The sequence below is a fragment of the Bombina bombina genome, chromosome 5, assembly GCF_027579735.1.
Source record: "Bombina bombina isolate aBomBom1 chromosome 5, aBomBom1.pri, whole genome shotgun sequence".
NCBI classification, from domain to species: domain Eukaryota; kingdom Metazoa; phylum Chordata; class Amphibia; order Anura; family Bombinatoridae; genus Bombina; species Bombina bombina.
In genome coordinates this window covers 402626861-402698949 of record NC_069503.1, presented here as the reverse complement: position 1 = coordinate 402698949, position 72089 = coordinate 402626861, and positions in this window count along the sequence as shown.

Here is a 72089-nt window from a genome sequence, read left to right as displayed (position 1 = left end):
AAGGGTCACCTTTTTAGGTTTCCAGATAGATTCAGTGTCCATGACTCTGTCTCTAACAGACAAGAGACATTTGAAATTGGTTGCAGCATGTCGGCACCTTCAGTCTCAGTCATTCCCTTCAGTGGCTATGTGCATGGAAGTTTTAGGCCTCATGACTGCAGCATCGGACGCGATTCCTTTTGCTCATTTTCACATGAGACCTCTCCAGCTTTGTATGCTGAATCAATGGTGCAGGGATTATACAAAGATATCACAGTTAATATCCTTATATCCCAATGTTCGACACTCTCTGACGTGGTGGTTATATCACCAGCGTTTAGTTCAAGGGGCTTCCTTTATTCGGCCAACCTGGACTGTGATCACTACAGACGCAAGTCTTTCAGGTTGGGGAGCTGTTTGGGGATCTCTGACAGCACAAGGGGTTTAGAAATCTCAAGAGGCGAGATTACCAATCAATATTTTAGAACTCCATGCAATTTTCAGAGCTCTTCAATTTTGGTCTCTGTTGAAGAGAGAACCGTTCATTTGCTTTCAGACAGACAATATCACACCTGTGGCATATGTCAATCATCAGGGTGGGACTCACAGTCCTCAAGCTATGAAAGAAGTATCTTGGATGCTTGCTTGGGCAGAATCCAGCTCCTGTCTAATCTCTGCGGTGCATATCCCAGGTGTAGACAATTGGGAGGCGGATTATCTCAGCCGTCAGACTTTACATCCAGGGGAGTGGTCTCTCCATCTAGATGTGTTTTCTCAGATTGTTCAGATGTGGGGTCTTCCAGAGATAGATCTCATGGCCTCTCATCTAAACAAGAAACTTCCCAGATACCTGTCCAGGTCCAGGGATGTTCAGGCAGAAGCAGTGGATGTGGTGATACTTCCTTGGTGTTATTATCTTGCTTACATTTTCCCGCCTCTAGTTCTTCTTCCAAAAGTGATATCCAAAATCATCATGGAACAATCGTTTGTGTTGCTGGTGGCTCCAGCATGGCCTCACAGGTTTTGGTTTGCAGATCTTGTTCGAATGTCCAGTTGCCAACCTTGGCCACTTCTGTTAAGGCCGGACCTACTGTCTCAAGGTTCGTTTTTCCATCAGGATCTCAAATCATTAAATTTGAAGGTATGGAAATTGAACGCTTAGTTCTAAGTCATATAGGTTTCTCTGACTCAGTGATTAATACTATGTTACAAGCTCGTAAATCTGTCTCTAGAAAGATTTATTATCAAGTTTGGAAGACCTACATTTCATGGTTTTCTTCTCATAAATTCTCTTGGCCTTCTTTTAGAATCCCTAGAATTTTACAGTTTCTTCAGAATGGTTTGGATAAGGGTTTGTCTGCAAGTTCCTTGAAGGGACAAATCTCTGCTCTTTCTGTTTTATTTCACAGAAAGATTGCTAAACTTCCTGATATTCACTGTTTTGTTCAGGCTTTAGTTCGTATTAAGCCCGTTATTAAATCAGTTTCTCCTCCTTGGAGTCTTAATTTGGTTTTGAAGGCATTACAGGCTCCTCCATTTGAGCCTATGCATTATTTGGACATTAAACTACTTTCTTGGAAAGTGTTGTTCCTTTTGGCCATCTCTTCTGCTAGAAGAGTTTCTGAGCTATCTGCTCTTTCTTGTGAATCTCCTTTTCTGATTTTCCATCAGGATAAGGCGGTTTTGCAGACTTCATTTAAATTTTTAGTTGTGAATTCTAACAACATTAGTAGAGAAATTGTTGTCCTTCCTTGTGTCCTAATCCTAAGAATTCTTTGGAAAGATCCTTACATTCTTTGGATGTGGTGAGAGCTTTGAAATATTATGTTGAAGCTACTAAAGATTTCAGGAAGACTTCTAGTCTATTTGTTATATTTTCTGGTCCTAGGAAAGGTCAGAAGGCCTCTGCTATTTTCTTGGCTTCTTGGTTAAAGCTTTTGATTCATCAAGCTTATTTGAAGTTGGGTCAGGCCCCACCTCAGAGAATTACAGCTCATTCTACTAGATCAGTCTCCACTTCGTGGGCTTTTAGGAATGAAGCTTCAGTTGATCAGATTTGCAAAGCAGCAACTTGGTCCTCTTTGCATACATTTACTAAATTCTACCATTTTTATGTATTTGCTTCTTCAGAAGCAGTTTTTGGTAGAAAAGTTCTTCAGGCAGCTGTTTCAGTTTGATTCTTCTGCTGATGTTTTAAGTTTTTCTTTTCATTATGAGAATAACTTATATTTTGGGTTGTGGATTATTTTTTCAGCGAGAAATGGCTGTTGTTTATTTTTAGCCCTCCCTCTCTAGTGACTCTTGAGTGGAGTTCAACATCTTGGGTATTGATATCCCATACATCACTAGCTCATGGACTCTTGCCAATTACATGAAAGAAAACATAATTTATGTAAGAATTTACCTGATAAATTCATTTCTTTCATATTGGCAAGAGTCCATGAGGCCCACCCTTTTTATGGTGGTTATGATTTTTTTGTATAAAGCACAATTATTTCCAAATTCCTTTGTTGAGGCTTTTTACTTCTTTCTTTATCACCCCACTTCTTGGCTATTCGTTAAACCGAATTGTGGGTGTGGTGAGGGGTTTATTTATAGGCATTTTGAGGCTTGGGAAACTTTGCCCCTCCTGGTAGGATTGTACTGTATATCCCATACGTCACTAGCTCATGGACTCTTGCCAATATGAAAGAAATGAATTTATCAGGTAAATTCTTACATAAATTATGTTTTTCAGTCCCCCTTGGGAGTCTACTTACATTTCTTAACCTCAATCGTATGAGGTAAGATCAGCACAGCGTAGGGAGAGTCCCGCAGGAGCACTGTCAGAAAATTCATCCCTAGATTGTAGTGAGTCCGGTTCTGGAATCACACTTTGGACGTGTTATGGTATGATATGGTATCACACATCCTATTGTCTCTTGCCCTGCACAGGTTTCCAAAAGACCAGAGTGCTACCAAACCAAACAGATTAATCGTGATGGGTTTAGAAGGAATTCACAAATGTCACCTTCTTCCTCAGAGGATATTACAGTCTGTTTTAAGAAAGCTCAGTTTAAACCAAAGCGACGGCATGCCCCTTCCTTCTAATTGATGTTGATTTGTTCTCAGGTTGTGAAATAGCACTATCCTATTGGTTCCCTGTGTCACATGGTGGTTCATTCAGTCTATTGGTTTTCAGTCCCACTATCACTGTAACGTAATAATTATTGGGAAATCCGATAAAGATTGTATGACAGTATGTTCGCTAGTAGAGTAAACGGCAGATTCTTTTCTTTCCATCAGTCATTATATCAAATTTGTAACAATACTCAGAATTGAAACCTATTTGATATCTAGAGAAACTATTAAGAGATAAATATATATAAAAACTCAATAATACCTTATCAGAAAAAAGATTAAATTTAATAAATCAAAAAATGTGTCTGGTATAAAAATGGAGCATCACTCAAATATCTCAGTTAATAAATAATTATTAAAAACATCCAATAATAAAAAAAAAAAACATCCAATTGTCTCCGGGATTGATTCCTTAACTTCTAAACTCTCTGAGTATATAGATACTTTCCTCCAGCCACTAGTACCGGAGCTTAGGTCATACCTTAGAGACACTCCAGATACCATAGAAAAATTGAGCAACATCAAATGGAAAGAAGGTTTACCCTTGATGTGAGTGCTCTCTATACCAACATCCCACATGAAAAGGGTATAGAAGCCATTACATTTTGGTTAAAAACAGCCAAAAATGTACCACTCTGTCATCAATTTTTTCTTTTAGAGTCAATTAGATTTACTCTTGAAAATATTTTTTTTCTATTCAAAGAGGACTTCTTTCTCCAAACAAATGGCACAGCGATGGGGACAAAATTTGCCCCCAGTTATGCCAACCTTTATATGGGGTTGTGGGAGGAAGAAGTCATCTGGAGTAATAATGTGTACCTTAACAATATTGTAGTTTGGGGCAGGTATATAGATGATATTATTTTTATATAGGATGGGGCTAAAATTGATTTGGATATATTTATTGGGCAACCTAATGTCAATCAGTTTAATTTATCATTCACTGACAAAAGAAGCATTTTAGAAATGGATTTTTTGGATGTAGTGTTTTTTAGTGAAAATGTAGACATCCAAACTAGGCTTTTTAAGAAAGACACAGATAGCAATGGATACCTGCATGCCAAAATTGATTAATAATATACCAATGGGGCAGTTCCTAGGTTTAAAAAGGAACTGCTCAAAAAAAGGGGATTTTGATAAGGAAGCCTCCTGCCTAAGCAGAAGATTTAAAGCACAAGAGTATAGTATATACAAACTAGAGAGTGCACTGGAAAAGGTCAGAGAGATGGATAGAATGGAAGTTTTAGCCACATAAAAAAACAATAATAAAAAAGATAAAAGACTTGATACAAGGCTAGATACAGCAAACTTTATCACCACCTATAATGAGGGAGCCTCAGAAATTAGAAAAATTATAAGATAACACTGGCATATTCTAAAAAAAGACAATCTACTTAAGAGTGTTACAGATAATGAGTCGAAAGTTTTGATTTGAAAAAATCTAAATCTAAAGAATATTCTTGCTCCAATCCATCTTAAAAGTGGCTTTTATACAAAAGTAAACTGGCTAAATAAGGCTACAATATGTAACAGGCTCAATTGTGTAGTATGTGCACATCATCTTATGAACAATAAACCAACTAAAGAGATAACATCAAAAGCCACAAAGAAGAAATATGAGCTAAACAGTTTATGTAACTGCAGAACAGAATATGTGGTATATCTCTTACAATGTGGGTCTGGCCTTCAATATGTAGGTCAAACAATTAGACCTTATAAGAAAAGACTCCTTGAACATATTAATAATATAGAGTCAGGGGAGAAATCCCATTCCCATAATCTATCAGCACATTTTAGAGAGAAGCATAATAAGAATCTGATGTGCCTAAAAGGAACTATAGTAGAATGTGTACCCATTATCAAGAGGGGAGGGAGTAGAGAACTACAGCTTTGAAAGAGAGGGACTTATTGGATCTTTACAATCCATACCCTAGTTCCCAATGGTCTTAATAAAGATATAGACCTTGCAGCATTTTTGGTATGAATCCATTTTTTAACTAGGGAATTTTTTATATAGAACATTTTTATCCCTTTTAATTAGGGACCTCTATATAGCTTTTAACCACTCTTTTTCACTAAGTGATTGGTAATATTACTCTTGGGTTACCTTAGTTTGAGTAGGAATAAGTGAGCCCAGTCATATAATTCCATCAAGACATATTAAATATATTGTGATTATCAGATATAGTTTTTTTATTATGGGATGTTTTTAATAATTATTTATGAACTGGGCTATTTGAGTGATGCTCTGTTTTTATACCAGACACATGTTTTAATTAATTAAATTTTATCTTTTTCTGATAAGTTTTTATATATATTTATCTATTAATAGTTTCTCTAGATATAAAATAGGTTTCAATTCTGGGTATTGTTACACATTTGCTATAATGACTGATGAAAAGAAAAAATCTGCCAATGCTTACTCTACTAGCGAACATACTGTGACATTATTTACAATCATTATCGGATTTCCCAATAACGATTACATCACAGTGATAGTGGGACTGAAAACCAATAGACTGAATGAACCACTACACAGGGAACCTGAGAACAAATCAACATCAATTAAAAGGAAGGGGCATGCTGCTGCTCCAGTTTAAAGTGAGGTTTCTCACAACAGACTGTAATATCCTCTGAGGAAGAAGGTGATATTTGTTAATTGCTTCAAAATGCGTCAGGATGAATCTGTTTGGTTTGGTAGCACCCTGGTCTTTTGGAAACCTGTGCAGGGCAAGAGACGATAGGACGTGTGATACCATATCTGTATATTAATGTGCACTGATTACCTCATATGACATTGAAGTTTTAACATGTGAGCATTTGACTACTAATAAAGTGACTGTGTTTTTATCCATACAGTGTTGCACTAGTGTTGCTTTTTTCTCTGTTTCATATAACACGTCCAAAGTGGAATTCCAGAACCAGACTCACTACAATCAAGGGGTGAATTTTCTGACAGTGCTCCTGCGGCAATCTCCCTATGCTGTGCTGTTCTTACCTCATATGATTGAGGTTAAGAAGTGTAAGTAGACGCCCAAGGGGGACTGAAAATAGATTTTTTTTAGGTTTAGGCTTAAATTTGTGTTGTTTTGATTTATATATTTTTTAAAAAGTTTATGTACTTCAGCTATCTGTATTTGTTATATTTCATTTGGTTCCCTGTTTACCAATCAATTGTATTTCTTATCTGTATACACTAATACGTATACTAGTTTATGTTGGGATATTTATTTGAATATCTACTATAACATTTGTTATTGGTTATCAAAATTAATGTATTCATTTATTATTTTATTAATTAATTAATTAATTTATGTATTTATTTACCTTAATTATTATATTTTATTGTATAAGATACATTTGCTTTTGAATAGTCCATACAGTCTGTGCTTTTGGATTTACAACTCTCTTTTCTCTCTCTTTCTCTCTCTCTCTCTATTGATATGTGTATGTATATATATATATATATATATATATATATATATATATATATATATATATATATATATATATATATATATATATCCAAGTTATAACACAAGCACTCACTGGACTTGATACAGGTGAAATAAAAAGTGTTTTATTCAATATAAACAAGTGACGTTTCAGGGTGTTCACCCCTTTATCAGAACAACAATTGTACAGAGTGAATCAAACATTTTATACCTATTGAAACCTCACCCACTGTGCAAAAACTGCCCAACTGTTGCCATAGCAACCATAGAAAAAACAAATACATTATGAATGCTCATAGTTACTAATCCTGTGTTATTATATAGTGCAATAATAAACATATACGGCTAGATTATGAGTTTTTGTCGGTAAGGCTTGCAGAGCTAACGAGCAGTTTCAGCTCACCGCTCACCTACAGACAACGCTGGTATTACGGGTTTTTTTAAACCCGGTGTTAGCCGCAAAAAAGTGAGCGGAGAGCAAAATTTAGCTCCACATCTCACCTCAATACCAGCGCTGCTTACGGTAGCGGTGAGCTGGCAAAACGTGCTTGTGCATGATTTCCCCATGAAAAAAAACTAACACCTGCAAAAAAGCAGCGTTCAGCTCCTAACAAAGCCCCATTGATTCCTAAGGGAAAATACTTTTAATGTCTACACCTAACACCTTAACATGAACCTCGAGTCTAAATACCCCTAATCTTACACTTATTAACCCCTAATCTGCAGCCCCCGACATTGTCGCCACCTGCATAATATTGTTCACCACTAATCTGCCGCTCCGGACACTGCCGCCACCTACATTATACTTATGAACCCCTAATCTGATGCCCCTAACATCGCTGAACCCTACATTATATTTATTAACCCCTAATCTGCCACCCCCAATGTCGCTGCAACCTAATTACATTTATTAACCCCTAATCTGCCCACAACATCGCTGTCACTATAATAAATATATTAACCCCTAAACCTAAGTCTAACTCTAACTCTAACACCCCCTAACTGAAATATTATTTAAATAAATATAAATAAAATTACTATTATTAACTAAATAATTCCTATTTAAAACTAAATACTTACATATGTAATAAACCCTAAGCTAGGTACAATATAACTAATAGTTACATTGTAGCTATCTCAGGGTTTATTTTTATTTTACAGGCAACTTTGTATTTATTTTAACTAGGTAGAATAGTTATTAAATAGTTATTAACTATTTAATAACTACCTAGCTAAAATAAGTACAAATGTACTTGTAAAATAAAACCTAACCTAAGTTACAATTATACCTAACACTACACTATAATTAAATTAATTCCCTAAATTAATTACAATTAAATTAAAGAAACTAAAGTACGGAAAAAAAACAATAAAATAATTACATTTTTTTAAAACTAATTACACCTAATCTAATCCCCCTAATAAAATAAAAAAGCCTCCCAAAATAAAAAAAATTCCTACCCTATACTAAATTACAAATAGCCCTTAAAAGGGCCTTTTGCAGGGATTGCCCCAAAGTAATCAGCTCTTTTACCTGTAAAAACAATACAATACCCCCCCAACATTAAAACCCACAACCCACACACCCAACCCTACTCTAGAACCCACCCAATCCCCCCTTAATAAAACCTAACACTAACCCCTTGAAGATCACCCTACCTTGAGACGTCTTCACCCAACCGGGCAGAAGTGGTCCTCCAGACGGGCAGAAGTCTTGATCCTATCCGGGCAGAAGAGGTCCTCCAGATGGCCAGAAGTCTTCATCCAGGTGGCATCTCCTATCTTCATCCATCCGGAGCGGGTCCATCTTCAAGACATCCGACATGGAGCATCCTTTTCTTTCCGACGACTAACACTAAATGACGATACCTTTAAGTGACGTCATCCAAGATGGCGTCCCTTCAATTCCGATTGGCTGATAGAATTCTATCAGCCAATTGGAATTAAGGTTAAAAAAAATCCTATTGGCTGATCCAATCAGCCAATAGGATTGAGCTTTCATTCTATTGGCTGTTCCAATCCGATCAGCCAATAGGATTTTTTCTACCTTAATTCCGATTGGCTGATAGAATTCTATCAGCCAATCGGAATTGAAGGGACGCCATAATGGATGCCGTCACTTAAAGGTACCGTCATTTAGTGTTAGTCGTTGGAAAGAAGAGGATGCTCCACGTCGGATGTCTTGAAGATGGACCCGAAACGAGAAACTCAGAAATGAGCCGAAGAGATAGCTACTAAAAACAAAACTTTCCAAGATAGAAGCTTAATATCTATGGAATGCATAGGTTCAAACTGAACCCCTTGAAGAACTTTAAGAACTAAATTTAGACTCCATGGTGGAGCAACAGGATTAAATACAGGCTTGATCCTGACCAAGGCCTGACTAAATGCTTGAACGTCTGGGACATCTGCCAGACGTTTGTGTAAAAGAATAGACAAAGCAGATATTTGTCCTTTTAAGGAACTAGCTGATAATCCCTTCTCCAATCCTTCTTGGAGAAAAGACAATATTCTAGGAATCCTAATCTTACTCCATGAGTAACCCTTGGATTCACACCAATAAAAATATTTTCGCCAAATCTTATGATAAATCTTCCAGGTGACAGGCTTTCTAGCTTGAATCAGGGTATCAATGACCAACTCAGAGAAACCACGCTTTGATAGAATCAGGCGTTCAATCTCCAAGCAGTCAGACACAGAGAAATTAGATTTGGATGCGTGAATGGACCTTGGATTAGAAGGTCCTGCCTCATTGGCAGAGTCCACGGTGGAACGGATGACATGTCCACTAGGTCTGCATACCAAGTACTGCGTGGCCACGCAGGTGCTATCAGAATCACCGAAGCTCTCTCCTGCTTGATTCTGGCAACCAGACGTGGGAGGAGAGGAAAAGCTGTAAATACATAGGCCAGATTGAAGGACCAGGGCACTGCTAGAGCATCTATCAGTACTGCCTGGGGATCCAAGGACCTGGACCCGTAACAAGGAAGTTTGGCATTCTGATGGGACACCATCAGATCCAATTCTGGTGTGCCCCATAGCTGAGTCAGCTGGGCAAATACCTCCGGATGGAGTTCCCACTCCCCCGGATGAAAAGTCTGATGACTCCCAGTTCTCTACCCCTGGAATATGTATTGCTGAGAGATGACAAGAGTGATCCACCGCCCATTGGATTATTTTGGTTACCTCCATCATTGCTAGGGAACTCCGTGTTCCTCCTTGATGATTGATATAAGCTACAGTCGTGATGTTGTCCAACTGAAATCTGATGAATTTGGCCGCAGCTATCTGAGGCCATGCCTGGAGCACATTGAATATCGCTCTCAGTTCTAGAATGTTTATCGGGAGTAGAGTTTCCTCCCGAGACCATAAGCCCTGTGCTTTCGGAGAGTTCCATACTGCACCCCAGCCTAGCAGGCTGGCATCTGTTGTTACTATGAGCCACTCTGGCCTGCAGAAACACATTCCCTGAGACAGGTGGTCCTGAGACAACCACCAGAGAAGAGAATCTCTGGTCTCCTGGTCCAGATGCAGTTGAGGAGATAAGTCTGCATAATCCCCATTCCACTGTTTGAGCATGCATAGTTGCAGTGGTCTGAGGTGTAGGCGGGCAAAAGGAACTATGTCCATTGCCGCTACCATAAGTCCGATTACCTCCATACACTGAGCCACTGATGGCTGAGTAATGGAATGAAGAGCTCGGAAAGTGGTTAAGAGCCTTGATTTTCTGACCTCCATCTGAAATATTTTCATTTCTACCGAGTCTATCAGAGTCCCTAGGAAGGAAACTCTTGTGAGAGGGAAGAGAGAACTCTTTTTTATGTTCACCTTCCACCCGTGAGATCTCAGAAAAGCCAACACGATCTCCGTGTGAGATTTGGCTAGCTGGAAAGTCGAACCCTGAATCAAGATGTCGTCTAGATAAGGCGCCACTGCTATGCCCCGCGGTCTTAGAACCGCCAAAAGGGATCCTAGCACCTTTGTGAAAATTCTGGGAGCCGTGGCCAACCCGATGGGAAGGGCCACGAACTGGTAATGCCTGTCCAGATAGGCGAATCTGAGGAATTTATGATGATCTCTGTAAATAGGGATGTGTAGATAGATACGCATCCTTTAAGTCCACGGTAGTCATATATTGACCCTCCTGGATCAACAGTAGAATAGTCCAAATAGTCTCCATTTTGAATGATGGTACTCTGGGGAATTTGTTTAGAATTTTGAGATCCAAGATTGGTCTGAAAGTTCCCTCTTCTTTGGGAACCACAAAAAGGTTTGAGTAAAACCCTAGCCCTTGTTCCGCTTTTGGAACTGGGCGGATTACTCCCATGGTATGTAGGTCTTCTACACAGCGTAAGAACGCCTCTCTCTTTGTCTGGTTTGCAGACAATTGAGAAATGTGAAATCTCCCCCTTGGGGGAGAGTCTTTGAAGTCCAGAAGATATCCCTGGGACACAATTTCTAAGGCCCAGGAATCGTGAACATCTCTTGCCCAAGCCTGAGCGAAGAGAGAGAGTCTCCCCCCTACTAGATCCGGTCCCGGATCGGGGGCTACCCCTTCATGCTGTCAGAGGCAGCTGCAGGCTTCTTGGCCTGTTTACTCTTGTTCCAAGCCTGGTTAGGTCTCCAGACTGACTTGGATTGGGCAAAATTTCCCTCTTGCTTTGCAGCAGGGGAAGCTAAAGCGGGACCACCCTTGAATTTCAGAAAGGAACAAAAATTATTTTGTTTGGTCCTCATTTTATTTGTTCTATCCTGAGGGAGGGCATGGCCTTTCCCTCCAGTGATGTCTGAAATAATCTTTTTCAGTTCAGGCCCGAATAGGGTCTTTCCTTTGAAAGGGATATTCAAAAGTTTAGATTTTGACGACACATCAGCAGACCAGGACTTAAGCCATAACGCCCTGTGTGCTAAAATGGTAAAACCTGAATTATTTGCCGCTAATTCAGCCAGTTGGAAAGCGGCATCTGTAATGAAAGAATTAGCCAACTTAAGGGCCTTAATTCTGTCCATAATATCCTCTAATGGAGCCTCGAACCAGAAAGCAGCTGCAGTAGTTACAGGAACAATGCACGCAATAGGTTGGAGAAGAAAACCTTGATTAACAAAAATTTTCTTCAGGAGACCCTCTAATTTTTTATCCATAGGATCTTTGAAAGCACAACTGTCTTCGATAGGTATAGTTGTACGCTTAGCCAGAATACAAATAGCTCCCTCCACCTTAGGAACTGTCTGCCATGAGTCCCGCATGGTGTCAGATATGGGAAACATTTTCTTAAAACAGGAGGGGGAGCGAATGGAATACCTGGTCTATCCCACTACTTAGTAACAATATTAACAATCCTCTTAGGGACTGGAAAAACATCAGTGTAAACAGGAACCTCTAAGTATTTGTCCATTGTACACCATTTCTCTGGGACCACTATAGGTTCACAATCTTCTAGAGTCGCTAATACCTCCCTGAGCAATAAGCGGAGGTGTTCAAGCTAAATTTAATTATCAGAATCTGTCTGAGGGAGCGTCTTTCCTGAATCAGAAATTTCTCCCTCAGATAACAAATCCCTTACCCCTACTTCAGAACATTATGAGGGTATATCGGATACGGCTACTAAAGCATCAGACAGCTCAACATTTGTTCTTAACCCAGAGCTGTCATGCTTTCCTTGTAAACCAGGCAGTTTGGCTAAAACCTCTGTGAGGGTTGTATTTATAACTGTGGCCATGTCTTGTAAAGTAAATGAATTTGACGCACTAGAAGTACTAGGCGTCACTTGTGCGGGCGTTACTGGTTGTGACACTTGGGGAGAGCTAGATGTTAAACCCTCATTTCCTTCTGTCTGAGAATCATCTATTGCAATATTTTGAAGTGCTAAAATTTGCTCTTTATAATTTATAGACATATCAGTGCAAGTGGGACACAATGGCTTCTAAACACATTGAACAAGGATTTTCCTTGGTGTCAGACATGTTAAACTGGCTAGTAATGTAACAAGCAAGCTTGGAAAACACTTTAATCAAAGCAAATAACACTTAGAAAAAAACGGTACTGTGCCTTTAAGAGAAAAAAAGCTGCACAAACTCTGCAAAACAGTGTAAAAAAGCAGTAAACTCAATGAAATATGTACAGTAGCATCATAAAGCCTTAGTAACTTTGGCGCCTACCTGCCCTTTTGAAACGATTTGTGGGGAAAAAAACGTCTTTACAGCCCTCAAACACAGTAGGAACCTCTGGAGAAGCAGCTGGATGTCTCTGAGGAAAAGAAACTGCGCAACTGAGGCACGAAAATAGGCCCCTCCCGCCTCACTCGATGTTATGGGGCCTAAAAGAAACACAACAGAGTGTTTCTTAAACTAGCCATGTGGGTTAATAACCGTTAACCAAGCCACAATGACCCCTTAAAGTCCCTTAAAAAACGTTTTTTGCATTTTTTATAAAAAACAAAAACGTTTTTTCCTATCAGTGTCACCAGTAACTAATGAGCCCTTTGTGCAAGCTGGGATTCCTACTAAGTGTCTGAATACAGCTTACCCTTCCCTCATGGGGATATTGCAAGCCTTTTCTAGAATTAACACGGTATGTCTAGAAAAAAATAGACTGAACATACCTCAATGCAGTTTAGCCTGCAAACAGTTCCCCAACTGAAGTTTTCCTATACTCTTCAGCCCTTGTGAGAACAGCAGTGGATCTTTAGTTACAAAGTGCTAAGATCATCATCCTCCTTGCAGAAATCTTCATCCCTTTTTCTGCCAAAGAGTAAATAGTACACACCGGTACCATTTAAAATAACAAACTTTTGCTTGAGAAAATAAAAACTAACATTTTTGTCACCACACTCACTTTACCCTTCCTAATACTTAGAATAGGCAAAGAGAATGACTGGGGGTGGGCCTAAGGGAGGAGCTATATAGACAGCTCTGCTGTGGGTGCTCTCTTTGCCACTTCCTGTAGGGAAGGAGAATATCCCACAAGTATGGATGAATCCGTGGACTCGATACATCTTACAAGAGAAATGGCTTTTTAATCCCCGCCCTCCAACTATGTGTAACAACAACAATGGAATGTATCAAAGTGTATCATAAATGTATCAAAAACTATTTGACATAACGGAATCTAAATCAATGTATAGATGTGTATAAAGATACAAATGTCTAGTGTAATCACTTCCAACTCCTATAGGTGTACCTATAGTCCTATATTAGACCTAGTAATAGAGATAACAAGTCTATATACCAGCTATTGTCTAATATATTGCTTCAAATGTTACCTATATGTAGACAAACTGAAAAAAATAAAACATAAATAAAAAAAAAATAAAACATAAAAATGTGATACAAAAATCTAGTTAAACATATAGAATTAAACACATAGATAAAGCTAGTATCAGGGAGCAGATGCACATTTTCACTATGTTTATGTTACATCCATATACATATCTTAAATGTCTCATATTAGTTACATCATGGGGAAAGTGCACTAAGCAATTATAAATGGATCAGTTTATCAAAATCATACAGAATTAAACACATAGATAAAGCTAGCATCAGGGAGCATACATAAATGTTCACTATGTGTATGGTACATCCTTATAAATATATCTTAAATGTCTCATTACAGTTACATCATAGGGGAAATAATACTAAGCAATTATATACTGATCAGAATTAATAAGATCAATAAATCAAAGTATATCTACAAGAAGCAGTGCCAGTCCACATTTGTGTTAAGGTCCCTGGGTTGTACCATATCAAACTAGTAGATCCATCATGCTTCTAGTTGTAAAAGGCGCTGGTCCCCATTCCCACCCCTCTTCAGAGGGGGAACATGATTTATCAGTTGGAAGTGTAGGTCCTTGACAGTGTGGCCATTCTCTGCAAAGTGCCTGGCTACAGGCTGATCGCTGTTACCCTTATCTATGGCAGCCCGAATGGCACTCCGTTGATTGGCCATACATTTCCTTATATCGTCTGTCGTTTTCCCAATGTAAAACAGACCACAAATGCAGCTGAGCATATATATTACACATTTTGTAGTGCAGGTCAAATAATGTTTAAGCCTAAACCTCTGATTGGTATGTGGGTGTCTAAAGTCACTCCCTTGTATCATAGAATGACATGTCGTGCAGCTAGGGCGCCTAAATGATCCAAGCTTTTTTGGTTTTAACCAAGTTTCTGTTTTGTAACAATGTTGGGGGTCAGTATGCATCAAAACATCCCTGCGGTTTTTACCTCGCTTAAACCCCGTCCTTGGTGGTATATATATATATATATACACACAGTATATGAGTATACATACATATCTTTTAAATACTTTGCTTTTTAATATATGTGTTTTGTTATGCTTTTATTCTAGCCATAACCCTTTACTTCATGTCTCCAGGCATGCTATATTTTTCAGTGGCGTTATGTGTTGCACTCGCACCATATACATTACTCACCACTTATGAGCGATGTTAGCACAACTCACACTATCAATAGCATGCACCCTGCACTATTAAAAGTGCTCCACTTGTAATTTATGCCTTTATTGGTTAATGTTAAAAGAAAAACAGAACCAATGGTTTAGATTTTAAGCGACTTAGAATTATTTTAAACCTAAGTGCACAATACAGCTATTAAAACGCCCAAAACATATTATATTACGCTATTATGTTCCATGTCCATTTAAAAGTGTTTTAACATCTCGCATCAAAATATCTTAAGCTCAACTTTACAAAAATGTCTGCCAATATGCAAAGTAGCTTTGAGGCAGAAATTGTATGTAGACAAACTGAGAATAACGTTACAATTAGTCATTTTTTATTTTTTTTAATGAACCATAAAATGTGTTTTTCTAAGCCAAAATGGTATCAATGCCTTCAAATTTCACATCAAATGTTGCATTTACATATGTATCATTAGCCCTAGCCTCAAACCATTTCTCATTGTCCTAGTACATTGCAAATGTAGCCTGCTTCAGCAGAAAACTAGAAGACAAGCTATATTAGTTCTCATTGAAATGTGTATAATGATTTTGTTTTGTGATTGATAGAAATAAACTTGATTTCTAATTAAATATATTGTCAGAGAAAACCATGATAGGTTTTACTACTGGAACACATGGAAGTAATATCTCCCATGGCTGGCTGAAAAGTGAAAATAATATACTTATTATTATTAATAATAATAATAATAATAATAATAATAATAATAATAAAAAAAAAAAGATTAAAATATTATATTCCTGGTTACTTGGTTCTGTTCTATGATCAAACTACAACTGCAAATATATCATGACAAAAACATGTTTTTTAAAAGTTCCAAACTAATTTAGTTTTAGAATATATAAACACATACAGATGTACATTTATAATTCATGAGAGAATGTAGTTTTTGCATTTCTGTATATTTATTTAACCCCAGCAAAGGGATGAATGGGAGATGATAAAGACAATTATAAGCAAACTAAATCTAAACCTACTTGTTGTCAATGTGTTGCTCCCAAAACAAATAAAATACTTCAGACTTTAAGTGGGCAATGCACCAAGATGTCTGCAAAGTGTTGAAGCTCTGAACACCTTATGCTTGGAAAACTTCCAGCGAATATCTATTGCCATCCACACCTTCCTTGCCAATTTTTACTTCCGGGAACCACAGTGGATAGAGAGGTCACCATCATTTTATCTTCCCGGGAAGGTGCATTTAAGGATTTTCTTGCAATACAGTTAAAGTGTTAACAGCTTGTTTTTTACTTTTTCAAGATGACCTCTTTTACTAAATAGCTGATGGCAGTAATCCTAACTCATTTAGATAATCGCATAACGTCCTGCTTGACACTTCATTAAGAGATCCGGTCTACTCAGTAGCCAGTTTTGTTGCTGCCTTCAGTGATGTTCTCGAATCTCAACAATCACCATTGCCTAAATTTTAGCTGGATGGGGCCCAGTCTGATCCATGCTATGGTGCTGCTCCAATTATTAGTTGTGGATTTTCTATATTCAGATAGAGCATCCAATTTTAAACAGCTTTCCAATTTACTTCTGTTAACAAAATGTGCACAGTCTTTTTATATTTACACTGTTTGAGTCACAAACTCCTACTGAGAATCTGCAAGAATTCACAGAATATGCGTATATGCATTTGTGATTGGCTGATGGCTGTGACATGATGCAGTGGGAGTGGAAATAGACATAACTTTGAAATGTGTCAGAAAAAAAATCTACTACTTATTTGAAGTTCTGACTATGTGCTATTGCATTGTCTTTTTATCATGCATTTGTTGATTATGCAAAACTGTATTTACTGGTCCTTTAAGGTAACCTTATTAGCATCTCCTTTATTGTACCTGCAGGTTATATTATTTAACTGGTACAATAATTTGGAGACAGAATATTTAGTAAATTATGATTTTTAAGACTGTGATGTAAGTTTGCATTAGTAATTATCTATTTGTATCCATCTTAAATATGCTTAAGTTGCATCTCAATTTTTATTTTCTTACTTGATTTGAGACATAGGCATGATAGCGAGATTGTTTTCATTTTTTTTTAAATGACATGCTTTATTAAATATTTATGAACAATACACATCATACATAAATAAAATATATGACATTTATACAACTGTTTGCATATGTTGACATACTTTAAAGCTGACACTATGATTGAGAATCTGTAGGAAAACAACATTCTTCTTGTCCAATCAGCTTAATATGAGGTGAAACATGAACTTTTTAGACAAGAGTCCAGAATTATTCAATGCTAATCATGTTTTAGATGGATCAGGATGGGAATGACCAAATGTAGCCTGTCTGTTTTCATTGTCTTAGTTTAAACATTTTAAAATAAACACTGAAAAACATAGAAAATAATGTGAACAACAACATTTCTGTATTTGTAGGATGGCCTAACATTGCCCCCATAAATTGTGCATTAATGACATAAGAGAGCAAGCGGTACAAACATCATAAAGAGAGATGGAGTTTAGGGACTAAGGCAGAGGAAGAAAGGAAAATAAATAAATATAAGAAAGGGGGGGGGGTAAATGCATTCTTCAAGGAAGGGAGAAGTGGGAAAATGATATGAATAAGAGTCCCATAGACCAATCATATTATTCTACATATCCAGTTTGAAAATGATACCTTTCTAGATTCAATATGCCATTGACTTGAGAAGACCAATCATGCCTTGTAGGTATATTCATAGATTTTTAGAATTTAGGGTTAAGCTTTTTAATGAAATACCAGGATTATTAGGAACTTGAATCCCAAGTACAGTCGACATAATTTTGATCAATTCATTCCAAAAAGTGGTCAATTTTGGGCAGGACCACCAAACATGCAGCATATTGGCCTCCTTACTGTATCCTCTCCAGATTAAAAAAAAGTGTTTTATTACTTATCCTGATCAAATAAAGGAATCTTGTTCACCTTGAATAAACTTATCCCAGTGGTTTATATAGTAAATATAAAAAATAAGGGGGCGCTAAGTATTTGCTGATTCCTAATGGTACACTTTCAAGTGTTATCTCTATGTGTTGACTGTAACTTACTCGGGTATATCTATGGTGTTTACCTTTCTCGTATATTCCTTATACATGTACACCACTAAATGGTTTTTACCAACATCAAATATTTATTTTGACATTTATAAAATACAATGCTTATAGCGAGATTCCAATTGCAATAATTCCTAAAATGCACACACAATTCTTTCTGAGATTGCTAAAAATATTAAAAATACTAAAATGACACCGGTGTCTAAATATGTCACCCCTCTTATGGTGACTAAAAACCACTAGTATAAATAACTAGCTTTGTGACATCTCAAACATATCCAAAAATATTCTTTTTTTACATATGGTACAGTGTTGTACAGTTGTTGAGTTGACACTATAATAAATAGTACCCCATATGAAAATGCTTATACATAAACGTTCAACACCTTAAATTGGTGATATATATAATTTTTATAGGATGTCATATACCATCTCCTTAAGTGGTTTGAAAAAAGCTTATAAGCCAAGAGATATATATCTCACTATATATTGTCCTTTGTTAAGATATCCCTTAATGTTCAATACCACAAGTTTTAAGAAAAACAAAGTTTCGGTTATCATGCAATGTTTCTTATTGGTGGCAAACTGCAATATAGTGCGGCCAAACGTTTATATCAGCTACAAATGTTTCATTTTTACATGCATTTTTTTCTTTTTCCTTTAACCTTCTGAAAACAGTGCACTGTTCCAATCGATTGTTTTTTCTCCCGGTGATTGGCTCCTGATTGAGCCCTGTGTTATTCAGTCTCCTTTCACCAACCAATAGAATTGGAGGGTATGTAAATTCTGTGGATAGAGTTGATTAATTTCCACCTCCTTTCCTTGTAGGAAAAAATATACTCACTGACTTCTTGTCAACAGCCGTTATGCGTCTCCTGACTCATGTGGCTGGCAAGGCAACCGGAGTTTGCTGAAAACTTTCCTTTCGTCCAGATTTACCAGGTTCTTGCTGCTCACTGGCTGTAGAAATTTCAGCGTGTAGCTGTCGGTCTTTAAGGTTTCTACGCGTTTCGGCTGTCAGTCTTTTTCAAGATACCTGAAAGGATCGATCTTGTGTCTTTTAAAGCCTGATTTTTTTGCCGCCTTCTTATTAACCATTTCTTTGCTTTCTTAATACTAATGTCTCTGTCATTTGTTTTTGTTCATTCTTCAACAAGCTTAATAATAGATCTTTTATTTCATCTTGGTTTTAATATTTTAATAGTTCCGTAGATTTACAAAGTATGCATTTTATACATTTTGTAACATTAGAGAGTTTTGGAAATGGTATTAGATTTGATACAAAGTATACATATTATACATTCTATAATATTCGAAAATATAGGGCACTAATCTGCATATTTTAGAAACAATTCAGATTCTTATGAATTAAATATTTTTTAAAAAAAGTTTTTTACCCCTTAATACTAGATTGATTAATGTCCTAAAATCCTTATTATCGTTCTCAATTAGTATTTATAAATTTGGACACTAATGTCTTTCATGGCTCATTTAAAAAAAAAAAAAAAAAAAATATATATATATATATATATATATATACACGTTATTATAGCATGTGTTATATATACTAGTTTCTGTATCTAAATTATTGAATTTGGATCTAGTTCACTGTTTAATCCTTTTTGGATATAGTGTGTCCATTGTATAAATATGTTTTGCTTCCTGATGTAATAATTTCTTGTCTACATTGCATATCTTAATTTATTAGTTTCAAAGATAGTATTACGAAGTATGCATTTTATACATTTTGTAACCTTGTAGAGTTTTGGAGATGGTGTTAGATTTGTTACAAACTATACATGTTATACATTCTATAATATTCAAAAATACCCAGCACTTATCTACATATAAAAATCAGATTCTTATAAATTGAATATTATTTTTAAAAAATGTTTATTCCTTCATATTAGATTGGTTAGTGTCCTAAACATCCTTATTTCCATTCATAATTTGTATTTATAAATTTTGGACATTAGTGTCTATTCTGGCTCATTTTATGATTTAAAAAGGGATATATATATATATATATATATATATATATATATATATATATATATATATATATATATATATATATATATATATATATATATATATATATATATATATATATATATATATATATATATACTGATTGCTACAAATATATGTGCATTCTCTACCAACTTCCTACATCTACGTTATATCAATTCTCAACACATTATTACAGACTGTGTTATAAATGCTAGTTCCTTGTCTAAATTATTGAATTTAGATCTAGTTCACTGTTTAATCCTTTTGGATATATTGTGTGCCCATTGTATAAATTAGTTCTGCTTCCTGATGTAATAATTTCTTTTCTATATTGCCACCCCTCCCATCTTCCTTTATCTTTTTTATGCCCCAATATGTCATTTCCTTTGGGTTTCCAGTGTGATGTAGCTTGAAGTGTGTATATAATCTGGTGTTATCCTTTTTTAATTCAATGCTCCTAATATGTTCTCTAATTCTATCTTTGAGACTTCTACTCGTTTGTCCCAAGTACTGCAATTTGCACAAGCATTGTAATAGATATATTATTTTCTTATCTGTGCATCTGATTACATCATTCATTTTCAAAATTTTATTCATAGTGGTAGATTTCACTTTATCTGTCTTGGTACTGAATTTGCATGACTTGCAATCATAACAAGGAAAGAAACTGGCTATTCTTTTACCCTCCAAGTCACACTGTCCATTTGATGATCTAGGTTTATATTCACTAGGTGATATGTTTTTTAGATTTCTTGCCTTCTAAAAATTATATTTGGTTGTTGTTTTAGTCTTTTACCAATCAGTGGATCACTGCTTACTAGGTGCCAGTGTTTTTTAATGATATTCTGATTTTGTCTGTGTTGTGCCGAAAAAGTCGTGATAAAAGGGATGTTAAATTCATCCCATTCATCATTTTGTTTTTTTCTTTTATAATTGTCTTAATAATTCCCCTCTTTCTATTTCTTTTACCTTATTTTTTATATCTATTACTTTAGTTACATAAAAAACCTTTTTCTTCAAATCTCTCCTGTAGAACTAATGATTGTCTATCATAATCTAATATATCAGAACAATTCCTATATATATTGTATATTGCGTTCCCATTTGCCATGATGACAGCTCTTTGTAATCAATATAAATTATTAGCATCAACCTTTTTAAAATAAGTAGTGGTTGTGATTTTATTATCCAATATTTTTATATCCAAGTCTAGAAAACTGATGTTATATTTACTTGACTTGTGAGTAAAATGTAGCCCTTGATAGTTTTTATTTAGATCTTCTATGAATTGGTCAAACAATTCTTGATCTCCTCTCCATATGATGAACACGTCATCTATGAAGCGTTTATAGAGCCCGAGATTCGCACCCCACAGTGTCGTTGACAGAAAATGTTCCTCAAAGTCACCCACAAACAAATTCACATAGCTGGGTGCGAATCTCATGCCCATTGCTGTTCCTCTCATTGAAGATAATATTTACCATCAAATTTGAAATAATTATTATGCAGAATGAAAGACATACAATCTAAAATAAATTTTCTTTGTGTATCTGACATGTCTATGTCCTTTTCTATATATTTTTCAGTAGCTTCTAATCCTTTTCAGTGGTCTATGCAAGTATAAGGAACTTACATTGCATGTTGCGAGTATATAGTTTTCTTTTCAGTTTATTTCTTGTATTGTATTAAGAAAATGTGTTGTATCATTTATATGTAAGGGTATGTTCTTAACATATTTCTGCAAAAAATAGTCCACATACTGTGAAAGATTAGAAGTTAATGAATCGATGCCAGAGATATAATGGGGCGCCCTGGTGGATTATTGATGTCTTTATGGATTTTTGGAAGACTATAAAAAACGGAGTTCTAGGATATTCTATTTTGAGAAATTTCTTGTATTATTACCTTTTCTTTGACTTCTAATATCATATTATCTAAATTATTTTTCATCCTTTGAATGGGATTATTTATCAGTTTTTTATATGTTTCCTGATCCCCCAAAAGTTTATGTACTTCTTTAAGATATTGCTCGGTGTCCATAATTACCACTGCGCCTCCTTTCTCTGCTTGTTTAATCGTTATGTTTTCATTCTCTCTTAGTCCTTGTGGTATTGAATGTTAAGGGATATCTTAACAAAGGACAATATATAGCGAGATATACAGTATATCTCTTGGCTTATAAGCTTTTTTCAAACCACTTAAAGAGATGGTATATGACATCCTATAAAAATTATATATATCACCAATTTAAGGTGTTGAAAGTATATGTATAAGCATTTTTCATATGGGGTACTATTTATTATAGTGTCAACAACTGTACAGCACTGTACCATATGTAAAAAAAAGAATATTTTTGGATATGTTTGAGATGTCACAAAGCTAGTTATTTGTACTAGAGGTTTTTAGTCCTCATAAGAGGGGTGACATATTTAGACACAAGTGTCATTTTAGTATTTTTAATATTTTTAGCAATCTCAGAAAGAATTGTATCCTCTCCAGCATTTGTTATGTACATGGGGAGATGCAATTGGGATGGAGTTAAGTACCACTTTTCACAAATCTAAAATTAATTTCCTGTATAACCGCAGATACCAAGGCCTTTTTTTGCTATTTAGAATTATTTAAGCCATTAATTATCATGCATTTCAATGCCCAATTCTTCACACTATACTTGTGCATAAGATGGGAGTACTGACTTATTAGGTATAAGTAACAGTTTGTTTGTAATTTAGATTGTGTGTTTAGGAGTTATGTTGAGGATACATAAGAGTTCAAATGGGGTAGGCTCCCTGTTAAATTTAGCTTTACATTTATGTGTGATGATATAATGTAAAAGTTAAGCGTAGCTAAATCAAGAAGAAAATAAAGTATTATCCCATTCCTGAAGTTTCTCTAAGGGAACTAATGTGCCACCATCAAGAGCACTGTATAATACTCCCTCCCTGAGGCTGTAAGTGTTCTGGGAAGACAACCCCCTTTTTGTATATGGTAAATCAGGGTTTTCTTTTATAGGAAGTAGAAGAGAGTGAAGAGTAGAAATGTGTGTACCTTTTGCAGTTACTCTATCCCATTCATGGAAGAATTCCACTGTTAAAGGGTATTTAGAGATTAGCTGTGGTCAAACCCGTGGAAGCAACCATGCTATAGTCCCCATATTCCCTCTGTCAAAAATAAGGTTTTAAACTTATATTCAGAGTTGTGGCTTTATTCTATAAGCCTTCGCAGAAGAGTTGCTCATCTATAGAGTGTGAGGTTAGAGACCCCCAGTCTGCCTCTTTCTCTTGGGAGATACATGGTATGTTTTCTCACCTTATGTTTTTTTCCCATGCCATATAAAAATCATCTATTAGTCTTTGAGTTTGAGAGATAAGGTTCAATAGGAGTACAATTGGCAATGTCTAAAAAAGAGAGGAAGCGTGGAAAAATGTTCATTTTAATAATTCCAATTCTCCCCAACCATGAGGCTGGTTTATTATTCCATAAAGTTAAATATCTGGCAATATCATCCTTGAGTCGTTGATAGTTTAGAGTAAATAGATCTTGGTAGTTTGAGGACAGGTGAATACCAAGGTATTTTAATTTTTGGTGTGCTACTGGCATATCATATTGAAATTTGATAAATTCTATGCTGGATATTGGATAGGAAATCTCTTGTTCAGATTTTGGTTTTGGTGAACATTTGAGATTCATCCGTATTGTTCTAAGACTAATTCTGATAAAATACTAAGTATTGTCTTTTCAAAGTTGGTGATTGTAAAAATTATATATATTCCGTGTACATTGCAAGTTTGTGGTCAGTATTACCTTTTTTTACTCCTGTTATTTTGGGAATGGACCACACTTTATGAGCTAAGACTTTGATGGACAGTACAAAGAGTAGTGAGGATAGGACAACCCTGATGGGTCCGATTATGTATTTTAAATTAATCCTAGAAGACCCCCTTTACTTTGGGTTGGGTCCTTAATATAGTGAGAAAACTAAATTTAAAAGAGGGGGAGCCAAAATTAATGACTAATCTATCTGGTCGAAGGCCTTCTCTGCATCTGTAGAATAAGACCAATGGTATGGAATGAAGTTGACTAACTGTAAAACTTTCAGTGTATTGTCTTTAGCTTCCCTTCCTGGTACAAAGTCAACCTAGTCAGGTGTGATAAGCTTTGGAAGAAGTCCATTTAATCTATCGGCCAGTAACTTAGCCAGGATTTTGACATTGGCATTTAATGGAGGAATTTGCCTGAAGTTTTCAGGTTTGTCCGTAGTTTTGCCAGGTTTAGGCAAAACAGTAATAAGAGCCTCTAGCATATTGTCAGGAGGGATCCTAAGTCTACCTGCTCATTTAACTGGGCCACCATGTGAGGTATGAGTATCGATTGAAAAAGTCTGTAATATCCTGAAGAAAGCCTGTCACGGCCGGGACATTTTCCTGTGTGGAGATCCTTTATCACTTCAACTTCTAGAGAAGAGTCTAAAAATGACGAATCCTCCTTGTCAAGTTTAGGTAAAAGCAAATCTCTAAGATAGTATTTTATGAGTTTCATGTCACAGTTTATTGAGTTTTAAGGGTTTGTACCTATGCTCTCTATATTATATAACGACTCATAGTAACTCCAGAAGGAGTTAGCAATCTTTTTTACTACCTTTAATAAGAGAACCGTCTGTAAGTCAAAGGGAGTGGATGAATGTTTTGATTTGTGTGTGGCGATTCGTGTGTGCTAATAGTTTGCCTGGTTTATTCCCCTGATCATACTACATTTGTTTTAATTGCAAAGCTCGCTTTTGATGATCTTATAATAGGATATTTTTTAGGTTGGCTCTTGCTTGATTTTTTAAGTCTGCTCACGCTTGTTCAAGAATGTTTTAATATTGGTTTTGGAGAAGCCTATTTTATGAAAAGTCTCTAGGTCCAAAAATATATGGTAAAGCCTTTCATAGTGTTCTCTGCAGGTTCTCAAATCCCTAGCTTTATATTTAATAAATTCTACATGGATGACACATTTATGGGCCTCCCAGGTAATTGATGGGGAGGCATGTTCAGGTTTATTAAGATTGAAGCATTCTGTTATGGTATTATTTATCTCAGTCACAGTGGAAGGATTATCAAGCAAAAAATCATCTAGTCTCCATTAGAAGTCTACTATAGGTGTTTCAGGTAAAAGAATAACACATGTTACAGGGGTATGAGCTGACCAAGAGATTTGTCCAATGTTAAAGTCGGAAACAATCATCAATCCTGCAGAGTCTGTAAATAGGTAATCAATACAGGAGTATTTTTTATGTACGTTGGAATAAAAATTGAAATCATCACTGGTCAGGTGGAGTGTGTGCGATATGTTGTGTAGTCTAAGGTTCACCATGGTGGAATTAATTGTTTTGAGTTTATATTAAGGAATGAATGAGAAAACATCTGAGGTATCTAGCAAAGGATCCCAAGGAAAGTTGAAGTCACCCCCCCAGAAGCATCATACCTTTCATGTGCTTCAAAAGAAGGTGAGACACCTTTTAAAAAAAAATTATGATGGCCTGTATTAGTTGTGATTAAGTGCCTGTATATTATGTAGTATAGTGCCTACCCCATTCTTATTAGAGCTGGAAGAAATAATTAATTTTTGAAGTTTTAAGCCAATTAATTACACTTTGCTCTAAAGTATTGTGGTGTTTTTTTTATTTGTGAAAAGGGGGTATAAGGTTAGGGGGTGGTATTATATAAGGGGAATGCCTCTGTGCAACAATTAAGTGGGGAGAAATAGATTTGCCAGCTAAAATAGTGAGTATATGTATGGGGGGTAGGGTGTGAGAGCTGATGCAGTGTCTGATACAATTTTAATATCTCTGTTCTGTAGATATGATCACAAACAATATGTATACCACAATATAAAATGCATGAACATTGGTGCTGAAGGTCCAGCGCAGATAAACATCTAGTTAGTTAATACAAACCCTTTGTATCCATATATAGACATTTAAGTACAACAGATGTTGATATTTTATACAACCTGTTATTTAGCACCCCACTTAAAGAGTATAAAAGAAAATAGAGCTTCATGAGTCCAGTTGCCCCTTTTCCATTTACTCATCTCTTTGGAAGCAAATTGGATTTACATCTTAGACTGAGTCCTGGGGTGCTACCTGGTTGGACTGTGTCTGTATTGTGGTTCTGTAATTCCTGAGGTAGGTGTGTTCCACATTGTCCGGGGTGGGAGGTTGGATTTGTATCCCTAATTAGGTGTAGCATTGATCTAAATCAGATTTTAAGTGTTGAGTCACTGTTTTGATGTATTTAGTGGCTATTAGACGTACTGGAAGTCCCCATCTGTATGGGATTTTTTGACTATGAAGTGCGGATGTTATATGAGACAAGTTCCTCCTTTTTCACAGTGAAAAGATTCAGATCTCTATTCCTGTGTGATGAATAAAGTGTTTAGCCCTTGCACATCATAGTATTTATTTTTTATCTTGTAAATTCAAACGTTTTGCAATCACATCTCTTGGTGGGGCATTGCCCGGGGACTTGGGTCATCGGGATCTGTGCACCCTTTCGAACTTCAGGCAAGGTGGGCATAATAAATCACCAATGAGTGAGAGCAGAATAAAGAGTATCAAAGCAAAAAATAGTAGCACAGTCCCGAATATACCATAATTCCAAACCAGACCTTGGTGTGCAGGTTTAAAGGAAACACTGATAATTGATACCGGTCAAACCCTAGCAGCTGTAGTGATATAGCGGTATAAAAGGAAGATGAATAAATAATTAACTCACCCCGCTCCTTCTGGCGGTTGCCTCTGCTCGCCTTTTTCTTTTTTTTTCGAGCTCCCTCCAAGGGGTATGCAGGTCTTACCTGGTGACATTAATTCAGCAAACCTATTCCGCTTACTCTTACTTCCACTCTTGCGGATGCTGCTATATCGGGTAATTCTTTTTACTGATCCGGTTTCTCCTTAGACTCCACTTCCTTGCACACTGCTGAATAAGCCGCTCTCAAGTGGCTTGGGACTCGGTAGCAAACTCCTCCCCATTTGCAAAATAGGTAAATAGGACAAAGCAAAAGGTGAGTCCCGGTCCACTTAAAACAGATTCTTCTTTATTGCCAAAAATACAGGGTAAAACAAGCTCTCCATGTAATAATAACATTATTATACCACTCCCTTGCTCTGTAAGTTATCAGTTACTTACTATAAGATAATAAACTCACCATGTCTTTTAAATAATTTGTAGCGAATACAAATTTGATAGAGAGATTTTATTCCCGAGACAGTGGGTTCAGTTATAGCTATGTTTATTTTATTTTTATTTTTTTATTTTTTTGTTATTTGTTTTGGCTAATAAAAAAAAATGAGGAAATCGTTGATAATTTGATAAAAAAGGTTTTGCAAAATAACTTTATAATACTACTCCCTTTCTATGGAAGTTATCAGTTACTTTAAAATAAACAGTAAAGTCAAAATTAAACGTTCATGATTAAGACAGAGCAACTTTCCAATTTACTTCTGTTATCAGATCTTTTATTGAAGAGCTCAGGATAGTGCATGTGTCTTAAGTACTTTATGGCAGCAGTGTTTTGCAACATTATTTGTAGATTTGTTATACAATGTTGCAAAACACTGCTGCCAGAGAGTACTAAAGACATGTGCACACGCTTGAGCTCTTATAAGCGTACTTAGTTTTACTCTTCCATAAAAAGACACCAAGAGAATAAGGCAAATTGGATAACAGTTGTTTAAAATTGCATGCTCTATACGATTTATGAAAGTTTAATTTTGACTTTACTGTCCCTTTAAGATAGAAAACACTTTGTACTGAATACAAATATGTTTATAGAAATAACCCAATGCACATGTACAGTTGTATTGTATACAGAGTGCTGTCTTTTGTAATATTACTGTGATTTTAATTATTTCAGTGTGCAGCACTGACAACTTTTATGGGGTATATTTATCAATGTGTGAGCGGTCTTGATACTCTGTCAGCATTTATCATTGCACCAGCTAGCAGGGGGTGTCAATCAACCCAGTTGATTTCTGTCCACCGCCTCAGAGCAGGAGGACAAGTTATGGAGCAGCGGTCTTTAGACCACTGCTGCATAACTTCTGTTTCCGGCGAGCCTAAGGGCTTGCTGGAAACAAGGGGCCTCAAGCTCCATACTGAGCTTGATAAATATGCCCCCATGTACCTTATTCTATATTTTCTTGTTGCATTTTCTATTTTCTTCAATTAAAGGGACATAATACTCATATGCTAAATCACTTGAAACTGATGCAGTATAACTGTAAAAAGCTGACAGGAAAATATCACCTGAGCATCTCTATGTAAAAAAGGAAGATATTTTACCTCACAATCTCCTCAGCTCAGCAGAGTAAGTTCTGTGTAAAAAGTTATACTCAGCTGCTCCCAGCTGCAGATAAAAAATAAAAAAAATGAAGAAATGAACAGCAGCCAATCAGCATCCTTTACAATGGGAGGTGGCTACTGAGAAACTTTTGAGGTAAAATATCTTTCTTTTTTACATAGAGATGTTCAGAAGATATTTTCTAGTCAGCTTTTTACAGCTATACTGCATCACTTTCAAGCGCTTAAACATTTGAGTATTATGGCCCTTTAAAAAATCTGTGTAAGCATCTTAAAACCTTACATATTTATCCTCCAAACAAACTATTACACAGGGCCAAATTTACCATGCTGCAGACGGACAGGTTCACAAGTAGAGAATGTGTCTGCATGCAATTGCCACTTGCGATGCTGCATTGTGTGTCAAAATTTAGCATTGCACAAGAGCTTTCTTGCACAAGGCCACCCCCCGCTCTCTCACAACAAAGTGTTCCACTCTGAACCTCTGCTCTCTCCCTCACCTGAAGCAAGCAATGGTGGGAAAAAATGCCTGATTGGAATACCACATTAGCTAGTAACAGCTTCACTATGGAAAACATTGGAAAAGCTTCTTTTTTCAAAATGTTCATATGTTGTTAGAAATGCAAACTAAATGATGAATAAAAGGTATGTGGCTTTTTTATACACTGTTTTCATTTCTGTATATATAAAATATCCTTTTGAACACATAGCTAAAGTCATGCTGAGAAGATGCGACACAGGTACAGTGGCAGGAAAAAGTATTTGCCCCTTTTGTATTTTCTCTATTTTTGCATGTTTGTTGCATTGTGATTTAGCAAGAGCATACGATTTTTAACTTTCCAATTTACTAATATTATCTAATAAATGTGGGTCTCTTTAAATAATTTCAAATCTTTATACACAATGTAATACCAGACAAAGAAAACTTGAGTAAACATATTACATTTTTAAAAGGTACATTTATTTAAGGAAAAGTTACCCAACCCCAACTGGCCCTGTATGAAAAAGAAATTGCAACACCAAAACTTGAAAGGGATTATAAAGTCAAAATAAAATGTTTATAGCTCAGATAGAATATTTTGCCAACAATGCTTCATTTTTAGCTATCCTTTGTTGAAGGAGCAGCTATGCATTACTGGGAGCTAGCTGAAATCACTGGGTGAGCCAATGACCAGAGGCATATACAGTATGTGAAGCCACTAATAAACAGCTAGCTCCCAGTTGTGTACTGCTGCTCGTAAGCCTACACAGCAATGTTTTTATGGATTCTGAGGAAATCTGAATCTTAAAAGTTTAAATTTGACTTTACTCTCCCTTTAAAGGAACATTAAACACTAAGGGCTAGATTACAAGTGGAGCACTACATTTTCGATTACAAGTGGCTGGTTATTGCTACCACGAGGTCGCAGTAGCAATTAGCGGTCCAAAAAGTAACCAGAGATTAGATCTCTGAATAATTTTCTAAAAGTGCCCCAATACCCCCAAAATAGAGGGCATTATAGTTTGTTATTAAAAAAGAATTAGCATTATTTTTTAAATAAAAATAACTACACTAGGCAGTTTTGTGGCTCTAAAGTTGGTGGAAGTGGGGTGTTAGAAAAAAACCAGCACTGATAAGTGCCTTTACATTGCGGTCTAAGGGAACTTTGTGTTCCTATACAACGCAATATAAATATATATGTATATGATTATATACATATATATTTATGTGTTAATAATAATGAACATATATTTAAAAATGCTGCCCACCACTACGCAACTTACCCCCTTCACTGCGCGAGGTTCTGAAGCCTATGGAAGCGTGCTCTCGCGTTCGCATTGCAATTTACTTGTAATACCAGCACACATTATTGTGCGCTGGTATTACAAAGTGGAGTGCTCAACTTGTATTCTAGTCTTAAATAAATAATTGCTTGAATGATGTATTCAGAGCAAAGATTAGCCTGAGAATAATTTGTACATGTATTTTTAAAAATGATATTAGTTGTTTAAATATTGTTCATGTTCATAAAGCTGTGGGTGCCGCCATATTGTAATTTAGGTTACACTGAGGCCAATTAGGAATGGGTTAAAATTGGCTTACTAGAGTGTGAAACTAATGACTGTGTGGGATACAGCAGTTTCTGCACTTCCATGTTTAACATGAATTAGAAAGCCCACAATATTCAGAATTGAATTACAGGAAAATAAAATAAAATAAATAATGAAATAATATTGAAAAGTTGTTTTACTACATGTAATTAAATAATTTATTTTAATATATTGAGGTGTTTAATGTCCCTTTAATTACTGCTTGCACTACCTTTAGCAACAACAACTACAACCAAGCGCTTTTATATAATAGGATATCAGTCTCTTAATGAGACTATTTTACATTTCCACTGGAATGTGTGAAACCTAAACTGCTTTAAATTTGCAATTATTATTACCTATCAATCCATGTATATTGTAAAAAATTAACTATAGTATAATATAGATTGTTAGTGTTCATATAATTACACAAAATTACAGACCTGAAGTTTCTTTTAGTATGCAGAAATCAGAACCGATTGAACATTTTTTTTTATCACACACCAGATATATGCAAGGCATTCTTCATGGGTGATTTGTTCTATTAATGGCATTTTCCTTTCATAGAACATTCTGATCATAAGAATCTAGGGTATCCAAGCAGAAAATGCTTAGTTTACTATACTGTGAAATATTTATGGAAATAGCAGGAATGATTCAGCCAAAGGTAGTTTTCTATGTGTGTATGTATGTGTGTGTATGTGTATATCTATCTATCTATATATATATACATACACACAGTATACAGTACAACCAAAAAATACAGGATATTTGTATGCAGTATTAAACAGAAAAAAAATCTGAAAAAAACAGCGTCTTTATTCTAAAATGGCAAGTATTTAAAGTGACCTCCCCTTATGCTTGAGTATGAGCTTGAGCTGGGTCTCGTAAACCTAAATGGAATGAAACCCTAATTAATGTCATTGCTAATAGCTGTATTTGTCCTACTATTTCATGTTAAAATGACTGCTGTTAAAAAGGTATATTGCACCAGGTTTGTACAAGACATGCTTGAGCATTACATACATGTTTGGTATTAGTTTAATTCATTGGAAGCTTGCTAATAAGACCAACTTTCAATCACATCATGCCATTCAAAATGCGGAAGATTACAGAATTTGAAAGACATCAAATCATACTTTTGCATTGTGGTGACATTTTTATCACAGGGATATTGGAATATAGCTCACAGATTTTATAACTGGCAATTCACATAGCTGGTTTATTCAAGTAGTTCTTTTGTCTAGTGTCTGTCTAGAAAGACACACCCAATGGTCTTTTTGAGTGACATTTGATAAGCCACTCCCTTTTGAATTGGGGTATAAAATACTGTAACACCAGAGCCTCTGTCTCTTTTGTATCCTGCTCCTGCTAAAAGATGGATGATGTTGGACACAGAGAATCTGGCTAAGTATTTCTGGGATAATATTCTGTGTAGCAGTATTGCACAATTGGGGTTAGTGTAGAAAAGTTGCCCTGTATCTTAAAATGTGGACTGTATCTGTAAAATAGATTTATATATACAGTGGGGAAAAAAAAGTATTTAGTCAGCCAACAGTTGTGCAAGTTCTCCCACTTAAGAAGATGAGAGAGGCCTGTAATTTTCATCATAGGTATACCTCAACTATGAGAGACAAAATGTGGAAACAAATTCATACAATCACATTTTCTGATTTGAAAAGAATTTATTTTCAAATTATGGTGGAAAATAAGTATTTGGTCAATATCAAAAGTTCATCTCAATACTTTGTTATATATCCTTTGTTGGCAATGACAGAGGTCAAACATTTTCTGTAAGTCTTCACAAGGTTGTCACACACTGTTGCTGGTATGTTGGCACATTCCTGCATGCAGATCTCCTCTAGAGCAGTGATGTTTTGAGGCTGTCGCTGGGCAACACAGACTTTCAACTTTCTCCAAAGGTTTTCTACGGGGTTGAGATCTGGAGACTGGCTAGGCCACTCCAGGACCTTGAAATGCTTCTTACGAAGCCACTCCTTCATTGCCTGGGTGGTGTGTTTGGGATCATTGTAATGCTGAAAGACCAGCCACATTTCATCTTCAATGCCCATGCTGATGGAAGGAGGTTTGCACTCAAAATCTCATGATACATGGCCCCATTCATTCTTTCATGTACACGGATCAGTTGTCCTGTTCCCTTCGCAGAGAAACAGCCCCAAAGCATGATGTTGCCACCCCCATGCTTCACAGTAGGTATGGTGTTCTCTCTCCTCCAAACACGACAAGTTGTGTTTCTACCAAACAGTTCTACTTTGGTTTCATCTGACCATATGATATTCTCCCAATCCACTTCTGGATCATCCAAATGCTCTCTAGCATACTTCAGACGTGCCCGGACATGTACTGGCTTAAGCAGGGGGACATCTCTGGCACTGCAGGATCTGAGTCCCTGGCAGCGTAGTGTGTTACTGATGGTAGCATTTGTTATGTTGCTCCAGCTCTCTGCAGGTCATTCACTAGGCCCCCCCATGTGGTTCTGGGATGTTTGCTCACCATTCTTGTGATCATTTTGACCCCACGGGGTGAGATCTTGCATGGAGCCCCAGATCAAGGGAGATTATCAGTGGTCTTGTATGTCTTCCATTTTCTAATTATTGCTCCCACAGTTGATTTCTTCACACCAAGCTGCTTGCCTATTGCAGATTCAGTCTTCCCAGCCTGGTGCAGGTCTACAATTTTGTTCCTGGTGTCCTTCGACAGCTCTTTGGTCTTCACCATAGTGGAGTTTGGAGTGTGACTGTTTGAGGCTGTGGACAGGTGTCTTTTATACTGATAACAAGTTCAAACAGGTGCCATTAATACAGGTAATGAGTGGAGGACAGAGGAGCCTCTTAAAGAAGAAGATACAGGTCTGTGAGAGCCAGAAATCTTGCTTGTTTGTAGGTGACCAAATACTTATTTTCCACCATAATTTGCAAATAAATTATTTCCAAATCAGACAATGTGATTGTCTGGATTTGTTTCCACATTTTGTCTGTCATAGTTGAGGTATACCTATGATGAAAATTACAGGCCTCTCTCATCTTCTTAAGTGGGAGGACTTGCACAATTGGTGGCTGACTAAATTACTTTTTTTCCCCACTGTATATACCTGTAAATATTTATCTTATTATTAACATATATTGATTCCTAAATAAACTGTTTGACAAATAATGGAGGACCTCTCAGAGTTTATTTCACAATTTATCTGTGTTGGTTTTAGTGGTGCCACCATAGAGATTTAGTATATTATATTTAGTAGAAAGTAAAGATATTTTAAATTAATAGATAACCACATTTTGGCGGCCATGAAGTTGTAGACGAATCTATATGCCATTTTTTTTTTTTTATTATTTCTTTATTTTCAGGTCAGCCATAAAAAACAAAATACATGCTTGAAGAAAATATAAACAACAAATGAAAATAATTATACATATCATGACAAATATAAGATACATCTGTATATTTACATATTCTCAATATCTTGCTGACATACTTTTCTCGTAAGTGACTCTTGCAAAACAGATAGAAGAAAGAAAGGGAAAAAAAGAAAGAGAGAAGAAAGAAAGAAAGAAAAAAAAAAAAAGGGAAATGTTGTGAATTCTCTACTCCAACGTCCCCCTCCCCCTGACCCCCTCATCCTATACAAAGGGGTGTTAGTACCAAGATACAGGGAATATATTGCGTAAAATTAGGCCTTCAAAATCCATATGCCATTTAGTTTTGCAGGAATCAAATGAATGTTGATTTATTTTAAATTTAACTGCAGTAAATGTAGATTTGGTGTTTTATAGCAAAGTTTTTGTATGTAATACTTTATTTAAAAAGCGCAAATAAAGTATTACATTAAAGTATTACATTTGGTTGGTTTCAAAGGCCTGTTGTATGTTTCTCAAGAAAAGCATGGCTTTAAAAAAACCTGTATTTCTGGTCTGTATAAATTTGCATAGGGGAAGCACATAATGGCTGGTTTCAGCAGGCCTGTTTTGTAGCCTGCTAAATCTTAAATAACCCCCACAGTGTTATCTATATGGCCCATGTGTATTTTCTGTCTCTTTGTGTTGAAAAGAGATTTTAAAAAAGCATGTGATAAGAGGCAACCCTAAAAGGCTTAGAAATTATCATATGAGCCTACCTATGTTTGGCTTCAACTTAGAATACCAAGAGAAAAAAGCAAGTTTGATGATGGAAGTAAATTGGGAAGTTGATTATACTAGACTGTCCCTTTAACTCTTGTATTTTTCTTGTTTTTGGAAACTAGATACTTTTATTGTTGAGCCAGTTTTCTATCAGTTTTCAAATGAATTTTAGAGACATGTGTTGTGTTGGTCCCATCTAAATGTTTTTACAAACAAAAGCTTTACAATACTATTTAATAGCTGCTACAGTAAGGTTAAAGTGATTGAATATAATGTCCATTTTTATAAAGATTGTAATATTCTTGCACATTTTTTATTTATTTCTTTTTACAAAGGATTTATTTCTGTGAATGTGTTACACCCAGAGCTGTAGCTTGCCCTATACATAAATTTCATTCTGAATTGTATGGGAAATTGTGTAGAATTTAAAGTTAAGAAATTACAGTTTAATTTTGGGAATATGCTAAGCCATAAGCAGTTTAAAGCATATTTTGTTTTTCCCTCCTTCTTCCATTTCTTTGTTCAGATTTTTAATTAAGTTTGTATGGAATACAAAAGGTGTAACCTTTGTTTTGGGTAACAAAGTTAAAAATTTGCATTTCCTGTGTTTGGAGCAGATCCTGGAACCAAAACTACAGTTGAAATTAGCATTTCAGAAGTTCTATAGAATCTTCCTGTACTTAAAATATTTTTATAATTTTTCCTCAATTTGGGAAAATATCAGTAAAAAGGATTCCTTGCTTTGCTTTGTTCATTTATTTTATTTAGGTTAGTATTATTGATGGTTTACACCTTTTAAAAGAGAACAATATTTAATTTTTTAATTTTGTTCTGCTTAATTTCTGTTTAGTCTGGTGTTTCATTGCCCTATAGAGATGATAATTCCTTGCATTTGGGGCAGGTAAAATAGTCTGGCAAACTATGCTGTGAGAGACACACTATTCTAAGTCTGTTCCCCAGATTTAAAATAAAGAATAATGAGCAGTGGTTAGAAAAACTTAACTATACTACCACCTCTGCTGGAATGCTGACCTGCTTATAAACAGATCTAATTACTACCCCTTCTACATGGCTTAACTGCTATGTCCTTTGTTGTGTAAAATTAGCATCTCAATGGTATCTTGTACATCCTGTGTTAACATTTAAAAAACAAAAAAACAAAAAAAAACATACTATGCTGTGAGAGACACACTATTCTAGTGTGTGTGTATATATATATATATATTATATATATATATATATATATATATATATATATATATATATATATATATATATATATATATATATATATATTTTTTTTTATTATTATTTTAGTTCTAACGGCTATCTGTTAAAAATGTCTGAAAAAAACTATATTTCACAGGAAATCTGTGATTACTTTAACAATTACATTCCTAAATATAATGGTCCATTCCTCATCCCAGAAGCTAAAAACAACAAGTGTGAAAGTGTTTTAGATATACTAACACAGGTATTAACTCTTAAAAAGATGAATAATAATAAAAGAAAATGTATGATAGCGCAGGCAGTGATTTCAACAATAAAGGGATTAACGGACATTATTGGAGACCTTACAGAGCAAAATAAAGACCTTAAATTAAAGTTAGATAACACACAGACTGACAGAGATTGTATTAAGCTTTCTGCTTTAACTAACACCATACAGATCAGTAAATTACAACGTAAATTAAAATTAATAGAACACATCAGTAACGAATACTCAAACAAAATTACTGAGTTACAGATGAAAATTGAACAAAAAGAAAAAATAATTAGTGATATTTCTGGGAACAATGCAGATAGTGATAACTTACTGCCACAAAGGAAAGAGCCAAAACAAGTAGTAAAACAAGATAAAATGCAAATTTTTAAGAAATGGTGGGGCACAATCCCCACAAACAGCTTTAATAACTTTTCACATTGGTTTCACAAGGGAACTGAAAAAGCCATAAAATTAGGTATGAGCATGCCGGAATGGACCGAATTGCTTCAAGATGCCATGGGCCCCTATGCCAACAGGTTATTAGGATTTAATTCAAGTATATGTGATCAGGCTGGCAGGATAGCTAAAACCTTTTTCAATTTTACTAGTCTAGAGAAAGAGATTAGTGAAATTACCATGAGACCACTAGATGGGCCATTTGAAGCAGCAAAAATAGTTTTATTTTGGTGTGTGCTGCGCCAGCCACAGACCCAAATGGTCTGGGGGTCACCAGCTCACATACAGAGGGTACTTGAAACTCTCCCCAGAAAATGTCAGGAGCTTGTAAAGCTGTATGATCCAAACTCCACAAACCTACATATGGTGCTCACTAGAGCTGAGAAGTGGTGGAATTATCACCCATACACCATTAAGGCAAATTCTGCAGTGAAGCAGTCAATGGAGAATAATCTGAATATTCACAGGCAGGAATCAGAGAGGGGTAATAGAAGGAATGTTTGTGGATATCAGAATAGTAGAGCATCAAATACAGGAAACTGGAGAGACAGGAATTTAAATGGCGATATTAACAGAGGAGAAAATTGGAGGCTGAGGTCAAATGAGATAAACAATAAGGCCAACTTAAGTTATTGGGAGCTCAAACAAAAAAAACAGGAGAATGAGAGATCAAATTGGGTTTCTAAAGAAGCAACTAACAGAGCTGGAGGGCTCAAATAAAAAAATTCATTTTTTTGTTTATAAGCATATTTGTTTGCAGTACATTTGTATCGTGTAATGTGTACTTTAGTTTTAAGTTCAATTAATAATTTTAAGTGTTTTTTCATTATTAAGTTTTAAATGCCAATATTAAGAATATATAGTTAATTGATGCATTCTCTTTCTAAAAAAACCCAATAACAGATACCTCCATTGTGATTAGTTTTGGGAGGCCACATGCAATACCATTTCTATGTAAACTGTCTTAAGTCTTATCTCGCAGGAAGAAAACCAATGAAGATAGAAGGCTTCTCACCTTTCCTTCCAGTTTTTCCCCAATAACACATATTATAGATTGTTGTTTTTCAGGTGTCTTCAGGACTGATCTTACCATGAAGCTATGATGGTGGCGTTGGACAAATTAAATAAGTATAATGTATCACAATGGAGATGTAAAATGGTGCATTAGGCCAAAATAATTATATATATATATATATATATATATATATATATATATATATATATATATATATATATAGCATAAAGGGGTAAATAATCATATAAATCAAGCAACATAAGTTAAGTAAGGGTGCGAGTGGGATGATGCAATAACAGAGGCACTTTCCAACTTAAAGGTAATATAACTGTGAATGTGGTTTCTACTGCAGATGGAGTGTTGTAGTGTGAAGTAAATATATGCCTGGTTTTAATCTTTTTTCATTCCTTTGAGGGTCTTGGAAAAAACAAAGTGGTTCAAAGAGGGAGATTTGGTAAAGCAAAAGCAAGGACCAGATTCCAAAAGCAAGGACCAGATGCCAAAAGATGACAACAAAGAACTTCAGTGAACCATTATAACTTTTGTTTTACAGGCACAATTCACACTTTCTTAATAAAGATTTTACTACACGCATACCCATCTAGTGTACCCACACTCACACACTCATACATGAACTTTTCCCAATATTTAAGACCATTGTATAAATGTTGCTAATGGGGTTTAGCATAGGATTTTGTGTTTCTATGTATAATTTTAAATTAATTTTTCTAATGAATTGTATAAAGTTAGATTAGGAATTGACAGTCCTAGGAAAGTACAGAAGAGCTAATATCGCCGAGGGAATGATTTCGAAGGGATGGTGGGAGAATTTCTCCTGTAAGGTTTTCGCTCCCACTGTGTTCTTCTGTACTAGTGGGTATAACTAGAAAACGGGGCAACATAGGAGAAGAAAAAGTGAGGGAATGTGGTGACATTTTTATCACAGGGATATTGGAATATAGCTCACAGATTTTATAACTGGCAATTCACATAGCTGGTTTATTCAAGTAGTTCTTTTGTCTAGTGTCTGTCTAGAAAGACACACCCAATGGTCTTTTTGAGTGACATTTGATAAGCCACTCCCTTTTGAATTGGGGTATAAAATACTGTAACACTTAATTAGTTCTGCAGCTTTTGGAGATGCTACAGGGTAAACCCACCTTCCATATGCCTTAATTTTAGATATATATTAAAAGCTATAACTTGTCATAATGAGATATATATTTTTTTTTAAACCCCTTACTACTCTACTATTACCCCACCTGGAACCTGCTCAGCTTAATCTTTAGGTAAAAAAAAAAAGGGGGAAAGAGAGGAAGAGAAGGGAAAAACTTGATAACTCAATAGTGGCTAAGTAATATAGACGAGGTGCATGAATCCATATTATTTTTATTTTTTTATTTTTTTCCTGTATACTAGCATAGACTTTCTACTAGTACAATAGGTTTCTTACATATACAACTACTGATGGGCAAGGTAGATTACTTGGACTTATAGTGTTTTCCTGCCTGCAATCGGCCAACATGCCCTGTGTCATTGCTGTCCTAAATAGGTATATTATACCGTGGTCCCCATGCATAATTATAGTTCTGCTAATGCTTACTCCTTCTTTAACTATATACAAAAACAGCTTAAGTCCAGGAGTATTATCTCAGAGTAGCTAGTTGTGCCATGATACCAATGGACTTATTAGAGATCTGTTAACTAGTCAGCCAGCTACACCATTTTTCTCACCTATAACCTGAAAACCTATGACCAGAAGCTAGTATATTGATGGTCTCGCCTATAACATCCCACTATCCATGTACCCCACATGGCTCCGCCCCCCCCCCCCCATCAGGGTTCACCTTTATTGCAAGTGAACAAATCAGCGGTATTTATCCGCAATTGCTGATATGTTGTTATAAGCTTTCCTTACATTTGTATGTTATATTTAGTTTACCATACTATAGGACATATATGTTACAAGAATGTCCAATATATTTCTACTCACAGCTATGGTTATTACTATCATTCCTCTTTCCTATATCATTAGCCTTGACCGGTTAAAGAGCATTACTTCAAGCAGATGAGGAACATAGCTAAAGAAAAAGAGGTTTCATTATTATGTATATATTTTCTCTCTTGTTTTTATTTTTTGTGTAGACTTAACTATCTCTAGAAATGACATGATATTCTTTATGCATTGTGTGTTGCAGAGATCATCCATAGAGACATATGTCTGCAGGATTAATATATATGTTGTCATGTATTGAATGATGTATTGCTAATAACCTCAATAAAAAACTTTGATTTAAAAAAAAAAAAAAAAAAAAAAAATACTGTAACACCAGAGCCTCTGTCTCTTTTGTATCCTGCTCCTGCTAAAAGATGGATGATGTTGGACACAGAGAATCTGGCTAAGTATTTCTGGGATAATATTCTGTGTAGCAGTATTGCACAATTGGGGTTAGTGTAGAAAAGTTGCCCTGTATCTTAAAATGTGGACTGTATCTGTAAAATAGATATATATATATATACCTGTAAATATTTATCTTATTATTAACATATATTGATTCCTAAATAAACTGTTTGACAAATAATGGAGGACCTCTCAGAGTTTATTTCACAATTTATCTGTGTTGGTTTTAGTGGTACCACCATAGAGATTTAGTATATTATATTTAGTAGAAAGTAAAGATATTTTAAATTAATAGATAACCACATGCATCAGCAAGGCCACTCTCAAAGGGAAATCAGCGAAGAAACTGGATGCTCAAGATGTGGTATTCAAGCTGTGATAAAGAAATTTGAAGAATCAGGAGAGTTTTAGGACAAAAAAAGGACTGGAAGGCCAAGAAAACGTTCAAAATCTGATGAGAAGTTTCTTAGAGTTTCTTCTTTGAGAGACCAGAAGAAGTCCAACAAAGACCTGGCTCAACATCTGGCAGCTTCATCGGGATGCCAAGTTGAACCTTCTACAGTCCAAAGAAGCTTGATTAGGAATGAATGGTCTTTGTGGAAGGGTAGCAGCAAAGAAAGCACTTTTCGGAAGGGGAACAGTGTGAAAATGCTAAAATATGCTAAAGCTCACATAGATTGGAATGAAGATCAGTGTAAAAGAGTATTATGGAGTGACAAATCCAAGTTTGAAATTTTTTAGTCCAAACATCGACAATATGTGAGAAGAAGAGTTGGAGAGATGAAAGAATGAGTGCTTGCGGCCTTCATTGAAACATGGTGAAGGGTCTGTCCTGGTTTGGGGCTGCATTTCTGCTATTGGTGTTGGTGATATTGTCTGAATTGATGGGGTCATGAATGCATGAAAAAACAGACATGACACTATTCCTTTTGGAAAGCGCGTAATTGGAAATGGTTTTATTTTTCAACATGATAACCATCCCAATCACACTATTAATGCTGTGAAATCATATTTGGAGAGAAAAACAGCTGATAAAACACTGACAGTCATGTACTGGCCTCCATAGATTCCAGACCTGAATATTATAGAGGCAGTATGAGATCATCTGGACACAGAAATAAATAAAACAGAAACTAAATCTAAAGAAGAACTCAGGGAAGTGCTGAAAGAAGCCTGGTATAATATATCAGAAGATTACTTCAGAAAACTTTAGGACAGTCTCCCAAAAGAGTTCAAAATGTGCTTAGTGTCAAGGAAGGACACACTAAATATTGGTTTTTGCCTGAAGAAGCCATTTTGTTCAGAAAATTGTGTTGTTTTTTTTATATTTTGCGTACATATTTCCTGTATTTTCTGTTTGTATCTTAATAAAGAGACCGAAAAAATAAATATGGATGGTCACTAAAACTTTGCTTAAACAACAAATCTAATTGTAGCCTACATACAGTCATGGACAAAAATTTTGGCACCACTGCATTTCTGTCAAATAATGCACCATTACAATTGTTTAGGCATTCTTATGTTTATTTATTTTGTTTGTATTGGTATGACACAAAAGAAGTGGAGAAAAAAACCCACACAAAACTCCAAAAATTATCTGGACAAAATTATTGGCACCTTCTCAAAATTGTAAGAAAAAATTACATTCCAAGTTTTTGATGTTCATGTAATTTGTAATTAAACTCACCTGTATCAATTAACAGGTGCTGACAATATAGAAATCACACCGGCAACCAGTTAAAATGGTGAAAAATTGACTCAACCTTTCTGTTGTGTGTCTCTGTGTGCCACATTGAGCACAGAGAAGAGAAAGAGCAGCAAAGAATTGTCTGAGGATTTGAGAACAAAAATTGTGGAAAAGCATGGACAATCTCAAGGTTACAAGTTCATCTCCAGAGATCTTAATGTTCCTGTGTCCACTCTGCGCAACGTTCTCAAGAAGTTTACAGCCTATGGCACTGTAGCTAATCTCCCTGGATGTGGACGAAAGAGAAAAATTTATAAAAAACTGCAATGAAGGATTGTACGAATGGTGGATAAAGAACCTTAATCAAACTTCCAGACAAATTCAAGCTGGCCTTCAGGGACAGGGTACAAATGTGTCAGCTCGCACTATACGTCACCATCTGAATGAAAAGGGACGCTATGGTAGGAGACCCAGGAGGACCCCACTTCTGATACAGAAACATAAAAAAGTCAGATTGGAGTTTGCCAAAACCTACCTGAGTAAGCCAAAATCATTTTGGGAGAATGTGATGTGGACAGACGAAGCAAAATTACAGCTTTTTGGCAAGGTCCATCATTCTACTGTTTTCGGAAAAAGAAATGAGGCTTTTAAAGCAAAGAATACAGTCCCTACAGTCAAACATGGTGGAGGTTCACTGATGTTTTGGTGTTGCTTTGCTGTTTCAGGCACTGGATATCTTGACTGTGTGCATGGCATTATGAAATCTGAAGACTAGCGAAGAATTCTGTGTTCCAATGTAGGGCCCAGTGTCAGAAAGTTAGGTCTCCGTCCGAGGTCATGGATCTTACAGCAGGACAATGACCCAAAGCACATGTCAAAAAGCACCCAGAAATGATTTAAGACAAAGAGCTGGAAAGTACTGAACTGGCCAGCAATGAGTCCAGATCTCAATCCCATAGAGCACCTGTGGAGAGATCTCGAAACAGCAGTTAGGAAAAGGAAACCTTCCAATCTGATAGACCTGGAGCAGTTGGCGAAAGAAGAGTGGTCCAAAATTCCAGTAGAGAGGTGTATGAAACTCATTAATAGTGATGTTGCGAATAGTTCACCGGCGAATAGTTCCCGGTGAACATAGCATGTTCGCGTTCGCCTCAGTGGGCGAGCATATGCGATGTTCGATCCGCCCCCTATTCGTCATGATTGAGTAAACTTTGACCCTCTACCTCACAGTCAGAAGACACATTACAGCCAATCAGCAGCAGACCCTCCCTCCCAGATCCTCCCACCTCCTGGACAGCATACATTTTAGATTCATTTGGAAGCTGCATTCTTAGTGAGATGAGGGACAGTGTAGCTGCTGCTGATTTAATAGGGAAATCGATAGCTAGGCTAGTGTATTCAGTGTCCACTACAGTCCTGAAGGACTCATTTGATCTCTGCTGTAAGGACAGCACCCCAAAAAGACCTTTTTAGGGCTAGAACATCAGTCTGCTTTTTTTTTTTTTTTTCCTGTGTAATCTAATTGCAGTTGCCTGCCTGCCAGCGTGTGTGTCAGGCTCACAGCGTATACTGTGCCCACTTGCCCAGTGCCACCACTCATATCTGGTGGAACAGTAGTGTACATTTAAAAAAAAAAACAACACTTTTTTGACTGTGAAATAATAGCAGACAGCTGCCAGTACCCAAGATGGCCGACAAAAAAAGGCAGATGGAGAGGGTTAGAGAGCTGTTTTGGGGGGGATCAGGGAGGTTGGGGGCTAAAGGGGGATGCTACACCACAGCATATGTAAATATGCTAAAAAAACCATAAAAAAAAATTAAAAACCTTTTATTTTAGTACTGGCAGACTTTATGCTAGTATTTAAGATGGCGGGGACAATTGTGGGGTGGGGGAGGGAAGGGAGCTGTTTGGGTGGGATCAGGGGGTCTGAAGTGTCAGGTGGGAGGCTGATCTCTACACTAAAGCTAAAATTAACCCTGCAAGCTCCCTACAAACTACCTAATTAACCCCTTCACTGCTAGCCATAATACACGTGTGATGCGCAGCAGCATTTAGCGGCCTTCTAATTACCAGAAAGCAATGCCAAAGTCATATATGTCTGCTATTTCTGAACAAAGGGGATCCCAGAGAAGCATTTATAACCATTTGTGCCATAATTGCACAAGCTGTTTGTAAATTTTTAGTGTCGTACCTGATGTTTTAAAGCATTTCAGTGAGAAACCTACAATTGCAAAAAAATTTGTTTTTTTTAAATTTGATCGCATTTGGCGGTGAAATGGTGGCATTAAATATACCAAAATGGGCCTAGATCAAAACTTTGGGTTGTCTACTACACTACACTTAAGCTAAAATTAACTCTACAAGCTCCCTACATGCTCCCTAATTAACCTCTTCACTGCTGGGCATAAAACACGTGTGGTGCGCAGTGTCATTTAGCAGCCTTCTAATTACCAAAAAGCAATGCCAAAGCAATATAAGTCTGCTATTTCTGAACAAAGGGGATCCCAGAGAAGCATTTATAACCATTTATGCCATAATTGCATAAGTTGTTTGTAAATAATTTCTGTGAGAAACCTAAAGTTTGTAAAAAAGTGAACAATTTTTTTTTATTTGATCGCATTTGGCAGTGAAATGGTGGCATGAAATATACCAAAATGGGCCTAGATCAATACATTGGGTTGTCTACTACACTACACTTAAGTTAAAATTAACTCTACAAGCTCCCTACAAGCTCCCTAATTAACCCCTTCACTGCTGTGCATAAAACACGTGTGGTGCGCAGTGGCATTTAGCAGCCTTCTAATTACCAAAAAGCAACGCCAAAGCCATATAAGTCTGCTATTTCTGAACAAAGGGGATCCCAGAAAAGCATTTACAACCATTTATGCCATAATTGCATAAGTTGTTTGTAAATAATTTCTGTGAGAAACCTAAAGTTTGTGAAAAAGTGAACAATTTTTATTTATTTGATCGCATTTGGCGGTGAAATGGTGGCATGAAATATACCAAAATGGGCCTAGATCAATACTTTGGGTTGTCTACTACACTACACTTAAGCTAAAATGAACTCTACAAGCTGCCTACATGCTCCCTAATTAACCCCTTCACTGCTGGGCATAAAACACGTGTGGTGCGCAGTGGCATTTAGCAGCCTTCTAATTACCAAAAAGCAACGCCAAAGTCATATAAGTCTGCTATAATGGCATGTCTGTCACACAGTGTTGGGGCAAGGGTCCATCTGACCACTGATACTTGGTCTGCAAAGCATGGGTCAGGGCAGGTATATCACCTACACTGCGCACTGTGAAGCGGGCGTAACACCCCTAGTAATCCGCCCCGCTCTGCGCTCTGATATATGGTAGTATGTTTACTGTTTCCATGACTACCTTCCTGAGCCTCGTTTTGGCTTCCGGTTACGCGTGACGTCATCACGCTGTCTTTGCCGCACATTCAGACTCTCACTGCACCGGGCGGATTACCAGAGGACGGTTTGGCGCCTATTATGTAAATATTTGTATTCAGCACTTGTATATATATCATGTCACTGTCTGGGTCCTGTATCTCTCACATGGGCTCCATTTGATAAAGGTCTAGGTGTAGACCGAAACGTTATGGGTTAAGGCCCTGCTGTTTTTTCCAAAGATTGGAATAAAGCCTTTTTTCTTATGATTGAAATTCCTGTGTTGCCTGCTTCTTTCCGGATACCTTCAAACACTGAGGCTAAGTGTGCATCTGGATATCCTACTTACATGCAATACTCTATTTGCAGTGCACCGGGTAGTTGCTATTGTAGTGTGTGCCACTTTTTTGCATTTGTATATATATATATATATATATATATATATATATATATATATGTATATATATTTTTATTTATATATATTTATATATATATTGAAGCTTCAGTGAATGTCGGGGACCGTATGAAGAGGACGCTTCGCCACTCCACTCTGCGCCCCCGGGATGAAGATAGAAAACGCCCAAGCGATGGATGAAGATGTCGACGCCTGGATGAAGACTTCTCGCCGCCTAGATGTCCAGACTTCAGCAACCGTGAGTAGATATTCTGGGGTTAGTGTTAGGTATTTTTTTATTTTTGGGGGTGGGTTAATTTTTCAGATTAGGGTTTGGGCTTTTGAAAAAGCTATTGGTAGTTTATTGTAGGCTAGGGGTGTTTTTATTTTGGGGGGATTTTTTCTAGGACTATTAGATTAGGTGTAATTGTTTTTATTTTTTATAATTTGGTTTATTATTTTTTGTAAGCTTAGTGTTTTTTATTTTTCATAATTTAGTGTTTATTATTTTTTGTAATTTTAGATCTTTTATTTTTTTTTGTCATTTTAGTTTTTTTTTAATTGGTAGTATTTTTTATTTTATTAGAATAGTAATGTTAGGTTAATTTATAGTTTAATGTTAGGTTTATTATTATTTCACAGGTAAGTTTTTATTTATTTAAAGACAGTTATATTGTAATTTTAATTTAAAGCTAGGGGGGTTTAGGTTAAGGAGTTAATAGTTTAATTTAGTGTTTTGCGATGTGGGGGGCCAGCGGTTTAGGGGTTAATAGGTTTATTTAGTTGCAGAGATGTGGGAGGTCGGAGGTTTAGGGGTTAATAGGTTTATTTAGTTGCGGAGATGTGGGAGGCCGGAGGTTTAGGGGTTAATGACTTTATTATAGTGTTGGCGATGTCAGGGAGCGGTGGAATAGGGGTTAATAACTTTATTTAATAGTCGCGATGTGGGTGGGCAGCAGATTAGGGGGTTAATGAGTTTTAAATAGTGTTTGCAATGTGGGAGGGCAGCGATTTAGAGGTTAATAGGTAGTTTATGGGTGTTAGTGTACTTTGTAACACTTTAGTTATAAGATTTGTGAAACATTTTTGTTTCGCAAAATCAATTACTGCTCTCAGATGGCGGTATGGATCGTGTCGGTATAGGCTGTAACGCAAGCTTTTTAGCCGGACCGCACAACCTGTAATACCAGCACTAAGAAAATCCCACACAAAAACGTAATTTTTTTGAGTGCGGAATAGACGTTGTGTTACAGGCTAAAATGCTTACGGTATAGCTATACCGACACGACTCTCAATAGCTGCGTTACTGCTTTTACACTGAAAGTGACATTTTTTCAGCGTTAAAAGCTGTAACGCAAAACTCGTAATCTAGGTGTATATGATGTAAAATTCAGAGGACATAGTAGTCAAACCCAGTACTTTTCAGTCTTGAATCAATACGTAACATTGTTGGCTCCCTGAGCAGGCATGTTTTTTAATACATGGCATATGTACATATGCCCTGTGTACAGTAAAAGCTATTTTTTTTAATATAAGAGTATTCCATAAGTGCTTTTATGCAAAGGTTAAACTCACTAATAGATATATTTCTGTTTTTACTATTATTTTACTTTTTAAATAGCAAATAGGTCCTATAATTTCTATGATTTTTGGATGATTGCTAGAGATGGACATTATATAATGACATCACATACAGAAGTATACTGTTATTCTGTTACAGAGATACAAGTTAAATGTGTCTACAGGCAAACTCTCAGTGCAAATAATCTTCAGTGCCCATTTGACTGTAGTTAAACCATGCACAAAATGAGCAATGTAAATTTAGCACATTGCAGTGCGATCTCTAATATAGGATTATTAAAACCAGACAATAAAAAAAAAACTGTCTTCAGTGAAGCTTCAACTTCAAAAGTTCAGTATAGCAGGAAGGTCCTTTATCCCTTGGACTTGACGTATTTGTAAGTATATTTTGCAGTTCTCAATTGTGTAATGATGTGAGATGTATCTCTAAAGGTTGATACACAACTTTATTTTGTAACTTTATCTAAAAATACTTTTTCAATTTACAACTAAAAGGAACTGGACCAATTTTATTCAAATAAATATTTTGTTTGTAGTTTTTATCACCCTGATACACACAGACACATTTTCAGCCATATTTATCTTGCAGTTCCAAAGTTATAAGTGCTTGGATTTTTTTTTATGCATTATCAGCATTTTAACAAAGATGAGCAGCTTTTCACAATAATTTTAGATCACAAAATAAGTTAAATTAACCACCTTTTTTTTTTTCCTTTTAAGGGACATTGAAAACATTTTTCTTTTTTGCTTCTAAGAAAAACTATGTTCCTTTGTGGAGTAAATCAAATATTTGAGCCCTCTAAAAAAAGTATTTCTCAATTCCTATTTTCATGGCACAACAACAATCCAGATTTTGACGACATCTGAACTAGACCACAAGTGATACAATTAGCTGACAAGTACCTGTTGTTATTAATCTGCTTTCACTCAAGGTAATCCTGTGAATTTGGCCTGTTAGTGTGCCCTGGGGACTGAGAAACACTGCTTTAAAGGGAGACTTGTTCTTGTCCAACAGTAATGTGGTAGGTGTTGTCCCGTTCAGTCTGTATATAGTCTGCGGTTTTAACCCCTTAATGACCACAATGTACCCTGTATGTCACTGGTCGTTAAGGGTTTTTTCAGGACATAATAGCATTAGTCTAGCAAGAACACGCTATTAATGCACTCCCTCCAGCAGGCTTTGTGGAATAGAGCAGTCTCAACACTGGTGGCAAGGCCGCGCTATAAAACAATCAAGTCCCAAAAAAAGACCAGTGACATACAGGGTACGTCGCTGGTCCTTAAGGGGTTAAATAAACATTTAGCAGAATTTTCCTAACCTATTTTTATTGTCTCCTTACATGTATGTGTTTGATATTTTCATATTATTTTCCTAGATCATTTATTGTTTAACAAAGTTCCTTTCCTTAAAATGTACATAACTGCTAGTAAGGGGCTGAAATCACAGTCGCAGGGGCTCACCCATGTGCAATGCAGTCACCCCAGACAAGGATATGACCAGAAAACAAATCTGAAGCAGCTGTACTCTAATCTGAAGAGGCACAGGGATCTGTTGGGGTATAACTTTGACTACTGTGCTTACCCACTGCTTAAGACACAGTAATAAAAATAAATTTGCAATGTCCATTTAATATGGGCTTTATCTCCACAAGTAAGTTTGTTGCAATCTGTGGTATACTCATCAGTAGCACTCCATAAGATAATCAGAGAATAAAAATGTTACTAAACATATTGCTAACAGGCATAATAATATGTTCTTGTAGTATATATTACTGATAAATTCCTCCCAGAAACTGAATACTGTGTCCCAGAGAAAACAGTCTTTATTAGGTTCTGATACCTTTTAGTGACCCTAAGCACATATAAAGCAAGATCCTGTTCTCTATAAGATTTCCAAAACAAGTTTATGCTTTAATTTTGTAATCTTAGAGCAGTAATCAATCTGTTATGTAAATATTTTAATCCACTAAACAGAATTTCAACCAAAGAAAGAAATTGTAACATATTATGATATAATATAAACACATGTTAACATTTAAGCACATACACATAAACACAAGCAAAAGAAGATGTATGCATTTATTTGGGTTTCTTGGCATATGCATTTAAAGTAATTAAACATTGTGTTTAAAATAGTGAGTATTAAAAGTGATCATAACTGCATATTTGAGTACTGTCTCAATTTGCCTGAGCCAGGCTTCCTATCTCACTAAAAAATTGTCCTGGGAATCTGCCCTACATCACAATAATCTGCCATGAAATATGGGCTTGGCAAGAATGCCTAATTGTGGGAATCGGATAAGGTCTTTGCTGGTCATTTGTAAATATTTGTTTTTATGTTATTGCATCTAAGCCCCCTACTTTTTGCATTAGATTAGCAGAATAATAAAGTAAAATATCTAATTTTTTGGGCTGGCATTTGTGAATCTCCAGAATTTCACAGATTATTTGAATAATACAATATTTAATATTTTATGCATATTATGCACATTTACATTTTTTGGGGAGGTGGAAATCATCAGTGGGCATGGTTAGTATTCCCAAATCCTCTTGCTTGGTTACACTGCTGGAAAGTGTGCATGGAATTTATTTTCAGATGTTGGCATCTAAGTAACTGTTTGTGGTAATATGCCATTCCCTGCTACAATAATGGAGTAAAACTAAAATGTTGCATTTTGGGAGATTTAAAGCTAGAAGCCAGTCTTCAGTCTTGTTATAGACATGAGAACGCACATACAAGATATTTAATTACTTGCAGAATAAAAAAAGCTCAGTAAATATTGTTAAACAGAGAAATTCCTAGGAAATATGATAGACATATGGTAACAAATTCCTATTAAACAGAAATGCAAACTAAAGCAAAAATCCAATTCTATTTCTTTTGAGGGGTTACAGTTAAAAGGAAAAGTACCACAGACTGATTTATTTTACTTGCAATCAAAACTAATTTCATTGATACCTTTTAGCCTTCATGATTCCTTCCAGCTCTGTTATGTTCAGAGAGGTTCACAAATACTTTCATGAATATTTACAGCACCATCTGACAACAAACAATAACCAGTGAAAATAATCCACACTGAATAACGTGCAGAATATGCAGCCAATATGACTGTTAATTTATACTTTGTTGTGACTACAATCTGGCATGGGGCGTGTTCACAGCATTGTGAGAAAACCCCATGGTACAATCTTTTATAATATCTGTTTTTAATTAATCTCTGGTCATTTTACTCCAATACCCGCTAAGCAACACAAATGTACCAATTCTCCTATGCCCCTACATTTATTGTTAACATTTTATGAGCCTTCTGAGGGCCTTTTATACTCCAAGCCAAAGTTATTCAGTGGCCTAAAGTGCAGGGTTTGAGCAAAGGGCACAATGCCCAGCCTTGGCTTCCTTCTCAGTAATCACCAGCTGTATTCAGAACACATAAATAACCTCATCATATCCCTCTCTCTATAAACAGCACGCTTCATGTACTCTGTGATTCCATGGATTCATGAGCCAGTGTGACATAATACTGACAGATCAGGCATATGTGTTTGGATGCATATAGAGATATTTGAAAGTAAATTCACAAACCCACATATGCAATAGTATCTGGGATCCCCTCAAAAAATAAATAAACGAGGAACCTATACAATTATTTAGGAGAAATTAATTTCAAAAAGCAAAAGATGTAAATTTATAACTAAAAAATTAATATAAAAGCAAAATTAGAGTTTATCAGCTACTAATATTTCATTATGTTAAATCATATACAAAAAAACATGTAAAAATAGATTTGATAGAAATATATTAAAATTTAGATAGATAGATGATAGATAGATAGATAGATAGATAGATAGATAGATAGATAGATAGATAGATAGATGTATTAGTGCATCTTACAGCCATGACTTAACCTTATTTAAGAAAAACTTAGAGGTACACAACAATAACAACCTGATCTGTAATAAAATGGTGAAATAATGAAATGGAATTGAATTTAAAAGTAACTGCTACTGAATAAATGGCAGGCAAGTTATATGTATATAATATTTAGACCATATTTTAGGAAACTGCATTTTGTATTGGGATCATTCAAATTACAATCCAGATTTTAAAAAAATCAAGATTTTCCTAATGGCAAGTAATTGCTGAAGAGGGAAAGAATACAAACAATATCAGGTAAAGTCTGTACTAAAACAAATTGATTAAAGATCTAAAACAAATTTGTGTCTATCTAGTTCTGGTCAATATGACCCAGCCATTCAGTTAGTGATGCAGCCTGTGCAGCAGGTAATGGAATGTGGTGGATAAGCAGAGGAAGGAACTCTAGGTGAAACTTGATGGAGTTGAATGCCGATGTACCTGCAGCCATCCTGATTTTAGCAAAGACAATATTAGATACAGAAAAACAACACAGGACCAATACATCCTGTAGCACAATAGCACTATATATGATGATAAAAAAGAGTATAATGATATACAAGAAACAGAAATAGCATTAGCCTAGCCCAAGCATCAGAAGAGCAACAGGCGCCACTGAATACTAAAGCTCCTTACCTGGAAAAAAAACTACCTCACTCCACTGGAAGGAGATATGGAAATGGAAAACATACTGAAATCGATCGTGCCGGCTGTGTCTGATTGTCGTTTTTAAATACTGTATATGTCCCTTGAATCTCGGTGCCACCGTGCACCTGTAATAGCAGAATCCTTATCCTCAGTAGATAGATACGTTATCCCTCTCACAGGCACCAGTATTCAGCTCTAAACCCCTCCCCTGCTTCTCAGCCTCTCTTCGCCTTTGTCCACTTAAGGTGGATTAGCACAGCTGTAGCTCGCTTAATGAAAGCATAAAGTAAAAATATAAACAAATAGCAGCCTTAGTTTGGTGTGTGTGTTTGTGGGGGGTTCTTTGTACTTTTATATAATAATTCTGTATGCGTGCCCTTAATTAATTGTATAGGACAAATAAATAAATAAACAACATATGTCTACATGGCACAAACAAACTGTCACCTAAAATACATTTAGTGAATTCAGCTTTGAAGAGTAAGATATGAATGTCTGAAACATGTATCAAATAATTCTTTAGTTTATGTTTGTGTGCCTATAGATAGATAGATGATAGATAAATAGATTAGTCAGAGAGCTATAGAGGTATAGATAATATGTATACTGTATATATATATTGTCTGCTGGCAGGTCATAGCCTGCAATTTTACACCACCTGAAACCTGAACAGTAACACATATGAGGGATTTGACTCCCTTGTTTGCCAATAAAGGAAAAGTCAAGTCAAAGTTAAACTTTCATGATTTAGATAGAGCATGTAATTTTAAACCACTTTCAATTTACTTTTTATCATCAAACTTGCTTTGTTCTCTTGATATTTGTTCAAAGCTAGACCTAGGTAGGCTCATATGCAAATTTCTAAGACCTTGAATGCTGCCTCTTCTCAGAGCATTTTTACAGTTTTTCACAGCTAGACAGCAGCTAGACAGCAGTGCTAGTTCATGTGGGCGATATAGATAACATTATGCTCACTCCCATAGAATTATTTGTGAATCAGCACTGATTCGCTAAAATGTAAGTCTGTCAAAAGAACTGAAATAATTGGGCAGTCTGCAGGGACTTGGATACAGAGGTAAAATGCATATTTATAAAACTGTGTTGTTTATGCAAAACTGAGGAATTGATAATAAAGGGATTATCTATCTCTTTAAACAATAACAATTCTGGAGTAGACTGTCCCTTTAACACACATAGCAAGGATTTAAGCCCATTATTTTAACAAAATACAAAGCACTATGAGTTTATCCATTTTAGAATTTTTCACATATACATCAATCATTATACCACATAAGTGCCAGTTACACCCACATACAGCTCAGGGATTACAACCCCCTTTACTGCCAGTAACACACACAGACCTGATGTAACCCCTTAAGGTTATGTCATCTTTCTGGCTATGATTACGGCTGACAAGCTGAAACGCGTCAGACGGGTCGTGCTATTTAGCATGTCTGGATCTTATACCCTAATGTTTTTACCGCAACCTGGATTAAAACTATATTTTTAAACTACAGTTGAACCTTGCAGTGTCGATTTTCTCCACTTGGACTCTTTTGATCTTTCTGTGTATCTTGCATCTTCCATATATAAAGACTGCCAAACTGTGACATAATATTTGAATCACAAAAAATAATCATTTAAATTGGAGCCATAGCTCAAGTAGACTAAGTAGGGTTGCATTGTGCAACTCTCATCCTGCCTGATACCTACAACAGAGTTATTTAAAGGGATGTTTCATTGTAAATAATCCAGAATTGAGGGGCTATTATAGACTAGAATACTCAGAATGACAACAAAAAAATAAGATAACTTTTTTTGGTTTCTCAGCAAGGTAAAGCAAGTTAATTGTGAATTTGCTTTACAAACTATTCTGTATAGAACTAGTATGTCCCTTTAATGTAATTCTAAATACAAAGAAACCATTATAATATAATACCCATAAAACTAATTAATCCTTCAAGAATATATCAACCCTTTAAATACACATGGTGAAAAGTACTTTTAAGGTATCTTAAAACTGTCTTTCAATCATATGCTATTTTTACTAAACTCTTGGTAAAAACTGCTAAAAAAAAACAAAACACCTGGGTACATGAGTATGGGTATATAATTAAATATATTAAATAAATGCAGATACACACAACAGATTCCCCAAAACATACTCATTAGGCACTGTTCTGAAGTGATTACAACCTAAGAAAATGTTCATTTAGAAAAGATCTTAATTAACCAGTTTATATAACAGCAGTCAATTTCTCAAATGATGTTAAAGCATTCTGGGGGCTTGGTTAATATTGTAAGAGTCATATTAATAGCATAAGGATATCAATATATGAATAATCTGATGTTTATATGTTATTTTCATGACATACTACTAAAATATTAAGACACCAAATGTTGGACAATATATTTATTTTTAATAAGTTAATTGAAAGGCTATAGAACAAATTATTAAATGCTCACAATCTATAGGTTGTCAGTAAAGGAAATAAGTTGGTTTGATTTGTATATTGCATAAGACTTTTGAGATGACACTGTTTGTTATGTCATTGCACATGCAAATTAGTGCATACTAGGGTATCATTTTCAGAACTGGATTTATTAAACCATGTTTGTTTATTTCAGGGTTTATCTAAAGTGGCAGCATCTGTGTTAAACCACCTTAAGAACACATGTTTGAGACGCTGTGAGAGAGACAAGGACAGGGTTTTGTGCTGAATGTTGGTACATAAGAAAGAGAAATGTCTACAAAATCCACTGATAACATGGAACATATGAAAGCACTATATTTTCTGAGGCTTGCTAATGTTTTCTGCAGCAACCACTGCCTGCTGCTTGGTCTGATATAGGGAGGATATACTTTGAGATTGTGGATGAGATAAACGGCTAAGAAAAAAGCTCCAAACACACACACGCCCAGCACAGCCTGATTGCTAGGATTCTCCTCAGCAACATGAAGCAAAGGGACTCTGGGTGCTGATGTGACTGTGACTTTACATTAGTGTCGCATCTTATATATGCTCATGATGTCTGGGTATAACTTCTGCAAGCCAATCATTTCTGAGAAGCCATCAATGTAACACAGACCAATCTTTTACAGAGACCTGTATAGAATAATAAAGTTAGTCAAGAAAAAATATGTGTTGTTACAAATATAGAACAGTCTTACTAAGACTGGAGCAGGCAATGTTGCAATATGGGTGATCAATATTACAGTTAATTTAATAAGCATGTTATCTTTCTCTATCTTTGACCATGAAAATATGAAAATAGTATTTAAACTGTATATATATATATATATATATATATATATATATATATATATATATATATATATATATATATATATCAATGAGAAGCATAGGAATGCACTTTGAAGCAATTGCAGCAGGTATATCACACCTTTTTAATGTCATTGCATAATAAGTTGTTTTCTATTTAAAGTCCAGTAGCTATAGATATATAGAGGGTAATAATACTTGTGATGTTTACCATGGGTAAATTATAGGTACATTTATAGGGGCATATTTAACAATGTGCAAGCGGACATGATACATCGCTGCACATCGATAAATTCCAACAGCATACGCTGTCGGCATTTATCATTGCACCAGCAGTTCTTGTGAACTGCTAGTGCAATGCTGGCCCCTGCAATGCTGGCCCCTATCAGCGGCTAGCAGGGGGTGTGAATCAACCCGATCGTATTCGATCGAGTTGATTTCTGTCTGCGGCCTCAGAACAGGTGGACAGGTTATGGAGCAGCGGTCTATAGAACAAGGGGCCTCAAGCACCATACAGAGCTTTATAAATATGCCCCATAGAAGATTGCATGGTTTGTAACATTCAGTGTATTCATAAGAATGTTAAAAACTCATCATTAATGTATAATATAGAAAAGGGCATCCTCTTATTTTATTGCCCAAAACATGTTTTCATAAAGCTTTTTTTAACCCAGTAACAATTAGACAATAAAGCAACACCACATCAGAGGATTATAATCTTAAAGAGGCATTGTAGTGCAGAAATGGCATGATTTAATTCATTAGAGCATTTAATGTTAGCATTACTGACCCTACAAGTCTATGTGTTTAACTCCCGCAATGTGTTTGGTGTTAGTTAAAGTACTACCATTCAGGAGTCACCAAGAACTGCTGGTCCTAAGCAGACAGTGGGTGAGCCAATCAGCAGTGCCAGTTGCACAACTGGGCTGCTTACCAGGTTGCAAGCTTTTATTGCTAATTTTCTAAAGTTAAACACTCTAATTAATTAAAGCATGTACATTTTGCAATGGGCCTTTAAAGGGACAGGAAACGCCAAAATATTCTTTCATGATTTGGATAGAACATACTTCTTTCATGATTTGGATAGAACATACAATTTTAAACAACTTTCCAATTTACTTCTCTTATCAAATTTATATTTGACAACTGGCAGCTAGCTGAACCCATCCAGCTTGCCAATCACAAGAGTCAGGCACCAATTAGCAACTAGGTCCTACTAGTGTAGAAAAGTCTATCTCAACCGCGGTCCTCAAGTACCCCAACAGGCCAGGTTTTAGCTATAGCTGAACCAGTGCACAGGTGAAGTAATCAGCTGATCAATAACACCATGGTTACTAACCTGCACTCACCCATCAGCTGATTATTTCACCTGTTCACTGGTTCAATTATAATGAAAACCTGACCTGTTGGAAGTACTTGAGGACTATGGTTGACAAACAATGGTGCAGGATATGTGCGTATTCTTTTTCGATGAAGGAGCAGCAATGCACTACTGGTTTCTAACTGAACACTTGGGTGAGCCAATGACAATCAGTATATATATATATATATATATATATATATATATATATATATATATTTTATATATATATATATATATATATATACAGCCACCAATCAGCAGCTAGAACCTAGATAAACCTTTCAGCAAAGGATAACGAGAGAAGGATGCAAGTTATATAATAGAATCAATTGTAAAGTTGTTTAAAATTGTATGATGTCTCATTATGTCTTTACTGTCCCTTTAAGTAGGTTGCAGTAACAAAGTCCAGTTAGCACTAATGCTTGAATTGAGCAGTAGAGGGTGAGACTGTCGCAGGATACCAGGTAAGTACAGCAGGCACAACTGGAATAACAGACACAGGCTACTTAGCAGGCACAAGATACCCAGCGGGTACTGTTGGTGAGACTGTCATGGGGTACCAGGTAGGTACACCAGGCACAACTGGTTTGAGGAAAGCTGTCACTGGTATAGCAGACAAAGTATACTCAGCAGGCATAGGATACCCAGCGGGTCCTGTTGGTGAGACTGTCACTGGTATAGTAGACACAGTCTACTCAGCAAGCACAGTATACCTGGTGGGTACTGTTGGTGAGACTGCCATGGGATTACAGGTAAATACAGTAGGCACAGCTGGTTTGAGGAGAGCTTTCACAGGTATAACAGACACAGTATCCTCAGCAGGCACAGGATACCCAATGGGTACTGTTAGTGAGACTGTCACTGGATACCAGGTACAGCAGGCAGGCACAGCTGGCTTGAGGAGATCTGACACTGGTATAGCAGACTTAGGATACTCAGAAGGTAAAGAATAACCACTGGATACTGTTGGTGAGACTGTCACATGATACCAGGTAGGTACACCAGGCACAGCTAGTTTGAAGAAAGCTGTCACTGGTATAGCAGACACAGAATACTCACCAGGCATAGGATACCCAGCAGTTACTGTTGGTAAGACTGTCACAGGATACCAGGTAGGTACAACTTTAGGAACAAGGTGTGCATACACAGGTAAGTATGTTTTTTCTCTAGAACAAGGTGAGCATGAAAAGGTATCAGGTAAGAACTAGGAGAGCTTGTGCAGGTGCAAGGTAAATATGCTTGCGTTCTTGAACAGGGTAAATATACACAGGTAACAGGTAGAAAAGCCAAACACTAAGAACAATGTAAGTAAGGTAATAACTCATCCCAGAGTGATGGGCTGAGTGAGCTTTTAACACCAATAATTATGATATAGCCCCTTAAAATCTATGCAGCACCTAGAGAGAAGCAGCAGGAGCCTGGCCCTGGTGTCCCTCCAAGTGGGATGCTGAGGCCTAGGAAGCAGGCTTCAGTGTCTCCTCCAGAGCAGGTAAGTACTCTCCCAAGGTAAGTACCTGACAGTGCCCCTCCTTAGGCACGACCTTTGGGGACGACTGGAAACATGATGCATGGGATGCTTCTTCTTAAAGTCTCTGAAACATGTAGGAGTATGTACTTCAGATGCTGGTACCTAACTTCTCTCATCAGGACCATATCCATTTCAATGGATGAGGTATTCCAATCTCCCTTTGCAAAGTCTGGCATTTAAAATTTCTTCAAACTCATATTCTTCTGACCCATCTACCATGGTAAGCCCTGGAGTAGGAGGCTTATGAGATAGAAAGGGGTCTGGAACCACAGGTTTAAGAAGGAAGATATGAAAAACTAAATGGATGCAATAGGATGGTGGCAACAGAAGCTAAATTGCAACGGGATATATTAACATAGTAACATAGTAGCTGAAGTTAAAAAATAAAAAAGTCCATCGAGTTCAACCTTTACAAATCTTAATATACCTACAAAAATCTCCAGTTTTTGTCCTTTTTAAAATATGACCCATTTAACACTAGTAATCATATCCCTGAATTTTGTTTCTAGACAGAAATGTATCTAAACCATTTTTAAATGTATCTAAGGTATTGACATTTACTACCTCCTCAAGTAATGAGTTCCACAATTTGATTGCTCTTACAATGAAAAAAACATTTTCGTTGCAGGAGATTAAATTTCCTTTCCTCCAGTCTTAAAGTATGATCTCCTGTTACAAACAATTTTTTTTGAATGAACAGAGCTTCTGCCATCTCTGTATATGGGCCTTGAATAAATTTATATAAAGTAATCATGTCACCTCTAAAGCACCTTTTTTTTCTAGAGAAAATATACCCAGTTTGCCTAGCCTCTCCTCATAGCTTAAATTATGCATTCCCTTGTGGCCCTTCTCTGAGTTTGTCTAAGTCTGCAATGTCTTTTATTGAGATTGGTCCCCAAAACTGTAGTCCAGAACAGTACTCCATACTGAAGGTGAGGTCTTTATATAGTGACAGATTTATGCATTCCTCCCTTGCATAAATGCTTCTTTTAACACATGCTAGTATCTTATTAGCATTAGAAGCATTAGAAGCCGCTGCCCTGCATTGTTCACCCATCTTTAGCTTTTTATATATTGCTACTCCCAAATCCCTTTCCTATTATCTTTGGCTGAAGTCTAGTCCTATTTAAATAAAAGATTTACTGCTTATTTTTACTTCCAAAATGTAGAACCTTGCATTTTCCAGTATTAAATCGCATTTTATGATCCCCTTGTAAAGCAAGTTCATCCTGCTCTGACCTAATAACCTTAGAAAATTTGAATCATCTGCAAAAATAGATATGTTGCTTTTTAATCCTTGCTCCAAGTCATTAATAAAAATATTAGAAAGAACAAGGCCCAGTACTGATCTCTGGGGGACACTATTCATTACATTTGTCCAATCTGAGTATGATCCGTTTACTACTACTCATTGCTCCCTGTTTTTTGTCCAGTTATTTATCCATGAGCTAGCATTTTCAGCTATCCCCAGTCCCTTAATTTTGTACATGAATCTCTCATGTGGCACTGTATCAAACGCCGTTACAAAATCCAAGTATATCACATCAACTGATTCCCCTTTAGCTATATTTTTACTTGCTTCCTCATAGAATCTAATAAGATTAATTTGAAATGATCTATTTCTCATAAAATTTTGCAGATTTTGAACTCATAATCCTGTTTACACTAAAATACTCATAAATATTGTTACGGTTGCCTCCAGGCTGGCTGGAAGTTGGACCGTAGAAAAGGATGCTCCTAGCGCTCACCAAAGGAGCAGCAGCACCGTAGACACTATAATTACTGCGTAGCCACCATCAGTAATGCAGACTCTATGAACCACCACTGCTGGGCTGGTATCTCGCCGTCTGCTCTGCGCCCTGGACCTACGACCAGGCTCCAGTAGGTGAACCTCTTCCTTCGGTAGCAATCCCTGTAGCTAAGGGAGTATATAGAGCATAGCAATCCCTGTAGATTACAGCTGTCCCCTACAAACATGAGTCAAAGCTGCAAGTTAGAGGGTCAGAAATAGGTCTGATGTGCTGGAGCACACAGCCTGCTTTTTATTGAGGTTACATGCAAACAGGACACTCTCAGGGGGAGGCATAAAATCCCCCATCACACATTTGATATTAGATAGAGAGACACTCCCTTTGACAGGCCACAACATTACTTCAGCAGATAACAAGTTACACACAATAAAACAATGCAGTCCACCTTATCACTAGCAGTCTGATTAGACAATGGTAAGGTTTATCACTAAACCTAATTAGAGCTGATCCCAGCAAACTTGTATTTAGAATTGAACAAAATTAACTCTTAATGGCACACAATGAAAACCAATGCCTTTGCAATAGTGCTCCCCCTCTGTGGAACACTCTGCCTGTGTGGCACTTGGTTCAGCAAGCCCTATCCACTGAACCAAGTGGGAGAAGCCAGGGACAAGCTATTTTACAGGTCTGGGGACATAGTCTTAAAGGGGCATTGTTCACCAAAGTCACAATATGTCCCCAGACGGTTCTTAAAGGGCCATACACACCCAATAAAAGTTAATAGGTTTTCAGGGGCACAATCTTCCAGGGGCCATAGTCATGTGGAAGGAGGCTGGCAAATAGGCTTCTCCAAAATCCAGGGAAGCAGGGCAATTTTTCATTTAAAGGGCCAGTTACAAATAGCAGTTTGTAACATATCTCCCCTTTTGGAGGGAGACTAACCAGGCACCTGACCTTCTGTCGGTCAGTGCCTAAGTTAGTCTCGCAACCCACCCACAAATAAACATTAGCAGCAAAGTAGCCCCCCCACAATACGTAGTACTGGCCTGTAGGTTCCAGGTTGTAGGATGAAAGTGTAGCATCCTCGGCCTTCCTGGCGCAGCTGGGCAAATAGCTGGTGGTACTTGGGGGGCAGAGGCCAGTGGCACTCTGCCCTGGTGCCAGCGCTTCTGCTGGGGTGAGGGGTTTTCAGGCCAGTCCTGTAACAAGGGGTTCTGTAGGGCAGAGGCCAGCAGCGCTCTGTCCTAATGCCAGCTCTTCTGCTGGGGGCATTGGGGCATAGTCCTGCCCGGTGGCAAAGGGAACGTGGGGGTCAATGGGGGTTAACATCTCCACTGTTAACCCTGGGCCCAAGTTAGGAGTTAGCTGGAGAATGGAGACTGGGCTCCCAATCCACTGCATCTCACTCTGCTGATGGGGGACAGGAGCAACTGTCTCTGCCCCCTGTGCTGTAAGTGCAGAGACCCCGGTCCCATCTGCACGGTTGTGGGGCTTACTGTCTCCCCCTGGTGCGTTAAGCTGCCGCTGGGGAGAGGGGGTTACAAGCTCCTCTCCCATACATACTTCCAGCCGCTGGGGAATGGAGTCTGGGCTCCCAATTCCCTGCATATTCCTCTGCTGCTGGGGGACAGGACCAACTGTCTCTGCCCCCTGTAACTCAGCCTGCCGCTGGGGAATGGAGTCTGGGCTCCCAATTCCCTGCAATTCATTCTGCTGCTGGGGGACAGGACCATCTGTCTCTGCCCCCTGTAACTCAGCCTGCCGCTGGGGAATGGAGTCTGGGCTCCCAATTCCCTGCATATTCCTCTGCTGCTGGGGGACAGGACCAACTGTCTCTGCCCCCTGTAACTCAGCCTGCCGCTGGGGAATGGAGTCTGGGCTCCCAATTCCCTGCATATTCCTCTGCTGCTGGGGGACAGGACCAACTGTCTCTGCCCCCTGTAACTCAGCCTGCCGCTGGGGAATGGAGTCTGGGCTCCCAATTCCCTGCAATTCACTCTGCTGCTGGGGGACAGGAGCAACTGTCTCTGCCCCCTGTGCTGTAAGTGCAGAGACCACGGTCCCATCTGCACGGTTGTGGGGCTTACTGTCTCCCCCTGGTGCGTTAAGCTGCCGCTGGGGAGAGAGGGTAACAAGCTCCTCTCCCATACATACTTCCAGCCGCTGGGGAATGGAGTCTGGGCTCACAATTCCCTGCATATTCCTCTGCTGCTGGGGGACAGGACCAACTGTCTCTGCCCCCTGTAACTCAGCCTGCCGCTGGGGAATGGAGTCTGGGCTCCCAATTCCCTGCATATTCCTCTGCTGCTGGGGGACAGGACCAACTGTCTCTGCCCCCTGTAACTCATTTTCTCGCTGGAGAGCAGGTGTCCATACCCCCAAACTCCACAGTTGGCGCTCAAAGGCTCGTGCCGCTTCGTTCTCAGTAGCCAATTTTCGGATGATTCGACTGACTACCTCCTGCGCAGGGTCTGGACCATATCAGACTAGCCGCCTCTTTACCTCTAGAACGAAATCAGCGCCCTCATAGCGACAGATCAGGTTGAGGTGCTCTTCACAGGGTTCTGACCAGTGTCTTGTCAGCTCCATGCTGCTGTAGGTAGGGACGCTGCGCAGTGGCTAGCGTTGCCCTCAATAACTCTCTTACGATACCAGTGCTGTTGTAGTGCTGCTCCTTGCGCTAGGACGCTATCCCACCGCTGCCGCCAAATGTTACGGTTGCCTCCAGGCTGGCTGGAAGTTGGACCGTAGAAAAGGATGCTCCTAGCGCTCACCAAAGGAGCAGCAGCACCGTAGACACTATAATTACTGCGTAGCCACCATCAGTAATGCAGACTCTATGAACCACCGCTGCTGGGCTGGTATCTCGCCGTCTGCTCTGCGCCCTGGATCTACGACCAGGCTCCAGTAGGTGAACCTCTTCCTTCGGTAGCAATCCCTGTAGCTAAGGGAGTATATAGAGCATAGCAATCCCTGTAGATTACAGCTGTCCCCTACAAACATGAGTCAAAGCTGCAAGTTAGAGGGTCAGAAATAGGTCTGATGTGCTGGAGCACACAGCCTGCTTTTTATTGAGGTTACATGCAAACAGGACACTCTCAGGGGGAGGCATAAAATCCCCCATCACACATTTGATATTAGATAGAGAGACACTCCCTTTGACAGGCCACAACATTACTTCAGCAGATAACAAGTTACACACAATAAAACAATGCAGTCCACCTTATCACTAGCAGTCTGATTAGACAATGGTAAGGTTTATCACTAAACCTAATTAGAGCTGATCCCAGCAAACTTGTATTTAGAATTGAACAAAATTAACTCTTAATGGCACACAATGAAAACCAATGCCTTTGCAATAGTGCTCCCCCTCTGTGGAACACTCTGCCTGTGTGGCACTTGGTTCAGCAAGCCCTATCCACTGAACCAAGTGGGAGAAGCCAGGGACAAGCTATTTTACAGGTCTGGGGACATAGTCTTAAAGGGGCATTGTTCACCAAAGTCACAATATGTCCCCAGACGGTTCTTAAAGGGCCATACACACCCAATAAAAGTTAATAGGTTTTCAGGGGCACAATCTTCCAGGGGCCATAGTCATGTGGAAGGAGGCTGGCAAATAGGCTTCTCCAAAATCCAGGGAAGCAGGGCATTTTTTCATTTAAAGGGCCAGTTACAAATAGCAGTTTGTAACATATCTCCCCTTTTGGAGGGAGACTAACCAGGCACCTGACCTTCTGTCGGTCAGTGCCTAAGTTAGTCTCGCAACCCACCCACAAATAAACATTAGCAGCAAAGTAGCCCCCCCACAATACGTAGTACTGGCCTGTAGGTTCCAGGTTGTAGGATGAAAGTGTAGCATCCTCGGCCTTCCTGGCGCAGCTGGGCAAATAGCTGGTGGTACTTGGGGGGCAGAGGCCAGTGGCACTCTGCCCTGGTGCCAGCGCTTCTGCTGGGGTGAGGGGTTTTCAGGCCAGTCCTGTAACAAGGGGTTCTGTAGGGCAGAGGCCAGCAGCGCTCTGTCCTAATGCCAGCTCTTCTGCTGGGGGCATTGGGGCATAGTCCTGCCCGGTGGCAAAGGGAACGTGGGGGTCAGTGGGGGTTAACATCTCCACTGTTAACCCTGGGCCCAAGTTAGGAGTTAGCTGGAGAATGGAGACTGGGCTCCCAATCCACTGCATCTCACTCTGCTGATGGGGGACAGGAGCAACTGTCTCTGCCCCCTGTGCTGTAAGTGCAGAGACCCCGGTCCCATCTGCATGGTTGTGGGGCTTACTGTCTCCCCCTGGTGCGTTAAGCTGCCGCTGGGGAGAGGGGGTTACAAGCTCTTCTCCCATACATACTTCCAGCCGCTGGGGAATGGAGTCTGGGCTCCCAATTCCCTGCATATTCCTCTGCTGCTGGGGGACAGGACCAACTGTCTCTGCCCCCTGTAACTCAGCCTGCCGCTGGGGAATGGAGTCTGGGCTCCCAATTCCCTGCAATTCATTCTGCTGCTGGGGGACAGGACCATCTGTCTCTGCCCCCTGTAACTCAGCCTGCCGCTGGGGAATGGAGTCTGGGCTCCCAATTCCCTGCATATTCCTCTGCTGCTGGGGGACAGGACCAACTGTCTCTGCCCCCTGTAACTCAGCCTGCCGCTGGGGAATGGAGTCTGGGCTCCCAATTCCCTGCATATTCCTCTGCTGCTGGGGGACAGGACCAACTGTCTCTGCCCCCTGTAACTCAGCCTGCCGCTGGGGAATGGAGTCTGGGCTCCCAATTCCCTGCAATTCACTCTGCTGCTGGGGGACAGGAGCAACTGTCTCTGCCCCCTGTGCTGTAAGTGCAGAGACCACGGTCCCATCTGCACGGTTGTGGGGCTTACTGTCTCCCCCTGGTGCGTTAAGCTGCCGCTGGGGAGAGAGGGTAACAAGCTCCTCTCCCATACATACTTCCAGCCGCTGGGGAATGGAGTCTGGGCTCACAATTCCCTGCATATTCCTCTGCTGCTGGGGGACAGGACCAACTGTCTCTGCCCCCTGTAACTCAGCCTGCTGCTGGGGAATGGAGTCTGGGCTCCCAATTCCCTGCATATTCCTCTGCTGCTGGGGGACAGGACCAACTGTCTCTGCCCCCTGTAACTCATTTTCTCGCTGGAGAGCAGGTGTCCATACCCCCAAACTCCACAGTTGGCGCTCAAAGGCTCGTGCCGCTTCGTTCTCAGTAGCCAATTTTCGGATGATTCGACTGACTACCTCCTGCGCAGGGTCTGGACCATATCAGACTAGCCGCCTCTTTACCTCTAGAACGAAATCAGCGCCCTCATAGCGACAGATCAGGTTGAGGTGCTCTTCACAGGGTTCTGACCAGTGTCTTGTCAGCTCCATGCTGCTGTAGGTAGGGACGCTGCGCAGTGGCTAGCGTTGCCCTCAATAACTCTCTTACGATACCAGTGCTGTTGTAGTGCTGCTCCTTGCGCTAGGACGCTATCCCACCGCTGCCGCCAAATGTTACGGTTGCCTCCAGGCTGGCTGGAAGTTGGACCGTAGAAAAGGATGCTCCTAGCGCTCACCAAAGGAGCAGCAGCACCGTAGACACTATAATTACTGCGTAGCCACCATCAGTAATGCAGACTCTATGAACCACCGCTGCTGGGCTGGTATCTCGCCGTCTGCTCTGCGCCCTGGATCTACGACCAGGCTCCAGTAGGTGAACCTCTTCCTTCGGTAGCAATCCCTGTAGCTAAGGGAGTATATAGAGCATAGCAATCCCTGTAGATTACAGCTGTCCCCTACAAACATGAGTCAAAGCTGCAAGTTAGAGGGTCAGAAATAGGTCTGATGTGCTGGAGCACACAGCCTGCTTTTTATTGAGGTTACATGCAAACAGGACACTCTCAGGGGGAGGCATAAAATCCCCCATCACACATTTGATATTAGATAGAGAGACACTCCCTTTGACAGGCCACAACATTACTTCAGCAGATAACAAGTTACACACAATAAAACAATGCAGTCCACCTTATCACTAGCAGTCTGATTAGACAATGGTAAGGTTTATCACTAAACCTAATTAGAGCTGATCCCAGCAAACTTGTATTTAGAATTGAACAAAATTAACTCTTAATGGCACACAATGAAAACCAATGCCTTTGCAATAGTGCTCCCCCTCTGTGGAACACTCTGCCTGTGTGGCACTTGGTTCAGCAAGCCCTATCCACTGAACCAAGTGGGAGAAAGCCAGGGACAAGCTATTTTACAGGTCTGGGGACATAGTCTTAAAGGGGCATTGTTCACCAAAGTCACAATATGTCCCCAGACGGTTCTTAAAGGGCCATACACACCCAATAAAAGTTAATAGGTTTTCAGGGGCACAATCTTCCAGGGGCCATAGTCATGTGGAAGGAGGCTGGCAAATAGGCTTCTCCAAAATCCAGGGAAGCAGGGCAATTTTTCATTTAAAGGGCCAGTTACAAATAGCAGTTTGTAACAAATATAATGCCTTATAAGTTATAATTCTTTCAAGTAACTTCCCCACTATTGATGACAGACTAAATGGTCTATAGCTTCCTGGATCAGCCATGCTTCTCTTTTATTTACCTTAATATTTTCCTGATATCCTCTAGAGAAAACCCAGTTAATGGTAGGAGCTTGTATGTACTAGTTTGTTTCAAAGTATCTCCCATTGGTTCCGCTCTTGTGTATACTGTAAAAAAGAACTGGTTTAGAACCTCAGCCTTCGCCCTGTCACTGTTAATCATGCTACCCTCCAAGCATTTTAATGTACCTATATTGTCCTTCTTAGATTTTTTGCTACTTATGTACTTAAATAACCTTTTAGGTTGTTTGAATCATCCGGTGAGTACCCTTTTTCCTCAGTTTTTATAACTTATTTCACAGGTTGCACTATTTTGTTTTTTGTTATGTTTTTTTTTTTCCCCTTAGGTATCTATTTAAAGAGAGGATGTCTTGTATCTAAGCTCCATTGCATTTTTAGTCTGTGGATTCTTTAGGACCAGATCCCTCTTCTCCCCAGGACTTTGCTCTGGTCTTTTTAGGACTTTGGATTGAACTTTTAGTGCCGGCACATAACTTTATTTTATTAGACCTGTTTAACCTAAGGTACCTTTAGGGATTTTTTTGCAGACACATTTATGTGCATATGTGTTACCTTTTTAGATTCTATGTTTATGTTTGTGAGTTGATTTATGCATAATTAAAAGGACATAAAACCCAAAATTTTCTTTCATGATTTAGAAAGAGCATAGAATTATAAACAACTTTCTAATTTACATCTATTATCTAATTTGCTCAATTCTCTTGATATACTTTGCTGAAAAGCATATCTATATAGGCTCAGTAGCTGCTGATTGGTTGCTGCACATAGATGCCTTATGTGATTGGCTCACACATGTGCATTGATATTTCTTCAACAAAGGATATCTAAGGAATGAAGCAAATTAGATAATACAAGTAAATTTGAATGTTGTTTACAATTGTATTCTCTACTTGAATCATGTACGCATTTTTTGTAGTGTCCCTTTAAACCTCTTTTTTGAGACACAATATGCCATTCATCCTTTTTTTAAAAACGAACTCCCCATTCATTTGTTTTTCTGTAGCTTCCTATACTCTTTTTGGCACTAGAGAGTTCTTTGGGGCATTTTTGTTATTTTAATTCCCTTTACATCCTGCTATATATTTATTTTCTACTGGTTTAGTACTTCAGCCTTCTCCCTGTCACTGTTTACCATGCTACCCTTCACACATTTGAATGTACCTATATTGTCCTTCTTAGATTGTTTTGCCATTTATGCACTTAAAAAAAACCTTCTAGGATTTTAATTTTTCATTTTCATTTTTAGATAATTTGATTGCATTTTTGCATGCTTTGTTATATTCCTTATATATTTGGTATGTTGAATCTGTACTATTTTCTTTGAATAATTTAAAGGGACAGTCTTTAAATATTCTTTGACTTCTATGTTTGCTGTTATGGGGCCGATATATCAAGGGCCGAATGGCCCTGAATACCCCTGTTTCCGCGCAAGCCTTCAGGCTTGCCAGAAACAGGAGTTAAGAAGCAGCAGTCTTAAGACCGCTGCTCCTTAACTCTTCCGCCGCCTCTGAGGCTACGGATATTTATCCGCCCAATTGCATACGATCGGGTTGATTGACACCAACTGATAGTGGCTGATTGTCTGCAAATCTATAGGGGGCAGCATTGCACAAGCAGTTTACAAGAACTGCTTGTGCAATGTTGAATGGGGACAGCCTATGCTGTCGACAGTCAGCGATGTCTAGCGGACATGATACGCTACAGCGTATCATGTCCGCCTGACATTGATAAATCGGCCCCAATATCTGTATTGTTTGATAGCACTAAATACATTATAGCTTTATTCCTAGTTGGCTCCTCGACTAATTGTGGCTAGAACTTATCCCTGAGAACATTTAAAATCTCCTTTAGCTGTATTACTAGTTTCCTTAGCCCAGTTTATGTTGGCTTTAGTTAAAATCTCCCATAATTACAGCACTAAGCACAAGTTGTCACCAGCACCTTATCTTCAAAGCAGAGTAATATTTATTAATACATAAAAACAAGCAACGTTTTGGGGATTAACCCATAGTCATGATGTATCAGCATGACTAAGGGGTTAATCCCCTAAACACTGCTTGTTTTTATGTTTAATGTTCTTTTAATATGGGTGTTTAGTCACTATTTATTTTATTAATAACAGTAAAAGTTAAGTTTTAATTAATTAATCATTCTGGTCTTCCCTTCCTCTTATTTAATTTTTGATTGTACACAATATCCACAGCTTAAGTATGCCATATAGTGCTTTCTTTTTTCTTTCTAAATTTCCTAAGTGTACCCTTCTGTCATTATTTCCTAGAGATATTCTAGGTGTGACATATTCACAGACTGATCTGCCTGTTCTATTATGCTTGGACTGACTCTCCCCCCTTTGCCTAGTGTAAATTATTCTCTAAGCGTGCTATAATCCGTTCCCCCTACGCACCTGCACCCATGTCATTTAGATGCAAAACATCCTTACTGTACAAACTGTATCCAAGTGAAAAGTCAGCCCAATGCTCTAAAAAGTAAAACCCCTCCTTTTTACACCATGTTATTAACCATGAATTAACTGACCTTAGCTCCTTCTGCATTACTAGGTTGGCACATGGCACTGGTAATAGCTTCGAAAATATTACCTTGGAGGTAATGCTTTAAGCTCGTTACCTAACTCCCTGAAGTCATTTTCTAGGACACTCCATCTCCCACTGATTTCTTCATTAGTGCCAGTATATGCACCATGACTGCAGGATGAGACCCAGATCCCTCTAACAATATATCAATACGTTCCACAATTATTTTCTCAATAGTGAAAGGTTAAATGAAGCAGGGACCTAATTTCTTTGAAAGAAGAGTAAGTCAAAGATGGGCAGTGGATAAATATACTTTGACTCCAACTTGATAAGTAGGAGTAGTATGTCTTTTCAATTCTTAATAATAGAGAAAGTACTGTGAGCCTCCTGTAGGCTTTGATCAGCAGCAGGTACTGAGCTTTGAAGAGCCAAGCCAGGTAACATAGTTGGATAATACCCATAGGTACACAGAAAAGGGGACATGGGTGTAGATCTATGAATTTGATAATTATAAGTAAATTCAGCCAAAGCAATGTAAGGGGACATGGATGTAGATCTATGAATTTGATAATTATAAGTAAATTTAGCCAAAGCAAGGTATTTCTAGCAGGAAGGTGGTAGCTGATTGATCAGCACCAGGTACACCCTTGGTGGCTACAAAATGGGCCATTTTGGAAAAGTGATCTACTACCACTAAAACTATAGTATAACCTTGAGCAGGAGGTATATTAACTATAAAATATATGAATATTTCAGCCCATGGTCTCTTTGGTACAGGAAGAGGTTGTAACAAACCTGAAGGAGGCTGTCAAGAGTCTTTATTGACTATAAACACATAGGACAAGATTGTACATAAGATTTAATATCTTTTTGCATGCCAGGCCACCAGAATTGTCAACAAATTAACTCTTGAATTTTTTTGATTGTTCCATGTCCTCCCAGAGAGGTTTCATTGAAATAATGAAGGACTTCAGGGACTATGGAGGATGTCATCCTGAATCTGTAACTCCGAATGCTGGATATTCTCAGTGGAACTGGAGGCATTTTCTGAGTTTTAAGTATTTTGATGGATAGCGTCCCATATGGCAGCTTTTTTTAGCTAGGAAATGTCCCAGTTATAGGAAAATGGTAAGCTATACTTCTTCTTTCACATTTTCCCCTATACGGGGTAGTGCATCTGCTTTACCATTCTTTGCTCCAGATCGGTATGTGATGAGGAAGTGAAAGCGGCTGCAGAAGAATGCCTACTGGGCCTGCCTGACTTTGAGTCTGCAAACTTAGCATAGATATTCTAGGTTCCTGTGGTCAATGAAAACAGTAATGGGGTGATCAGCCCCTTCAAGCAAAGGTCACCACTCCTCATAAGCTCTTTTTTTTGTAAGCAAGTAGTTCTCTATCCCCCACATCATAGTTTCTTTTTGCTGTAAAGAGAACTGAAGACAAAAAGGCTACAGGGTGGAGGTAATCCTTGTGACCTGCTCGTTTGGATAATACTGCTCCAATGGCTATCTCAGAAGCTTTGACTTTAACATAGAAAGGCTTCCTGTGTTCAGGTAAAATCAGGATGGGTGAATAGTTGGTTTAGGTTATCAAAGGCTTGTTGTACTTTATCAGACCAGAGAAATTTTATATAATTAGGTTTAATATGGGAAAAGCCTCATAGATTTTCTGTAAAAATTTGCAAAACCCACAAAGCATTGAATAGCTTTCTTACTGTCAGGAGTGGGTCCGTTTATAATAGTCTCAAATTTCTTTTCTCCAGGTGAATTTCTCCAGTGTTGAAAATATATTTCTCCACTTTAGTATATAAACAATAGGCTTGTAAGCAAGATAGCACAGTCATCACATGATCATAGGGTTGATGTACAGAAGAGGAGTAAATTAATATGTCATCCAAGTAGGCTAAAACATAAATATCCAGGATATCATCTGCAAATCTCTGAAAGGTAGCAGGGGCGTTGCACAGACAAAAGGGCATCATAATGTACTCCTAGTGCCCCTAAAGGGAACGAAAGGTAGACATCCAGTCATTTTCTTTGCATACACTCACAAGATTGTAGGCATCTCTTAAATCTATTTTACTTAAGATAACTGCTGATTTTAGTCAATCCATGAGTTTGGGAATAAGTGGTAGTGGGTATTTATTCTTTACTGTGATGGCATTAAGGTACATGTTATCTATGCATGGATGAAGTCCTCCATCTTTTTTGCTGACAAAGAATATACTAGCCCATGCAGGTGACTTGGATGGTTTAATAAACCATTTTGTAAATATTCTTCAACATATTCTTTTAACACTTTTAACTCTGGATCAATATGGCCTGTTCTAGTCTGTTATGATTCTTTTGTAAGGCAGTACAGATTGAGTTGCTGTATTGACTTGCTGTGTTGAAGCTTCATCTTTTCCTGTGAGTTCTATCTTTTTGGCTGAGATATTCTGTGAGGGAGTTAGGGTGGTTGGAACTCAGAATACAGCAACAGATACACTTATCAACTAAAGTCTATTAAAGGCTTTACTGAATAATAAGCAAAAGAACAGTTGATAGTTCAAATAGAAGATCACAGAAACAGCAAATTTGAACATAGGCCCAAGGCAGAACACAAACGTCCCATACAAAGTTCTGAATACTTAAGTAGGTTGCAGTAGAGGGTGAGACTGGGAAAGGATACCAGGTAGGCACAGCAGGCACAGCTGGTTTGAAGAAAGCTGTCACTGGTATAACAGACATAAGATACTCAGCAGGTATACAATATCCAGCAGGTACTGTTTGTGAGACTGTCACAGGATGCCAGGAAGATACAGCTTCAGAAACAAGGGGAGAATATGCACGTATCAGGTAAGTATGCTTGGTCTCTGGAACTAGGTGAGCATACACAGGTATCAGGTAAGTACGCATGGCTTTCAGGAACCAGGAGAGCATGTGCCGATGCAAGGTAAGCAATCTTAGAGTTTTTTATTTTTTGTATTTTTTTAGTTTTAATTTTTTTGTAATTTGTTTTATTTTTTTCGTAGTGTTAGGATTTTTCTAATTTGTAATTTATTTATTTTGTATTTTTCTTTAATTTTATTGTTTTAAATTAGTTATGTTAGGTTACTTTTTTTAGGTTTATTTAGTGTCGGTGATGTTGGGAGGCGGTGGATTAGGGGTGTTTAGACTAGGGGTTTATGTTAGGGTGTTAGGTTTTAACATAACTTCTTTTCCCCATAGACATCATTGGGGTTGCGTTACGGCGATCTCCATTTCGTGATCGCAGGTGTTAGTTTTTTTTATAACACTCTCTCTCCATTGATGCCTATGGGAGAAAGTGAGCACAAGCACGTAAATTCAGGCTTTGGGTTTTCTTGCGGCATGAAGCACCATACCGCACAACAAAGGATGGTTTTGGCTTAACTTGTAATGGT